The 72,089-nt window shown below is 42.7% G+C and overlaps 1 long non-coding RNA gene across 1 annotated transcript; it reads right to left on the bottom strand.

Moving 5' to 3' along the window:
* Positions 1-11,527: 11,527 nt before the first annotated feature.
* Positions 11,528-55,944, bottom strand: LOC104668209. Its single transcript, XR_004053490.1, has 3 exons — positions 55,712-55,944; positions 15,619-15,728; positions 11,528-14,716 (listed from the first exon to the last, which is right to left on the bottom strand). It is a non-coding gene; the product is annotated as an uncharacterized LOC104668209 (long non-coding RNA).
* Between the last annotated feature and the right edge of the window lie 16,145 nt (positions 55,945-72,089).

Genomic DNA, 72,089 nt, shown 5'->3' on the forward strand with positions numbered 1-72,089 from the left:
AGCTTGCAGTGAGCTGAGATCCAGCCACTGCGCTCCAGCTTGGGCGACAGAGCGAGACTCCGTCTCAAAAAAAAAAAAAAAAAAAAAAAAAAACAGCAAGGCAGGAGAAAGCGCCTCTGAAGAGCCCAAGGAGCAGCATGGGTGAAAACGCAGGGTGAGAGCAGGGCCTTAGGATTGGGGGAATCAGGGCACACTTCAAGCAAAGCACTTTCAGGTATGAGGCCATTCACTAACCCTTGGGGAGGACGCGGACAATGAACAGGAATTTGGGGAATGGGAGGAGTGTGGGATGGAGGGGACTGAGTGCGAAAGAGGCAAGGGTGAGCTATTCCACTCAGATGGAAAGTGTGAGTGAAGTCACAGAAGCAGGGCTGGCTGCAGCAGAGAAACGTCTTCTGAACCAGCTCATGAGCTACTCATGACCATCAGCCTTGCTGCTTTATCAACATGTTTTTGAACAAAACTGCAAATCTGAAATTGACACTTCACCCCCTTCACCAAGTTTGGCTCTGAGCTACCTTCAGATTCCTATGGAACTCCAAGCTACCCTCAAAGGACTAAGACTTGCCATGATCGAGGATATATATAAAAATATTATTTATGTGCCTGGAGCTCAGAAAGCAATTTCCAAAGGGAGTTTCTAAAGCTGTTCTGAGCATTGGATAGCCGCTGGAGATGATGGATTTTTTCCAAACATATAACAGAACTCTACACATCCTAATGAAAGTTCACAGCAGTAACATCACTCTTTTGTCTGCCTCTTACCTCCTAGCACTTCTGGAGTCTGCAGGGCACATGAAGGAGTATGAGGCCTGAGTTTTGCTCTCATTAAGCTCACAGTCTCGCTGCAAAATCAATCCTGACAGAGGGAGAGCTTGGCAGTCCATCCATCCCATTATTAAAGTCTTTCCACAGCTGGCTCCCAATCTTACCTGGAGGGGTGGGTATAACGCAGTAGTAAGGCACATAGGAGCCAAATAGACCAAGGTCTGAGCCCCATCTCTGTTTCTTGCAGGCTGTGTGATCTTGGGCCAATTGTTTGACTTCTCTGAGGCTCAGTGTTCTTTTCTGTGATGATAATAGATGTAATAACTACTTCATAAGGTCCTGTGAAGATTAAATCAGCTATGTGCATGAAACATGCAGCACTTTACCTGGAACAAAGGTCCGGCTTTCGTGACTATCCCGGCAGGACCAATTAAGGCCAACGCAAGATGCACAGAAGGGAGGCAGACATTGCTCACCCAGGTTAGGCCCCACCTGCTCCCTGCCACCAACCAAAAGAAGAGCGGGCCCCTGCACTTTCCAAACTGCCCTCTGCTCTGCACAGGACTCCTGCAGCAGCAGGATGTCTCCCAGGTTCCCAGCAGTCTGCTGCATCACCGATACTGCTTGTCCTTGCCATCATACCAAGGTAGTTGTGCAGCTGCAGGCTGCCCCAGGCCAGTCAATTGCTAGTGTAGAACTCGACTCTTGCTACTTTCCTGACAAGCACAAATTTTTACTGCTTTACCTCAATCTGACCATCCCCTCAGACCTTTGTACACCCCAGGAGTGTCAGGATCTAAGGTCAGCTCCTGGGGCTTCAAGAGTCACCTTTGTTTTCCTTCTACTTCCTCAGCAACTCTACAAGGGCTGAATGCATCATGTTTCAGGAAACCCTGGAGGAGGGAGACCCCGGGTGCCTATGGATACATTAAAAGGGAAGAAAGAAAGTACGGAGCTGGTTGGGTCACTGCCGCCCAGACAGAGGCAGAAAGGAGTCACATGGAGCTGTACAAGTGTTTCCATTCAGGATGAGTCACAAACTCTGGACCCTGAAACAACTTGGCAAATGGAAAGCCAAAGGGATTGTGCATGATGTCTGTGTGGGTCCCCACTGCCACGTTTCAAATACCATCTCCCTCCACACCCCCCTTTTATGCTCAGGGAAGGACAGGCACATGCACTGACCTGATTCCACTTGCCCAGGAAGCTGACTGCAGGGCAGGGTGGGGGCCTCTCTGGGGTATCTGTAAAGGATGAGCTTCTTTATAGAGCTGGGTCAGGCTGGCTGCAGCCCACGCACCAGTCCTCTGAGATGTCCTGAGCTTGGGGAAGGGGTGCCTGGGTGAGGGTAGGAAACTGCAGCTTCAGAGGAAGAGGTGACTTGCCAACAGTATGCAACGCTGCATTCAGTAGGCACGGCACCTGCCTTTCCAAAGGCTATACTGAAGTGACTAGAAAATAACAGTCTTCCATTATGTGTGTCATACTCTCGCCAGGGTTTTCACGTAAGAAGACCTTTGTCCTCAAACCTTTTCTGCTGTTTCTCCTTAACATGTCCTGCTCTCACCTGCCCTCTGTACATCCTCTCCTACCCTCAGGCTCCAGCCCTTGCCAGCTCTGCCTGCAGGTGCAAGAGTCTCCTAAATACTGTTCCTGCTCCTGTCCTTACCTCACCCTATCTATTCTCTTCAAAACAGCCAGAAGGAACTTTTAGAAATGTCAATCAGATCAGGTCCCCTCATAGTTTAAAACCCCTTCCACAACCTGATCAGGGCCTTCTCCACCCTCACTGCTCCACTCTGAGTTTCTGGAACAGAACCAAGTTTGCTCAGGGCCTTTCCAGTTGCTGTACCCCGCACCTCTTCTCTCAACAGCTCCCTTTGTCACTCGAATCTCACTTCACTTGTGACCCTTTCAGAAAAGGCTTCCTTACCACCCCCACCCCAACTCCCAAAGCACCAACATTTTCTCTACAGGCAGAAACTATACAACTAAAAACACATAAACAGAATTTAATAAGTTTAGAATAAGATAGTAAGCTCTGCAACAGTAGCTCCCATCTCTCCTGTTAATCACACATAATTGGCACTCAGTATTTACAGAATAAATCCTACCCCACGCAAATTAGGGTGCCTACATTTCTTGGTGAAAGAGCCTGGAAGTTTCCTGCCCAGGCAGAGGGGGCCAGGCAAGCTGGCCATAGGCACGAGAAGCCCATCGAGGACGTGGAACTGCACAGTCCCTGCCTGGAGTGCAGCCCCCACCTTGAAGGGATTCTCAGGGAACTAGAGGCCATTGCTGACCAGTCATTGGCTGAATCTGGTGAAAATCATTTTGTTCATAGTTGCTTGTTCTTCTCCCAAGTTCCTCTCTCCACGAAGCTCCTTGAAGGTACATTCAGGAATTTATCATCATGGCACTTTTTTTGCCTGTTTCTAACCTATCATTCCATATATATATATATATATATATATATATATATGTAAAACAAGGGATCTGGAATAGATCTCCAAATTCCCTTCAGAGTTGCATTTTGATGGTTTACGTGAAAATGTGTTCCACCTGGAATCAGGGTGCATTTGGGTCAAGCCTTTAAAAAACAATTCAGGCTTAGCTGGGCCATCCAGAAGAGATTATGGACGCTCCTGCACAGCGGGTATCCCAGGTAATGGGGTTCTCACTCACCTGACCCGAGCGCAGTGTGAAACAGCATGAGATGATGATGAGGCCCGTATCCTGACCCCTCCAGGGCTCAGTATTTAGCTTCCCTGTGCTTAGTTTTCTCTTCCTGGAATGTCTCTACTCTAAGCGGAGACACCATTAAAAAGGGTTTTAAATTGAGCAATGAGAAACATTCTCCGCATGAGATTATAAAATCCACACATGAGACTGGCGGTTCTTTAGCTCAGAGGCACCTGGGGTGCTTGTTAAAAGTGCAGTCTCCGGCTCACTTCCAGACTGCTGACTCGGTGCACTGGTGGCACCTAAGAATCTCTATTCATGAAGCCTCCAGTGATTCTGGTGCAGAACTTGTAGTGGAAAACTGCCCGCACTCGGTGTGACAGAACCCGTGCCCGGCAGAGACACGGGTTAGACAGGCTCTAGGGCCCTTGCCTTGCCCATCTCTTGTGTCTATAGGAGACACAGGAGGTTCTGAGCAGGCTCTTTGTGTGTGCCTCTAGCCACCGAGTTCCAGAACCCTCAGTCACCTGAAGGGCCTGTCTACATGATGCCAGGTAGCTGGACAGTTAGAGAAGACAAGGCCGTTAGTTTCCAGAGCTACAGGATTAGTAAACCCAACTTCTAGTACATGAAAATTCTTCATCTTTAGATCAGGGAACACACCTTCAGGTTATCAAACCTCCAGAAAACGAGTGTGACTTCTGACCATCCCTTCCTCTCCTACTGAGCCAGCTGAAAGAATTTAAAGAACAGCAAGCTTGACTCTGCCCAAAGGGGTATTTTCCTCGTGTCTTCAGAGAATTTGGTTGCTCTGCTCCCACTGTTTAGAGGTTATGGCAGGAATTTCAAAGCTCTTTTAACAAGCCTCTTATCCACCCTCATACACAAACCTACAAAACCAAATTCATGGTGCATCTGTCCCCAAGGTTAGAGAATTCGACACGTAGGTAAAGAGTCATTAGAGCACATTTCCCGAGAGCAGCCTCACTGTTTCTCACTGTCCACATAACCAAGAGCCTGCAAGAATACTGGAAACCTCCACCCCAAGGGTGGGGACAGGGATATGCCAGAACCCACGCAGCGTTATTCATTATGCACCAGAGAAACTGACCCACCCGCAGGAACAGCTGCATGGGCTCTTTCGGGCCTGACCCCTGAGAACCCTCTCCACAAGCAGACCCAGTACCTCCCCAGGGCTCACCCACCTTAAGGGATCCATCTGGAGCAGATGGGGAGAAGGCAGCCCTCAGAGAACTTCTACGAGTCTGTGGGTCCACAAAACAGACCTAGAGGAAGAAAATCCAAGGCTCAGGACTTCTTTTGTCTTCATGGTGAGACTTCTCCTCCTCTCTGCTCTTGCAGTTCCACATCCAGCCTATAAAAAATCAAAAGCTGAGAGAATGAGAGCAATCAAGGAGCGTTCTTCCCATCGTGGCCCTTCCCACACAGGCACCAGGAGTACCTTTGGGCCACAGCCAGTAGAATATGTCTAGCATTGCCATTGACGCAAGGAGCGAACTTCTTGGGCGCTAGGCCCAGGCAGCTCTGAAGACTGCAAAGAGCAGGAGTCCAGTGAAAGGGTAATGATGTTTAGAAATCATCCAGATGTCAGCACCAGGACAGGACGTGCACCTACCCAAACTGCAAGGCCAAGGTCATGAGCATCCTACACCTCAGGGAGAGAACAAAGAAGACTCGCTGCTGATGCCTCCCATGGGCAGGAATGGGCGAGGGGCACTTTCTAGAACCAGCAGGTTCTGGTCCCCAGAGGTACTGCTAAGAGCAATAAATGCACTGGCTCTGTTGGATCTCAGAGAAGGACTACCAGATTTCTTTCATTTAAGCAGTAGAAGCATTGTTGGCAAGATAATCCTTGCGTTTTCTTATTGAGTTCCAGAAGCGGTTACTACATGCCAGTGAGCCAAAATAGCTAGAATTCTGGAGTCATATGGGACCCTATAGATGTGGGACCCAAGGACATACATCCACAGGGAGAAGGTAACACAAAGGGAAGACTGGGCGATGGTGAACTGGAGGTGCAGATGCCATGGAAAGTTGCCAGCCCTGCTCAGCCCCTGTGCTAACTCCCTGTTACCATGTAAGAAATTGGTGCCAGGTTTGTCAGAGCTAATGATTTTTCAATATAAGCCCCAAATTCAGATTTTTATGTGAAATTTCCCAATTTTAAAATGTTGGCAACCAACTCAATGTTATTTAAAACACTGCGGAGGCCAAATTAAACCCATCTGGGGAATGGCAGATGTGGCCTCTGGACCTGCAGCTCATGACTTCTGATACGCATCAATTACTTCATAACAAGTCATGACAATAGCTGATGTTAACTGAGTGCTTCACACATATTACTCCATTTAGTCTGTGCAGTTGAGGAAACTAAGTTGATAGGAGAACAAGTAACTTCTCCAAGTTTGCATGGCCGTATAAGCGGGGGAGCCAGGACGAATCCAGGTCTGACTAACGTCAAGTGCTCTTAGCCATGGATGATATTGCAGTTTCAGGAACAAACGGTAGTTGCCCTTAAACCCATTCATTCCAAGGGATGGCGTGCTGAAATTGACAATGGATATTTGAACTGCTTAGTGTTTCTGGGAGGGCAAGACCCGGAAAGACAGGCTAACAAAAAAGAAGCTACCGTCTTGCCTGTGAAAAATGACCGGAGAGTTATATTGAGAGTATCACCCACTCTCCATAGTGCAAAATCCCTCCCTGGCCCATTGGGTGAGGGTTCTAGCTTCTTGCTTTTTGGAGTGGCTAGTGGATCAGCTGTATTGACTTTACTCAGAGCTCATGAGAAAGGCAGAATCCCAGCCACACCATATTTCCCGAACAGATCCGGGAAGCTTGGGAAGCCTGCGACTCACCCCTTTCTGACTTGTTCTCCAGTCTGATGTTGCCTTTCAGCTCCTACCATCTTCCGCATAAGATAGCCAACTCCCTAAAGACAGAGTCTTCATCATCCATTTCTTTTTTGCCTCTTCCTGGGTGTAGCCTATAGTCAATCGGGTCCCATCAACCCCGGGGCAAATAAGGAGCTCAAACTAGAAGTGATGTGTTCCTAAAACCGCAGCCACACAGGTTAGCTCTGGCCAGCAGGCGCATGGCAGGCCCTCAGAAATACAAGAAAAATCACAACGACATTTTAAGTTCCCCAAATCTTCTTGTGCTGTAGGGATAAAAGTGGCACTTGTCAGCCGGCAGCTCACACCTGTAATCCCAGCACCTGGAGAGGCTGAGGTGGGAGTCTCGCCTAAGGCCAGGAGTTCAAGACCAGCTTGGGCAACATAGTGAGACCCTGTCTCTACAAAAAATAAAAAATAAATTAGTCAGGTGTGGTGGCACGTGCCTATAGTCCTGCCTACTTGGGATGCTGAGGCAGGAGGATTGCTTGAGTCCAAGAAATCAAGGCTGCAGTGAGCTATGATCCCACCACTGCACTCCTGCACTCCTGCCTGGGTGACAGAGTGAGACCTTTTTTCTAAAAAACAAAACAAAACAAACAAGCTAAGGTGGCACCTACACCCAAAAAGTGTATCTACTCCATAGGCAGAAGATGATGGCTGCTGTAGGCTCATTGATTCTAAAAATTGTTTGTCTGCTCTTAAGAGAAGACTTGGATTCTTGGCAGGGCAGAAGTTCTTGGCAGAAATCCTTGCAAAATGTTAAGGACATAGTTGTGAACCTGGAACTGGGGTGCTGGGGTGAATCCCGCCTGCCTGGACTGCAGCTGAGCATCAGACAGCCGCACACCAGGATTTCTCATCTGCTCGTAGACCCTCCCACAGAATCTCTTTGCTCCATGGCACATGGTTGGTTTTTGTTATTGTTGGTCCAGAAAATGGGGCAAACTCCTGTCCTTGACTCTTCTGCCATCACTGCTAAACTTCCAACCACCTCTATGTGTTGGGATACCGTGGCAGAGAAACATCATGGCTGTGCAAAGGATGGACAGGTCAGTGGGCTCACATCCCTGCCAAGTCTCCCAGGTCTCCTCAGTCATCATGGTTTGCAGGAAAATTCTCCCTGCCCCTCAGGCAGCCTGAATTCCTTAAGCACATATGTCACCTCCAGCTCCTGCCACAGCCCTCACCTGCCTGGGAGACTGTAATCGCTCAAGGAAAAATCAAGTCAAAGTTCCCAGCGTCCCTCTCCCCACAGACCCTCGTTGTGCACACATGCAGCTGGAAAGCCTCTCCTGGCTCCAAATCACTGTGGCTTTCCATTCCAGTGAAACTGTGATGTTGCTGTGGAAACAACCAGTGAGGTGTTGCTCTGGCCACATCCCAGGCGGAGGGCCCGCAGCCCACACCACAGTCACACTGGGCACTGGTAGCCAGGAACCCCTTGCCGCCCTCACCACCCAGGGCAGCCCCGAGCCCCAGCGGGGCTGTTAGTAGCCCAGTGTGTGCATGTGCATCATAGCTGAGGGTGTGTGTGTGTGTGTGTGTGTGTGTGCGCGCGCGCATCATAGTCCAGTGTGTGTGTGCATCATATTCCAGTGTGTGTGTGTGCATCGTACTCTGGTGTGTGTGCGTGTGTGTGTGCATCACAGTCCGGTGTGTGTGTGTGTGTGCATCATAGTCTGGTGTGTGTGTGTGCATCGTAGTCTGATTTGTGTGTGTGCATCATAGTCCGGTGTGTGTGTGCATCACAGTCTGGTGTGTGTGTGTGCATCATAGTCTGGTGTGTGTGTGTGCATCATAGTCCAGTGTGTGTGTGTGCATCGTAGTCTGATTTGTGTGTGTGCATCATAGTCCGGTGTGTGTGTGCATCACAGTCTGGTGTGTGTGTGTGTGTGTGCATCATAGTCCACTGTGTGTGTGTGTGTGCATCATAGTCCAGTGTGTGTGCACGCATCATAGTCTGGTGTGTGTGTGCATCATAGTCCGGTGTGTGTGTGTGCATCGTAGTCCGGTGTGTGTGTGCATCATAGTCTGGTGTGTGTGTGTGTGCATCATAATCCACTGTGTGTGTGTGTGTGTGTGCATCATAGTCTGGTGTGTGTGTGTGCATCACAGTCTGGTGTCTGTGTGTGTCTGTGCATCACAGTCGGGTGTGTGTGTGTGCATCATAGTCCGCTGTGTGTGTGTGCATCATAGTCTGGTGTGTGTGTGTGCATCACAGTCTCGTATGTGTGTGTGTGCGTGTGCATCATAGTCTCATGTGTGTGTGCATCATAGTCTGGTGTGTGTGTGTGCATCATAGTCCGCTGTGTGTGTGTGCATCACAGTCTGGTGTGTGTGTGTGTGTGTGTATCATAGTCTCGTGTGTGTGCATCATAGTCTGGTGTGTGTGTGTGTGCATCATAGTCTGGTGTATGTGTGCATCATTGTCTGGTGTGTGTGTGTGCATCACAGTCTGGTGTGTGTGTGCATCATAGTCTCGTGTGTGTGTGCATCATAGTCTGGTGTGTGTGCATCATCGTCTGGTGTGTGTGTGTGCATCACAGTCTGGTGTGTGTGTCTGTGCATCATAGTCTGGTGTGTGTGTGTGCATCACTGTCTGGTGTGTGTGTATGCATCATAGTCTGGTGTGTGTGTGTGCATCATCGTCTGGTGTGTGTGTGTGCATCACAGTCTGGTGTGTGTGTCTGTGCATCGCTGTCTGGTGTGTGTGTGTGTGCATCGCAGTCTGGTGTGTGTGTGTGTGCATCATAGTCTGGTGTGTGTGTGTGCATCATAGTCTGGTGTGTGTGTGTGCATCGCTGCACACAATTGTTTTCTTTTCGCCTTAGCCCAGCCCCTCCAAGCACACAAAAGGCACATTCTTGGGAGAAAAAATGTATTTTTTTCTACATTCCAGCTGCCTGAGCTAAGCGTAGGAATGAATGGTTTGGGAAAAATCTCACACAGGAATAAATTTACAAGGGACAGCTGAGCGGATAAATTCAGTCCCTAAAGAGGGGCATTACGAGGGCTTTTGGCAGGAGACTTGCCCCTTGTGCAAAGCTGCCTAAAAAGAAAAACAGAGCAAGAGAGGGGAGCTTTCAAACCCACCCTAAAACAAACCTTTCAGAAATCCCTTTCACTCACTCTAGCTGCTAGCATTTAAAGACAGAGAAGGCCCATTACCAAAAGCAAATAAATCCTTTCTCAGTGGACCTCATGTGCCCTGAGCTTCCCTGGAATGCAGGCTCTTGTCCCTCTCTGGCTAAGGAGGATCATTCAAAGTTGCCCGGGTTTTCTGACTTGACCTGTTGTCTGCAGACTTCATGACAAAAGTGGCGTCTGACCTACAGGGTATTTGGCAAAAAGTGTTGATTCATTAGAAGTTCCCCTTTGTTAAAGAGTGAACCCAGGCCAGGCATGGTGGCTCACACCTGTAATCCCAGCACTTTGGGAGGCCGAGGTGGGCAGATCACCTGAGGTCAGGAGCTTGAGACCAGCCTGCCCAACATGGAGAAACCCCGTCTCTACTAAAAATATAAAAATAAGCTGGCTGTGGTGGCAGGTGCATGTAATCCCAGCTACTAACGAAGCCGAGGCAGGAGAATCACTTGAATCCTTGAGGTGGAGGTTGCAGTGAGCCAAGATCGCTCCATTGCACTCCAGCCTGGGTGACAGAGCGAGACTCCGTCTCAAAAAAAAAAAAAAAAAAGGGGGTGAACCCAAGTGAACCCAATAGAAGACAGGCCAAGAGCAAACCGGGAGCTGGAGCTGGAGCTGGAGCTGGAGCTGGAGCTGGAGCTGAACAAACATGCAGTGTTTGTTCCTTTGAGTCCCCATAGCTGTTTTCTACAATGATTGGGAGGGAGATTAGGCCGGAATCATTTTTGGACACTCCCTCCCTAAAGGGGCATCGAATGCTTTCTGCGTCTCTCCTGTGTCCCTGCTGCCTCCTTGACTCACTGCAATCTGTCGCTGGTTGCTGGAATTAAGAAAACCCTGTGATTACTTTGAGGTCTCAAAACTCAGTGAACCCATATCCTCTCTCTTTTCTCTGGAAACCAAATCTTAGAATTTTTACAGCTGGAAATGACCCTTCTGCTCCTTGTCGCAGATTTTCCCAGGCTCTTCCACTCCCTGGAGAGCCTTAGACTCTCAGCCTGGCCAGCTGGGCTCCCATGGGACTGCTGAGCTGCCAGTCATCAACAAACATGCTCATGTCGCATGCCTTGAGCTGTGCTGTGCTAGTACTGTCAACCCTTCTCCACGGATGCTATTACTTCTGAAGTTATCGTGGCCAGTGAGTATGAAGCGTTGACAGCTCTGTCCTTCAGTGTCCACTTAGAGACATAGAAAGATGTATACAAAATGGTCAGTCCCTGCCCGCAATGAGCTGAAATTCTGTTGCTAAGGTAATAATTACAAGTTATTGAGTGCTTGCTATATTTCAGTCCCCTAGTTTTTCACCTGGCGATTCACCGTGGTAAGAACTTTATTTGCATTTAGTGTAGTAATTAAATGCATGGGCAGAATCTGACTAATTTGCCAGGACACAAATCCTGGGTCTACCATGAATCAGCTATGCATCCTTGAGCATTAACCTCTGAGAGCCTCAGTTTCCTCATTTGTAAAATAGAGAGTAATATCTGCCTTTCAAGAATGCTGTGAGAAATCAGTGAAACAGTGTTTGCAAAGCTCTTAACTTAAGTGACCAATCATGTTGAGCTAGGGACTGTCCTGCTGAAGGGGGCATCTCTCTCTCTCCAACCCCTTCTAGCCAGCAAACTTCAAACCCCAGCTCAGAAAGAAGCCTGGAGAAGGCAAGAGAATGAGCAGCTCCTGAGCTTCTCAGAACCTGCAGAACCTTCCTACAGCAACGATTCAGCTGTGGTTCTAAAGTGTTTCCTAACATTCATGTGGCCCAGATCTGTCCTCTCCTTGCTTCTACTTAGTTAGCTTCCTTCAGAGGCAAAAAGATTATACCAGGATCAGGAATATGCATAGCGTCCCAAGTTTGCCTCTTTTAAAAGCTGCCTCCTATAAGCTTGTATCCTTGGAGAGGCCACTGTCTGAACCTCAATTTACCCATCTATAAAACTGGTATATGATAGTCTCAGTAATACTTGATGTAAAATTTTGAGATTATGTACCAAAAATACTTAGTATATATATTCAATACATGGTTAGTATTATTCTTGCTATTTTTACTGACACATGAAAATGTTTTGTGAACCGCAAAACTCTGAACAAATGTCAAATATCATTAGTTATTCTTCAATTTTATCAGAAATCACACACAACACTCCTGGTGCCACGTGAAAAAAACACTCAGGGCATGGCCCTGCCTCCATCTGGCAGCACATGCGGCCCATGGGCAGGATCCACAGCCTGCAGAAGACATCGGTCCAGCAGACATGTTCAAGCGGGTTCAAGTGGGTTCAAGCAATTACACGCCTTGCATCTTAGGGTCAAGTCCATTACTGGGATGGAGTTGGAAGAAGCAGTCTAGACAGGCTCCTTTCCTGCAATGATAACAGTTCCTACAGTCCTCTTGGAGAAGCACGGACTTTGGCTGTTAGGTAGCCGGTGTAGGAGAAGGTGAAGGGGAAGTTGGAGCTGTTCTTGGGGCTATGCCTGTACCGCAGGCCCCAGGCATGGTTTTCATAAGCAGTTATTAGTAAGTGGACAATAACCATTTATTAAGGTTAAGTGACATGCATGCTTGACAGAATGAAGCAACATGGAAAAGGGAATTTACTGATACTTTCTGGTTGTAAGTTATTTCTTTAGAAACATCAGGGCCCTGTTCTGCCCTGACAGAATAGAGGTTTTGGCTTTTAGGGGAATTCAAAATTCAAGAAAGAGATTAATCTAGGAGAAAATGATGACTTTTCTGAAGGGTGTGGGTGATAGTCACAAGAATGATGATACTAGAAATCGCGAGGAAAAGAGCCTCCTCAGGGAGGCTATGCATCCAAAACAAATAGAGTTATCCTCAATATTTACTGCTGGCCCATGATTCCATACAAAAAGGGCACAAAGTACTCTACACACATCACTTATTTTGTTCTGTTTACAATTCTTGGAAGTCATTGTTATTGCTATTATTTACAGAAGAGAAAACCGAGGTTCAGGGAAATTAACCAATGTGCCCAGCATTGCCCAGCTAGCATCTGGTCAGAATAAGATTCCAATTGGCTCTTGCTGCCTGGCTCTAGAGATTACCCCCAAGGCTGACTGTGGCTATTCTTATGACATCAATCTGTAACGTCCACTCTTGTTTCCAAGGGTGGCAGAGACTGCTACTTGTCTTCTGATGCCTGTTCTTACCTTTTTAAAAATAATAGAACCCTATAAAAATTAGCCGACTACACAGCCACTTGGAATAAAGACATATTTTCCAGTGTCTCTACAGCTAGATGTAGCCATGTGACTAAGTACTGGCCAGTGGGATATAAGTTAAAGCAATGTGTTCAATATGTGGGAAGTGTCCTTAAAGAGAAGGCATGTGCCCTTCCCCTCCCCTTTTCTTTCTTTTTCCAGCTGGCTAGAATGCAGATGTAATGACAAAAATTGGAGCCACTGTCTTGGACCACAAAATAGAAATATTGAAGATGGCAGAGGAGTGGTATAGAACAAGGGCGGTCACTGATGACTGCAGAGTCACAATTACAAGTCTCGTCTGCCTCCCTACAACTTAATGTGAGATACCAATAAATCTTAACTTTGATTAAACTACTGTAATTTAGGGTTTTCTGTCACTCAGTTGGATAGAGACCTATCTATTGCACAAGACACCTCTGTTCTTTGCCCATACTACTTAACGTCATTGTTCCTTTCTACATTCTCTTCTTTTCCTCCTCTACAATTTCATCCAAATGGATTCAAATTACACATGTATCAGATTAATGGCAGATCACCAAAGGGGCAGAAAGACAGCCTGAGACCTCAGGGGAAGGCAAGTGTGGGATGGGGCCAGGGTCCATACTCTTGGAGGCAACGTTCTTGGGCCTGACCAGCAGGGAAGGAGTGGCCCAAGAGCAGCTCTTCCTAGTCCATCAGTCTCCGGTCCATTTATGAGGCCAGGGATGAGTCTTGCCAACAAAATAGTCTTTCCAAGAAAATAAACTCAAGTCACCCTGCTCTTCTGGTTTCTCTCCTGCCATCATTCCCAGAAAGTCTAAAGTACACGAAGTTGGCTGTCATGGAACATCTGTCTCCTGTCCCACCCAAAAGTACCAGATGCCAGGACGGTCTGAGCCAGACTGAACTGGACTTTCCTCTCGTACATGTGTCATCTTTGCTTATCTTCCAGGACAATCCATTTGAGCATGGCTGCAAAGAGAAGTGATTCTTTCCTTTCCCATGGAAATGCATCAAACACTTCCAGCATGGGGGAGATCTAAAAGCCCCCTGATCATTGAATCCTAGAGCTAGAGAGACTGCAGAGGTCATCTTGTTCCCCAAAAGATGGTAATCTTAGAGCTACAGGAAGCAGCCTAGTCAAATCATTTGTTATTGGAGAGCTGGGACCACTAGTAATATTAACAGCGACAACAACAGCAACAATTAGGCAGCTCTTTCTATGTACCAAACACTGAGCTGAGCGTTTAACACGGACTACTCATTTAATCCTCACAGCAGCCCTATAAAATAGGCTCAGGGAGGTTAAATAATTAGCCTGTTTTTACAAGCTATTAGCTTGTTGAGTCAGGATTCAAATGAGGTTTATTTGTTGCTTGAGCCTAAACTAATCTCTTTTCACAGCATTATACTATGACCTGATTACATGTTAAAACAAAAAAAGGTCACAATTTCCCCTCTATTAATCCCAACAGGAAAGCCCAGAGGCTCACAGAGTTGTTGTCATTGGGCTTTTTTATACACAATGCTGTCCTCTGGGCCTCCCGGACACCTTGATACAGATGGTCCCCTCTGTGGGAGTTTAAGATCAACATTTGGCAGAAAGTTGGGCATCACTTCTATTCCCAGGCACCAATCTGCACAAACACTTTCAAGGTTCAGGCAAAAGCTCAATGTCAGGATTTCCCCATCCTGCCACCGCTCTTCCCTCACTGGTTTATTCAGTCATTCAAGAAGTCTTACTGAGTCAAATAAAACAGTGCCCAGCATTAAGGATAAGGATAAAGAGTTGAACAAAACATGATACCTACTTTTCAGGACCATTTCATTGGAGAGATGGACAATAAATAAATAATTGGCCGGGTTTGGTTGTGCATACCTGTAGTCCCAGCTACTCAGGAGGCTGAGGTGGAAGGATAGCCTGAGCCCAGGAGGTCAAGGCTGCAGAGAGCTATGATGGCACCATTGCTTTCCAGCCTGGACAACAGAGCAGGACTCTGTCTCTGAAAAAAATTAAGACAAAGAACAAATAATTATCTAGTGGCAATTGTGACAAGTGCCACAAAGAAAAAGTTCATGGCACTTATGACTGTAGCTGGGACTACAGGTATGCACAACCAAACCTGGCCAATTATTTATTTATTGTCCATCTCTCCAATGCACACCTGGTGAGGAAATGGAATGTGAGATGGATAGAAACTTGGTAAATTCAAGAAACTGAAAGAAAGCCAAAGCACCCAAGCAATGAGTAGGAGTCACATCACTCAGGGCCCATAAGGCTGTGTTAATAACATTAGACTTGACCCTAAGAATGGTGCACAACTGTAGATTTCTATACAGGTGAATGACAGAATCTGATTTGCACTGATAAACAATCGCTTCAGCATTTGAGTGCAGAAGACATCAGAGTAGAGGCAGGGAGGCATCTTAGAGGTCATCACAGTTATCCAGATGAGGGATAAAGGAGTAGGGCTGAGGAGGGAGAGCGGTGGATGGAACTGAGGGAGCTGACAGAGCCAACAGGAGCTGCATGTGAGAGTGTGGAACTCAGAAGACCAGGCTTATCTAGAGATGCACCACCGGGAGTCGTCATCTTCAGAGAGTATTTGAAGGCATGAAAGTGGTGGAGATCTCCCAGAGGGAAGTAGAGTAGGAAGAAAAGGTGGTCTAGGATCAAAACCTAAGGAACTCTAACATTAAAGATTGGGCAGAAGAAAAAGATCCCTCAAAGGACACTGAGGGAATGAATGGCCAGAGATGTGGGAGGCAAACCAGAAGAGTGTGGAGTCCCAGAAGGCAGCAGAGCATTCCAAGAAAGAAGGAATGGTCAGTGGAGCTGAAAGCCCCATCGTGGACAAGAGAGATGAAAGATGAGCGGCGTGAGCTTCCGGGTTGGTGAGTGCACCCTGGGAAGGCGGTGGGACAGGAGAGGGCGTGGAAGTCCTGCCTCCCCCCACCCCGGCTCTCTCTGGGGATCTCTTCCATCTCATCCGGCTGCTCCTGAGTTGTAGTCTCCTGAGAATATGTTTAATTTATTTCATTAATAAGACATGTAATGGCACTTTAAAAATTTCAAAATTCAGGAAAAAATCAAAACATTGCAAGCTAAGATTTTACAGTTGAAGTTTTTTTTTTTTTTTTTTTTTTTTTTTTGAGACAGAGTCTCGCTCTGTCGCCCAGGCTGGAGTGCAGTGGCCGGATCTCAGCTCACTGCAAGCTCCGCCTCCCGGGTTTACGCCATTCTCCTGCCTCAGCCTTCCGAGTAGCTGGGACTACAGGCGCCCGCCACCTCGCCCGGCTAGTTTTTTGTATTTTTTAGTAGAGACGGGGTTTCACCGTGTTAGCCAGGATGGTCTCGATCTCCTGACCTCGTGATCCGCCCGTCTCGGCCTCCCAAAGTGCTGGGATTACAGGCTTGAGCCACCGCGCCCGGCCCAGTTGAAGATTTTTAGAGTATTGCTATTAACTGAAGAATCTGAAAGAGACGGACTTAACAGAGAAGCAATCGCAATTAAGAGTTTATATTTTAAATATTACTTCTTGAATATGACTCCACTACTTGAGAAACTTCCCAGCTTAAAGATGTGTATGATGGCATTGGCTGTCCTTATTTTTAAATCTGTTAACATCACTTGAGAGTGTTCTATAAAATTTAGAATGTGATTTTCCTAACGTGTAGTCATGTGTATCTTACTGAGGGAGCGTTTTGTTTAAATATCATTCCTGAATAAGGATTAAAATATATCTACCATTATACATTTATGCTTCATGACCAAAGACAATGTCAAGTATTTTAATGTGGTTACGTTTAGCCAAAATGGGAATTGCTGTTCAATGGGTATAAAGTTTCATTATGCAAGACGCATAAGTTCTACAGATTTATTGTACAATATTGTCCTTAGTTAACAATACTGTATTGTGCACATAAATCTTTTCAAGTGGAAAGATCTCATGTTAAGTGTTCTTACCAAAATAAAATGAGTTAATTTAACCTCTTTATAACTTTAATACATTCTAGTGATTCTAGATTTCCAGAAAGTAAAATAATCTGTGAAACTGCCCATACTCACTATTATTAACTATTCTTTTTCTAGTGCTTGTATCAGCCACAAAGATTTTGAATAATTAGATATACCTTCTACTTCGAGTAGATATAAGTTGATATTAAAAATAGAACAGAAAAAAGACAAATAATATTCATAGGGGAAGGCAACATAATTATTGCCTGTAGCAAGAACTATTTCAGTAAAATGGTGACAGTGGAAGCCAAATTGGAGTGAAATACAGAGTGAATTAAAGGTAAGAATGTGGAGACAGCCATTTCTACAGACCCTGTTTCATTCCAGACTTATCCTGGGTTAGCTCTAGCTCACAACACATCCAGGGTCACCCTAATTCTCACCTCAGTTCCATGGGAAGAAAATGTCAGAAGATTGGAAGCAAAGCATCCTGGCTCTAGTCCAACCCCAAGACTAAGAGAAATGATTGGAGAAGTAAAAGCACTAAATCTAAGCTCATATGAATTGGGTCAATATTTTTTTAAACCTTGCAATATTAAGTTATCTCATAAAGTTCTATGTAGGTAATTTTCTAATAAGCTAGGAGTCAACTACAAGCTCAGAAAAATAGAGGTAACTTGATGCCAACAGAATTGGGGCAAGGAGGTGTGAAGGAAGCCAAGGGGAGCAAGGAAGGGGAATTAAAAACCTGTCCAAAGACAGGATGTGATTAAGCAGAAGTAAAGCCATCACGACTGAGCAACAGGAGAGCCAGTGACACCTGGCCAGGCAGAAGCACTCAAGGTGAACAGGGGCATGAGAAACTTACACCATGTTGGGTATAAGTTATAGTGACAGAAGTCATGTTGGCTCGAGTCTGGGCTTTTAACCACATGCATACAGCCCCAAATATCTCTCGCCTCCCCTGTGAGCTATCATTAGTCTCATTTTACATATGAAGACTTGCCTTGGACACACAGACAGTAAGTGGTAGAACCAAAATTCTGTCCCAGGCCACTTGACTCAGGCCCTGCAATGCCGTTCTGCAAGATGTGAGCCCGGCCAACCTCACTCCTTCCTGCTGTGATGAATCATTAATCAGAGGTGGAGACTGGACCTCTATAGACCCAGAAGTCAGAGCAACGTGCCGTTCTCCTGATCATATCATCTTCCACAGCTGGGATCTCGGGGGGAGGCAACCCTCATGAGGTCACCAAATCACTCACTCAGCCCTGTTTCTACTCCTGATACAGCAGAAAATTCCTCAGCATAGCTCTCCTGCTGAAACATCTCTTTCCATCACCTTAAGATCATACCTTTTACAGGAACTGAACAGCTAAATCAGCTCCAGAAGCAAACCAGAAGTACCAGTTGGTGCAGAGAGAGAAAGTAGTTCCTTAACACCCGCCCTACTTCCCCACTTGGTGTGGCACTTGGCCTTTAAGGCTTTTGAATCTTCCCACCTATTACAAAGTTTGCGCAGTGGAGAAGAACAAGGGAGGCGAGCGAGCATCCATCACATGTAATTGCATAACATCTCTGACAGAAGCCACTTTTGTCCTCATTCATTGATCAAACACTCACGATGACCCATGGGCTCTGACATGCAAACAGCAACCAGACTCCATGCAGACTGATGGATCAGGAAGTCAGCCCGAACTGGGTATGCATGTGCAGCTGGATTTTCACATCGTTGTGTGTCTGTGTGTGAAGCTGTGTGTGTATCCCTAAGAGACAGCTTGCAGATTCTCCAGCCTTGACTGCTTACTTCCTCTGGTCTACCCTTCTGGGTACAGGTTGGTGCTTGAGAGAGCAGGACACAAGTATCTCATTCTGCTGAGTGTCAGGCAACATGAAGCATGATGTCTGGGAACCAATTCAGTTTGTTTGCATCTTTATTTCAACTGAAGCTCTTCCGTTCCCACACGCCCCAGGGATGAGGTTCTCGAGCGTCCCATGAGGCCTGCTGGAGCTATTTTCACGGTTGCTAAGTAATGCCAGGTCTGCTTCAAGCCTGGTGAGCTCACAGCTATGCTGGGGCGGTGTCTGCTGGTGATCTGGGTTTAGCATTATAACAAATGTAAAGAGAAAGGAAAGTGTGTGGGCAAACAGCACACGTAAGAAGTGACAATGTGATGAAGGATGAGTCGATGTGGGGCCTAGAGCCAGGAGAAGCAGTGAGCACCATGGGTAGCATCTACTCTTTCCAGGTATGAGCTACACACCATGGCACACACGAGTTCATCTAACAGGGATGGCACAAAGGCAGGAGAGGCAGCTGCACGACAGCAGATGCTTGTCCTCTTGGTCACTGCTGTATGAGCTATGAGCTCATGCAGTGCCTGGCACTTGGAAAGAACTGAGGAATTATCCATCAAGTAGATGAATCACAGTGTTTAAAAGCAGGAAAGAGCTGTAGCTGTCATCTAACCCAACTTTCTCATTTACTATATGAGAGAACCACTTGGAGAAACTCCCCAGATAAACCCTTCAGTCTAGTCCTCGTACATACCTAACACAAAAGGAGCCACCAGAAGAACAGAAAAGTTGCAAAAAGAAGAGGGTAGTGGTATTTCAACACAGCCCTTCCCAAGGCACAGGATCTGGGCATCCACTGGTGACCAGGAGGACAAGATGGGAATCATGCCTGTCTGCCAAGGCTTGCCAGGGCCTCCCATCCCCACTGCTACCACCCCCTGCCCTGATACCTCGGGCCTGGGCTGCTGCCACAGGCGCTAACTATTCACCCAGCCTTCCTCCCTTGCTGTCTCTCTCCCAGACTGTTCTGATAACACAGTAGCACTGGTCCCTCTTCCAGCACCCAGCCCTTCCCATCGGCCTGTCTGGGCTCTGTCCCAGCCCCACCAGCCAGCGCTCCTCCTGCAGACTGTACACCACCGCCCCATGTTCATCCAGCTTCATTCGCCCAGAGCCCCAACACCTGCTGCCCTTGCGAGAAAAGACCTCCCTGCGCTGTCCACACACAGCTGATGCAGAGTTGACTGTGAGCCTTTGACAAGCACGCCTAGGTCTTCCCTCTGCGGTCATGACTTCCCTGAAGACTCTGCTTCCCCAGGGAGCCATCATTTCCATTTTCGTCAGGCTGATCACTTCTGTCATTTGGATTTCTCAGGACATTTTTTTTAATTGTGGCAAAAGAAATGTAACATGAAATTTGACATTTTTAACCATTTTAAGTGTATAGATCAGTGGCATTAAACACATGTACATGGTTGTGCAAACGTCACCACCATCCACCTGCAGAACCATTTCATCCTCTCACACTGAACTCCGTACTTATTAAACAACAGTTTTCCACACCTCCTTTCCTCCAGCCCCACATATAATGGAATCATGCAATGCTTGTTCATTTGTGTCTGGCTTATTTCACTTAGCGTAACATCTTTAGGTTCATCCAGGAGGTAGCATGTATCAGAATCTCACTGCCATTGGAGGCTGAGTAATACCCCATGTATGTGCCCACCACACTCCGTTTATCCATTCACCCATCAATGGGCATTCGGGTTGTTTCTGCCTTTTGGCTATTGTGAATAAAACGCTGCTATGAACATTGATGTATGAATACCTGCTGGAGTTCCTGCTTTCAATTCTTTCAGAAGTAGATTTGCTGGATCATGTGATAATTCTAAGTTTTTGAGGGCCTGCCATACGGTTTTCCATAGCACTGCCCCATTTTACATTCTGAGCAGCAATGCACAAGGGTTCTAACATCTCCATGTCCTTGCCAATGCTTGTTTGTTTTGTTTTTATTTTTGATAATAGCTCTTCTAATGACTTTGTGTAATTGTGGTTTTGACTTGCATTTCCCTAATGATGAGTGATGCTGAACATCTGTTGATGTGCTTATTAGCCATCTATATAATCTTTGGAGAAACATCTACTCAAATCCTTTGTCTGTTTTTTAATTGGGTTGTTTTTGTCATTGAGTTGTAAGAGTTTTTTTTTTTTTTTTAATATTTTCTGGATACTAATCCCCTATCAGATATATGATTTGCCTATTTTCCTCTATTCCATGGGGGAAGAGTGCCTCTTCACTCTGTTGATCATGTTCTTTGATGTGCAACATTTATTAATTTTAATAAATCCAACTTACCTGTTTTTTTCTTTTGTTGACTATGCTTGTAGTTTCATACCTTTAAAAATCATTGCCACATCCAACGTCATGAATCCTTTCCCCTATGTTCTTTTCTAAGAGTTTTTTATTTTTAGCTCTTAAATTTAGGTCTTTGATCTATTTTGAATTAATTTGTGTATATGGTGTTAGGTAAGGGTCTAACTTCATTATTTTGCATGTATCCAGTGTTCCCGATATTATTTGTTGAGAAGACTTTTCTTTCTCCATTGAATGGTTTTGGTACCCTTGTTTAATGTCACTGATCATATATGCAAGAATTTATTTCTGAGCTCTCTATTCTATTCCATTGATACATATGTCTGTCTTTCTGCCACTTTCAATCTGTTTTGATTCCTATAGCTCTGTAGGAAGTTTTAAAATCAGAAGTATAAGTCCTCCAACTTTATTGTTATTTTTCAAGATTGTTTTGGCTATTTGGGGTCCCTTGAGATTCTTTATGAATTTTAGGGTAGATTTTTCCATTTGTGCAGAAAACATCATTGGTATTTTGATAGGAATTGCACTAAATCTGTGAATCCTTTGGGGTAGTGCCTGGGAAGTTTTGAAAACCTTTTCCTGTAGCTATTGTGTTTATGTATGAATGCCCTCTTTATCCAACTAGATGGTAAACTTCTGATCATAGGAACTGTGTCTTCTGTCTTTCCTGTCTCTCACTGCACAACACCAAAGGCACTAAGTCATAAACAAAACGAGGAATGATTATTCCTCCAACTAAATTTTTTCAAATGGGAAAAACTAGAAACTATCAGCTACTACCCATAAAATCTTCTAGCTTTAGATTTCTTCAAGCTTTCTAGTGAATGACTTAGAACTGATGAAGAAAATAAGAGGGATCACCAATCCCTGTCATATCTGGAAGGCACCGACTCCCTTCCTGGAGCGCTACGTACAGCTGATTCCATGACTGCTGGCCACACCAGGGAAGCCAACACCTCTTCCTTCCCTGATAATTCCAATCAGTGCTACAGTTTGGACCTGACTGTTCGTAAGAAACCCAAACAGAAGGTAATACCTAGACTGGGGGAGCCTTCGCTGATACAATTGGCACACTGTGGGGTTGGTTGTAATTGTTGTATTTATCTACCATTTGGAGCTTGCTAGATATCAAGGGCTGAGTAATAAGTGGGCTTTCCATGCATCTTCTCAATGCTGGGGAACAGTCAGAGCCAAAGGTCATTGTAAAAAGGAGACAGATGTGGCATCCCGTTCTCAAGTGAGTGGAAGACCTTCAAGAAAGAAGCCCAGGTGGGGAGCACCCATGTATTTCAACATGCAATGAAGCATGCTAGTTACATACCAAATCAAATTACTTACACATTAGACCAGTGTTGTCAGCTTGCATTGGCTTTGAGTATGGGTTCTCTCTGTGATACATCTATAGCAGCAGCCTTTAAAAAACCAACAATAGATCCCTTCTAAGGAGAAGTCTGCAGAGTTGAAAGTGCACAGAGAAGCAGTGGACCGGACTTGGTCCCAGCACACTCACCCACCACAACTGCCAGGCTTGGTTCCAGGAGTCAGGACCAGAAACTCTTCCTGCGCCACAGCTCACACCCTGAGCTAGGCCCTCCAGGACCAGTGGAAATTCCTGGTGGGGAGTGTTGACAAGTTAATTACGAGTCTACACTGTCTGTGGTGACTGCGAAATTGCCCACAAGAATTGCATGGAGCCAGATGTTGCTGCAACGCTGAGTGATGTGTCAGATGTGCCAGACATCAGGACAGTGCCGACTTACTGCCACCGCAACCGGAGACTGAGGTTACACAGTAGTTTCCCTTGACTTAGTTGGCATCACATAGACCAAACAATTGATTGGTTGGATAGATTTTTACTTTTCCATGAGACATTTGTTCTTGTATAACCTAGGTGTTGAGATCCTAATGGAGCAAGGATAAACGCAGTGAGCTGTAGTCATCTATAAACCTGAGCTTCTGGAGACCGCAATTTGTGTTTTCTACCATCTCTCCATTCAGCAGACCACCTCTTCCTCTCTTAGAGCTCCCTATTCCTTGCCAGCACTTCCTGAAGAACACAGACAGCCAGACCTCTGTTGTTATCCTCCCTCCACCTCTGAGAACACTGTGTGTGCTCTTAATTTGGACTGATCTCCATGTAAATCAGGTCACTTGGATCACAGATAAGCTCTCATCTGATCAGAGACTGTACCTCTACGTTCAACCAGCCAAGAGGGCAAATATATGCTGAGAGAACCAGGGTGGATAGGGAATGAGTGCACTCAATCCAATCTCACTACTGTAAAGTAACTCATAGTGAATGCACTAGTAATACGGCTCTCTCGTGTCATTTTCAATAACCAGAGAAAATATTTACATCTTCGGGTCTTAAGTGCTTATTTGTCTCAGTGGTATGCATCCTAATCCTTCACTGTCTTCCTTGTGCCAAGAGTCTGAAGTGCAAACTCCTTCCTTCATGAGTCAAAGGCTTCCAAAGTGTTCCCTGGCCCACACTCTCCAGTCCAGCCTGGCTGGCTTCCTCACTGCCCTTCAAACATGCCTACACATTTCTGCTTTTGTGTCCTTGCACGTCATGTTCTTCTTGCTGTGCCCCCATGCCCACCACTACAAGTTCCTGCCAACTGCCCAGTCCTGGATTCAGCTCCAGGTGATCTAAGAAGGTTCCACTGACCGCCCTGGGTACTAAGGATCTGTTGCCATCTCTCCCACCTTTTCTAGATTTTTATTCTTTTACTACTGTTACGGGTTGACTTGTGTCTTCCAAAATTTATATATCAAAATCATAACCCCAGTACCACTAAATGTGACCTTATTTGAAAATAGGGTCATTGCAGGTGTAATTAATGAAGTCAAAATGAGGTCACACTGTAGTGGCTGGGTCCCTAATCCACTACTACTGTTCTTATAAAAGTAGGAAATTTGGACAAAGAGTCACACACACAGGACAACACCATGCAAAGATGCAGGTGGAGATCAGGGTGATGCAGTAAAAGCCAAGGCAGAGAGCCCGCGATTGACAGCAAACCACCAGAAGCTAGGAGAGAGGCCTGAAGCAGGCTCCCCACACAGCCCTTGGTGGAAGCGAACCCTGCTGGCACTGAGACTTGGACTTTCAGCCTCCAGAGCTGTGAAGCAACAAGTTCTATAGCTTGAGCCACCTGGTTCATGGTGCTTGTAATGGCAGTCCTGGGAAACAAATCTAACCACTTATTAGTTATGTATTAAAATTATATTTAATGGTCATTAAGGTCTCAATACATGCCTCATACAGACGTGGGTGCTTTACATGGTTTTTTCCTCATTTAATTTTTTTTCTTTTGTTTTTGAGACAAGGTCTCACTCCATTGCCCAGGCTGGAGTGTGGTGGCACAATCATGGCTTACTGCAACCTTGACCTCCCAGGGTCAGGTGAACCTCCCACATCAGCCTCCTAAGTAGCTGGGACTACAGGCATGCACCACCATGTCTGGCTAATTTTTGTATTTTATTGTAGAGACGGTCTTGCCCTGTTGCCCAGGCTGGTCTTGAACTCTTGGGCTCAAGCAATCATACTGTCTCGGCCTCCCAAAGTGCTGGGATGACAGATGTGAGCCACCGCACCTGACCCCTCATTTCATATTTAATATACTACAAGGTAATGGTAGCATTCCTGCTTTAAAGACAAAGCTAAGATCATACGCCAAGTAAAAAGTTGAAACCAAGCATGTCACGCTAGGCATACTGCTTCATGCTGCCTCTCCGCTGTGCTCACCTGAAGGACTAGCTTTCCATGTGTATCTTCTCTCACAAGGTAGACTCAAGTTTCTTGGGGAGAGAGATAATATCTAACCCATGTCTGAGCCTACAAAATGGCTAAAATCAGACATTTTCTGTAGTACTTGATAAATATTTCTGTGACAAAACACATTCTGTGCATCATATCATTTTCATCATCCTAAGCATCCATTTTTATGTTTACATTATCTTCATGCATGTCCTAGTAGATTGGAGTAGGGGACTAGACAGCTGAGCTGAATTGCTCGGGCCTGTTTCCACCCTAGTGGCTCCTCTGTGGTCCCCTAGCAGCTTGGTATCACATGATAGACACTGCCTACGTCTTTGTGGCTTTTTCTAATCTTCATTCCCTGGGATTTGAGGAGCTTGGGATTCCAAGGACACTGCTCACCAGAGTTTCCAAGACCAGCAGCTTCTGTGGGCTCCAGGCCTCTGGCCTTGGGAATGAGTGAACACGGAGCCATGGAGGCACCCAGCTGTGCTCTCAGACAGCTTCCTTTCCTCGCCACAGCTGCCTTTGAAAGGTGCCTCCTTGCAGAAGCATCTGACAAGCCCCTGCACACAATGTGACCTTGTGTCCCTCCACTACAGTCGGACAGGGCCCCCCAGTCAGCCATGCTCCCTTCTATCTTCAAGAGTTGTCTTCTTATGTGTGTGGAAGCCAAGACTCTTCTGCCCAGAAGTCAGCTGGCACCAAAGCTGCAAAGAAAGGGGAGCCACTGCTCAGGAGAAGAGAATGTGGAGCTCCCAAGGGCATCCGTGAGAGAAAAGAGGAAGGAAGAAAGACAGGGAGGCTGAGGAAGGGCAGGCAGGCCCATCCTTCAGGGCTTAACACACTGACACGTCCTCCGAATCTTGAGTAAATTCTACTAACATCCACAGTGTGGTTAATTTCTTATGGAAACTTGTAAAGAAGCCAAACTTTGTACCTAGCAGATAAGAGGCAAAAGAGAAAGAGTGCCTACCATGGAATTGAGGCAACAGCTATATCCAGGCAGCACTATGTATTTAAAAGGTGAAATGAACTATTAAAAAAAGAGAGAGATATATTAGGAAGTAGGAGAACATATGCCAAAGGAGTCTGTAGAGTCAGGGAAGGCCTGTCCAAAGAAGTGGATATGAAGCTGAGGGCTAAAGGGTAAGTGGGAATTACTCAAAGCAAAGGATAGGGAATAGTGTTCCAGAGAAGGGGATCAGCACATGCGAGGGCTCTAAGGCATGTGCTGGGAAAGGAGTCTCTAAAGAACTCAAATCCAAACGGGGGGCCAGAACTGCCTGTGTAAGTACCTACTACCCAGCAATATGGTATTTTTAGCAAAGATCACAATGATTTCAAAACAAAGCCAGGAATTACTCAGAGACAATAGGAAAAAGTATTTTTCTTTGAATTAAATGAATATTATTTGAGGCTACGTAGAGGAAAATTAATAAAACTTACAGACTACACTGGAACAAGGACCCTTTTTATAGGTGTTTGCCTTCACACATGATTTCATCCCAGCAACTGATATTCCTCAGGTGAGTGCTAAATCTCAAGAACTTAAAAACACAGACATGAAAGTCAAGAACTGAGAGGAATTGTCCTCTGGAGGAAATGGAGTCCCAGAGAGGAGAACTAACCTGCCCATGGTGGCAGAGCTAACTAGTAGGAAGACTGGAATTGGAATAGGAATGCAAGTGTCTTGACCACCGGCCTAGTGTCATGCTCCAAGAGACCACACTGCCTCCTTTGGGAGTTGAGACCTTGTATTGCCTTGGATTTATTTCAGACGCCAAAGCCTTGGCCAGTTTTCTTCCTTCTCAATTCTAGAATATATGAATTTTCTATTTTCTACCTATTCAATGCATGCAAGCTTTTCAGTACCAATGTATTCAAAAGGGAGCTACTGCTGTTGTAAGTAATTTTTAGGAGAAGAATTAAAATCAGAAGAAGAAAAGGAGATAAAATAACGTTCAGTTCAATACGTCAGCTTGAACATCATCAATCTACATTCTCTTCTGAAACTCTATTAAAATGGAAGTAGGAATTTTGAACTCATGAGAAGACAAAGAGAATGAGAGAAGATGGCAACAGACTGGAGACACAACCAAACTTTGGCCGATAGAAAATGGATGAATGAATGGGACCTGACTTACCAGAGGGGCGGAACTGCAGCACAGGAGACAGGAAGCAAGGCAGTCTGGGCCACAGAGCCTCAAAAGGGCTCAGAAACGGGTGGCACCCAGTGAACTGAAGGTGGAGAACAAAGTTCGAGAATGTGTTGAGAATCTGTATTAGGAGGAGTGAGAGGCCTCCCCCAGCCTTTCCCCTAACCTGCAGATCTGTTTCTTCCCAATACAATACGGGCAGGAAATAGGGGAACAGGGAGGTTGTGGGCTTGGAGATACCATGCATGACAGAGGGTAGCGGGGACCATGCTCTGTGAAAGTGCGGGATGAAGAGAAAGTCTACGGGCTGAGAGTGAGCCGCCCAGCTCACACATCCCACCAAAACACTCAGGCCGGGAGAAGTCGGCTTGCACCCTAGTCAGGAGCTCCTCCCTGGATAAATGGACCGGTCTGAAAGAAAAGACCTACCATCAGTTGCAGATGCCTCCTGCTCCCCCACCAGAAGAATTTCACCATGAAACTCCCCAGTCACCAAACTGAGACCCCACACCAGAGCTGCCAGTGAGTTTTTCAGTGCCTCTCTCTAAAATAATAGTGGCTAGTTGAGGTCACTAAATATTTTATGAAAGTCTCTAGCATGAGGACAGAAACTAAAATAAACAGAAAAATTAAACACACACACACACACACAACAGGGTCAGAAGGAGCAGAAAAAAACTTTACAAGTAAACTTTCTGAACATCCTCATACTGGTGAGAAGACCCAAGAACGGGATGTGATTAGAAGAAGGGCAGATCCGGAGAACAAGGGCTAGGTCCTGGGGACTGAAAGTTCTAGAGAAAGTTAAAAATACAAAACCAAAAAGCCATTAAGGGATTGGAAGGTAAAGTGAAGAAAATTGTCTGGGGCCAAAAGTTAAAGAATAAAAAACAGTAAAGGTAAGAAATTAGAAGGCAACTCTAGACAATGTTATGTCTAATTTACAGTAAGATGGAACATAGAAAATTGAAGGAAATAAATAATTAAAGAAACAATATAAGAATTTTCCCTAAAAGTAAAGTGAATTTCTAGAATGCAAGAGGCCTCGAAGGATGAAAAAGATCCACATAAAGACATGGAGCTATCAGATTTCACAGTGGGCAGGATAGTAAGATGGTCCGGAAAGCTTCCAGAGAAAGATTAAAAAAATTAACATAGAATGACTTAGGAAATAGAATTGCATCGAACTTCCCAAGAGCAACAATAGAAGCTAAAACACAATGGAGCAATGCCTTCAAAATTAAGTGCAGAATTTTTTTCCAACCTAAAATTCTAAAGCCAGCCTAACTTTCAGTCGAGTGTGAGAATACAATATCGACCTCTTTGAAAATTTACCTCCCATCTACCCTTTCTCAAGAAGCTACTTCTTCACCAAAAAAGAGTCAGGGAGGGAAAGAATAAAATGAGAAAAAGAAAGGTACCATTGTCTTAGTCATTCAGGCTGCTATGATGAAATAACCTACTGAGTGGCTTATAAACAACAGTAATGTATTTCCCACACTTCTGGGGACTGGAGGACCAAAATCAAGGTGCTGGCAGATTCAGTGTCTGGTGAGAGCCCACTTCTTGGTTTCTAGACGTGCTTTCTCACATGCCAGAAAGAGTGAAGGAGCTCTTTGGGGTTCCTTTTAGAAGGGCACTAATCCCATTCATGAGGGCCCCACCTGCATGACCTCATCACCTCCCAGAGGCCTCAGCTCCTGATATTATCACTATAAGGATATGTTTCAACATATTAATTTGGGGGAGACACAAACATTCAGTCTATACAGTAAGTGTTCAGGATTAAGGGGCTGGAATCAGAAGATGGGAAAGGTAATCCCTAGGATAATGGTGTAGCAGGTGCCGCAGGCGTGGGGAGCCAGTGGTGTGATTCACAGCAAGAAGAGTAAGGAAATACAGAGATAAACACCCAGCAAAAATGCTGAGAGTTGGAATGACACCCTCGCAAGGGTAGGACTTAGGGAAGAAAAAAGGTGGAACATGGAATGGTTTCGTGAGTCTTGTAACACTGTTTGACACTTTATGCATTACTTTGGTTAATTTTTTTTAAGTGGGGGGAGAACAGAAGGGAAAAGAAAAGGCATAATGAGAGTGAATCTTCATATAGTGATACCCTGAGGATAAAGAAGTGAAAGGATGTTAGCTTGGAGCAGAAATGGAGCAGGGACAGGTGGGATAGTCAGGCAGGCAGGATGGGCTTTTGCACCAAGCGCAGAGTGAGCAAAATGAAGGCTATAAAGCCCCGGTCTAAGAAATACCTGTCCAGAAATCATGTGCAGCTTAACGTGGATGACTGACTCATGCTTTTTCCATCCAAGTCTCTGTATCACTGGGATCTGGCAAGAGGAAGGCAGGCGAGGTGAAATCTGAAAGGCACAAGATATCAGAAAGGAGGAAGAAATGCAACCAAGGCCTGTGGATGGTGCGTCGCCTTCATACAAGCCTCATGACCTCACCATATCCCATCAGATCCACAACGAAGGTAGACCCTCAAGTCTGGCAGCACGGTGACTGCTGTTCAGAATAGCCCAAGTCATAGCAAATGTCATTGGCCTTTAGCAGACTGTCCTTATTTCAGTAATCTTTTATTTTTGAAACAGGGTCTCACTTTGTCACTCAGGCTGTAGTGCGGTGGTGTGATCCTAGCTCACTGCAGCCTCAATCTCCTAGGCCCAAGCGATCTTCCCACCTCAACCTCCTGAGCAGCTGGGACCACAGGTGCTTGCCACCATGCCTGGCTACTTTTTTAAAACTTTTTGTAGAGATGGGGTCTTACTAGTTGCCCAGGCTGGTCCTGAACTTCTGGACTCAAGCACTCCTCCCGCCTAGGACCCCCAAAGTGCTGAGATTACCAGTGTAAGCCACCATGCCCAGACTGAAATTTTGTACAAAGGGTTTTCATACGTTTACTGTGATCTAAGTCTCCAACCAAGTTTTGCCTTAAGATGTAACATTTTTCCACTGCAAATTTACTTACCAATGTTTTTGTTTTTGTTTTCCAAAACAGAGCCTTGAGTACACTGTGTTATTTACACCTTCCTGCTTTGCTCTTTTTCCTACTGCCTCAAATGCCTTCTTCCTGCCTACCTCCACTCTCATCTGACTAACCGGGACTCAGTATTAAGACTGCCCAAGCATCACCTTCCTCCAGGAGGCCTTCCTGGACCTCTCACCCTTCTTCTACTCCCAGTCCAAGGCGGATAAGATGACTTGCCTCTGTGCTCCCATGCATTGTTCACAGTTCATGGTTATTCTTAACCCACGGAAACAGAGCTATCTGTGACCATCTGCCCCCCAAACAGAACTATAAGTTTCAAAGATGAGCAGCTATATTTGATTACCTCTGTATCCCTAGCAGCTCATGTCACACCAGCACCAAAAGGAATAGCCTGGAGAGCAGTAACAGCAGGTGGCGGAAAGTCAAGAGCTGAAGAATCCATGTTGCTCCGTGAAAACAGGACTATTTAGACAAGGGGCTTCTCTCCGAGGCATACGGCTTGGCCAGCTGAGACCTGGCTGGAGTTAACTCCTCGGGCCTCCCGCTGCTGGGTGCCCTTGGGCAGGGTGTGAGCGGTGCAACCTTATGCACTGTCTTTGCTTCCCAGTTTTGTGACCTTGGTCAGGTTAGTTACATACTCGCAATCTCAGCTTCCTCATCTGTAAAGTGTGGAGAACAATAAACTGTGCCTGGCAGGGATGTTGGAAAGATTATCAGAGGGAGTGCATGGCAAGTGCCTTTGCTGAGTGCCTGGCACGGAGGGAGGGCTCCAAAACTGGTAGAAGATATCGTGATTATTGTTTCTAACAAGATACCAGGAAACCACTGGAGGCTTTTAAGCCATATAATGACACTTTTGCCTTTGACAAAGGTTACTCTGGCAGCAGGGTGCAGTATGAATTGAATGGGAGCAAGAGTGGAGGCAGAGAAAGGGCTATTCCCACAGGCTAGATGAGAGATAAGAGGGCCCAAAGCAGAGCAGAAGCAGGGCCAGAAGCAAAACCTGTTTTCTGCACACCCCTTGGCCTTCTGTCTCCTGTTTGGCAAACCCACCTCCCTACAGAGCCTCCCTGCCAGAATCATCAGGAACCTGTGCTGAGAGCTGCTCTAAGGACCAGCGCCAAAGCAATTAAGCATGTAACAATGCATTAAAATGGAAGGCAGGCTGGAGGAGAGGATAAACACAATAGCCTTCCCCAGCAGACCCAGAAGGCCCTAACCTGCATCCATAATCTCCCAGAAATGGCTGCAACCCAAATGTCCAAAGGAGAAGGTTTCAGTGAACCCCCATACAATGCACATGTACTCACAGACACACACATATATGTTTCTGAGATGGTGCCAGACTGAGGGAGCCCAGGCCAGCTGTGGGATGTTTTCCAAACTCCCAGGACCAGAGTTCCCATACGCTTGAGTGCGGGTGGGAGTGGAATGCAGGGTAGGAGAGGAGGGTCCTTCACCCAATAAGCCTCTCTGTAGATACTGGGCTCACGTGTTCATTCCCGATTGGAAACACATGCGCTGTCAGGCCAGGCAGGAACCAGAAATCAACCACATATAAAAATATTACCTTGCACAGACACTTTCACTCCATGATCTCGCCCCCCTCCTCCCCAGTCTCCCTTCACTTCTTTATTGGCAATGGGGCTTGCTGGGGAGAGACAGGCTCCTGTGCCCCATAAATAATAATATGAATGGAGACTGTACGTATGGTTTGGGTCTCTATTTCTGAGTCATTCTGAATGCACCTGAAGTTGTAGCAGCCAAGGGAGAGATTTTCAGTGGCACACAAAGCCTACTTTGAGAAATGTGGAATGAAGGCTTCTCTTTCTTCTGGAAGGGAGATGACTCAGTGTTTTGTTTTTCTCATAGTGCCACAAGGTGATAGCACCATCTCAACACCTGTAGTCATAACTTGGAGGGAAATTCACCTCCGAAAGCATGTAGCTGCCTATAGAATCTCAGAGCAAAACTGTCTTTCAAGCAAGGGCTTTCAATCTAGAACCCCAAGATGGTATCAAAAGATTCATGAGCATCTTCAAACTTTTACATCGTAATGGGTTACACCTGTGTGCACACATCTATTTTTTTGAGAAAACCCACAGATTGTTGTCAAATTCCCAACAAAACCCATTATTAAAAACGTTTAGAGCTACTGACTTTGCTGTTAACTAGCCCTGTGACCTCCATCCTCATCTGAAGCTTGAATTCTCTCTGTATAGTTTCATTCATGCAATAATCCAATTTGTGCTTGAACTCCTCCAGTGATGAAAACCTGACAGAATAGCTCAGTAATTGAGAACAGGGGTTTGGGAGGAGATGCTCCCATGCCCAGACCCTGGTGCCGACACTTTGTAACTTCATGACTTTGGACCAGTATTTCAGCCTCACTCATCCTTGGTTTCGTTGTCTATATAAATGGATTGTAATACCTCTTAGCTATTTTTGAGAAGATCAAATGAAATAATGCATGCAAACCTTTGAGCACACACAGGGGAGGTAGTAAGTGTACCGTAAAATGGTCACTGCTATTGCAGCATCGTCATTATTATTAGAGAGATAGCTCACTACTATGCTCAAAAAAAAAAAAAACAAAAACAAAAACTCCTTTCTGTTTTTCCTTCATTGCAAAATTCTTCACCTTAATGTTGAACCAAAAACTACTTCCCTGCAGCTTGCAGTCAGTCATTGGTCTTTACTGGCACCTGGCATGCAGAACAAGCGATAGAGTTCAAAGCAGTCTGTCCTATCATTCATTAGCAGCATGTCAGGAACACTTGCATCCACAAATAATGTGTTCATAAGGAAGGGAAAAATTAAAGATGGAGAACTTTAGACTCAAGATAACAAAACGGGTTTTTTGTTTGTTTCATGAAGACATTTTGACAATCAAGATACACAGTTTTAAGTGGACTTTTTTAAAATTTAAACATCACTGAGTAAATCCAGCATCTGTTCACATTTACCATTTATCAAAAGATCTTTCCCTGTGGCTTCTATCAGCACCAGCACTGTCATTAACACAGTGTTTTCACTAATTCTTCTAGACCCTTCTCTTCCACTGTTACCATAAATGAAACCACTCAGACAAAGTCAGTGTGTTACACACGACACTTTATGTCCTCCCAGAGCACAGCCAGTTTCTGTTCCTCATCCGCTGTTAAGCTCTGTGAGAGCAGGGGTAATGCCTGTCCTGTTTCCCTTCGAGTCTGTAACACCTCCCACAGTATCTGGCTCCTGTTAGGAACTTACTAGAGAGTTGTTGAATGAATGAATGAACCAGCTTACAAGGAACAGTAACGGGTGCAAAGTAAATCATGTCCTTTATTAATCCATAGTGCTATATCCAATTTAGGTAAGAGAAATGTGTGTTATAATTAAAATGAATTTAAGGACAGGTTTTGTATTTTCTCACTCCTGAAATCATTTGTTTTATCAGCTAAACACCCACAGATCTTTAAGTCATTCATTTCATCATCTGCTTTTATATCCTTTCAGTCATTCTTGTTTTCTTCTGGGCATTGAAGACTGATAATCCCTAGTCCCTAGAGATGTCAGGTCCACAGCTGAGAGCCATCAGCTACCCAATATATTCCCATTGTCCTTCTCTGGGAAGAGCCAGGGTGTCCTGAACTGCAGGGTTTGTTACCACCTTTAGGGAGCCAGAGGTTTAAAGAAGACAATATTGAAGAGATATTGTAGACCACTAAGTTCGGTTCTTTCTGATACTTAAAAGGTCTTTAAGAGTAGGTACCTGGAGCTATATAGTGTTAGAAGCAAAAATAGTACATATGATTGAATCATGTGGTCTAGAAAGAAAATATTAATTCTCTAATCTTGGCAATTGTCTAGGATAACAAGACTGAAGCGATCCTGATTCTGCACACTCATTCTGGTCAGGGAACTGGTGGTGCTCTAGAAACCAAATCACCTTCAAAAATACTCTTATTAGTACTGATTAGGCTTAAAGTAATACACTGGGCAAAAAAAGAGCCTCTGCCCTCAGTGATCTACTAAGAAACAAACACTTGAGCAGTTTTAAAATGATGATCTGAAATGACAATTTGAAAATAATATGGTGATAAAATAGGCAGCTAGCAAAAGAAATTTGCACTGCCAAAAATGTATTTAAAAGTTCAGCCTCGATGGGAAGCAAAGACATGAAAACTAAAACTTCAGTAAGACACAATTTTGGGGGTAATTAAAATCTGTAAAGATTCCAGAGGAAGCAAGGATGCAGTGCTGGTGACCACCGCGAGAAGCAGGCATTCCCAGCTGTGGCTGATGGAAGGAAAAGCAGACCAGTGGAGCCTTTCCAGAGAGCAATTTGGCAGCCTATTGCAAAAACCTTAATATGCACACCCTTTGACATAGCACTCCCACTTGTAGAAATATATCCTTAGGAAATTATTGGAGACATACATAAAGACATACATATGTGCAAAAATATTCATTGCAGCATAATTCATAATAAAAAGTAGGAAACTTTTAAATATCTGATGTTAGGGGATTTATTAAACTTCAATATATCCATACGATTGAATATTATACCTAAAATACTTGTATGTTACAAAAGAATTTTTACCAGGAAAATGTTTGCAATTTATTGCTAAGTGCAAACCCTAAAGGAAGAAAAGAAGCTTTCAATGCAGAAATTCAACAATACACCACCCTCCTGAGTTAGTTAACTCCTAGTTTCTTTTCAATCTTAATTCATTCATCCTCATCTCCTACGAGGTCAGTTCTCTTTATATGATGTCCTCAGAGCTCCATGGCCTCGCCTTCTTAGCGTTTCTCAACTATGTCAATAAAGTTGTAACTTGCATTTACTTGTGTGACTCTTTGATTAATGTCTGACTCTCCAACTAGACTATAGCTGAATGCGGGTAGGGCCTGTTCCTGGCACAGGATAAATGCTCAATATATTTTGAATGACACCACATTACTTAAAAATCTATATGTATGTGTACACACACAAAAGTGATGGAAATAATATTTCCACTGTTGATATTTTAATAATGAAGTCCCTAGGACTAGTAGGATGGTGAGTGATGTTTTTTCTTCCAGGTCTTCTGAACTGAGTATGCTATAGCACTTCAATCACTTTAAAAATAATAAATGTTATGGGAAAAATAAGTTTGCTAAATCAGCATAATGAGTGAGGTATGTCTTCAGAGGATCGTCCTTGAGCGTTTAGGAACACCTGGTCCCCTGAACACATGCAAGCAGGGCTGGGTAGAGGGTGGGAATTGTATCTGGTAGGATCTAGTATGTATGGAATCCTGAAGGAGGAACATGGAAGCTTTGGTCAGAGTTGGGAGAGACAGAGAAGACAGGGGCTGGGGCTCCAGGGTGCAGGGCAGAATGAGTAGGGGAACATCCGTACTGCCATTGCTCATTGCTGGAGTGAAAGGGGTCTGCCTAGAAGTGCTGGGAGGTGACACTGGAGAGGAAGGTGATGGAGAGACACGTGGGCCAGTATGGAGCCTGTAGTCAAAGGAGAAATCACTGGGGGTGGTGACATCCTTTGTTTAAGTTTAAAGAGGTCACTCTGACTGCCCTGCAGAAAGTGAACTGCAGGATCTGGACACAGCAGGGTCCATTCTGAGGCCGTTTCTATTATCTGGGCAGAAAAAAAATGAGGATCTGATATAAAACTTTGGCTGTAGGGATAGACAAGAAAAGACTGTTCAAGCGCTTCTGAGAAAAGAGAAACAGTAGAAAGAGTCAATAACTACATTCGATTTCTATCTTGGGTGACTATACGGATGGTTGTGCCATCAAATGAGATAGAGAATTTCAGGTGTATTTTAGAGGATGAGGAGATCCACTTCAGGCAGGTTGAATTTGAATCGCAGAAGGAACATGTGGGCTAGAAATTTAGACTTGAGCATCATCCACATACAAGTGATGGTTAAAACCTTGCAGGTGGATTAAATCACCCCAGAGGGGATAAGGATAAGAAGAGAAGTTGGTCATGAATGAGAACATATGACATATCAATATTTAAGGGGCAGGCAAAGGCAAGGAACTGTATAAGGGAAAGAGAAGCCATGTCAGAGGTATGGAACAAAAGACAAGGGAATAGAAATTTTGCAAAGGAAGAGTGATGAGGATGAGCAAATGCAACAGGATTTCAGTAAAAAATAGCACTGAAAAGAGTCCTGGAAAGAGTTGGAAGTTAGAAGGTGAGCATTGACAGAAATTTCCATAGATGTACCTAGAAGCCAAGCTGCAGTGGTTTGAAGAATGAATGCATTATGCAGAGTGAGATCTGTGACCTTTCTTCATTAGTAAAAGGAAAAGAGATTCGCAGGTATCTGGGACTGGGGAAGACAGGGTGAAGGCAAGAGTCTCAAGCCAAAGCAAGAGGTGTATGGGTTGAAAATAAAGGGAGAGTAAAGCAATATAAAATGAAGCCCCAAAGAAATCAGGAGGGAACTGGGCAAGGACACAACCTGTGGGTTAGCCTGTACTGAAGGAGGGAGGCTTCGTCTCTGCCTTGCAAACCAGTGTACCACCAGACTGTGGTCAGTGTATGAGATACAGCTATGCATATTACAGTTGCCAACATCTGCTAGGTACAATGCTGAACGAAGAGGTTTGCAAGGCTGCAGTTTATACATCAGCAACTCTGTACAACGTCCTGTAAATAAGAAGTGATAGACCACGCATAGTGTCAATGTAGCACAAAAGAAGAATCGTGTATTTCCTTAAACATGCTAGAGCTTTGCAAGATTATGTCAAAGAATGGAGTTAGGGCAGTGAATACTCAAACAGTAACACCATGCTAATGGAAGACAGTGGATAGGTGATCATTAGAGATTTTTTTTAATACACACTGAGGCATTGCTTTTCTAATAAAGTCATTCCCGTATACTTATTTGCTGGTGTTATACACACGTTTGAGTCTTTTAACTTAATGGTGTGTGGAGAGCACAAAAAGGTTGAGAAAGCACTCCTTGCTCTCTGAGGCTGGAAGAAAGTTAATGAAGACAGGAATGGATACAGATGAGTTTATAGGTAGTGGAGGACCATGTCTAATCTCTAATGGTGAGGGTTAATTCAACCTCCTGACTAATCTAATTTTTCCATGTAAATCCCACAAAAATAAAGGTGAGTTTGGTGATGATAAAGGACATGGACCGCTTAACAGTTAATTCAGGAAGGTTCACCATAATGCCTTACCCAAGTGCAGTGAGACTCCCCTAACTGCAGCACAGTTCCTTGCATTCTTTTAATTTCCAGTGTGCATATCTTCTACACAAAATAGTTCGGCTGTACAGACATTCATGGCAGCGCTATTCACAATAGCAAAGACATGGAATCAACCTAGGTGCCCATTAACAGCAGATTGGAAAAAGAAAATGTACATACACACCATAGTGTACTACACAGCCATTAAAAAGAATGAAATTATGTACTGTGCAGCAGCATGGATGCAACTGGAGGCCATTATTCCAAGCAATTAACGCAGGAACAGAAAACCAAATACAGCATCTTCTCACTTACAAGCGAGAGCTAAATATTGGGTACACATGGACATAAAGATGGAAACAATAGACACTGGGGACTACTAGAGGTGGAGAGAGAGAGCACAAGGCCTAAGAAACTGACTTTTGGGTACTGTGCTCACTACCTGGTGATGGGATCATTCGTACCCCAGACCTCAGTGCCACACAATATCCCCTTGCAATAAACCTGCACAAGTACCCTCTGAATCTAGAACAAAAGTTGAAATTATTTTAAATAGTTCTGTTCTTAAATATATTCTGTCTGCAATAGACATTTATCAGGTACTTCCTGTTTTCCAGCATTTGACTTTAATTGGGGGGTCCACATAAAAAATTTCTGATCTTTGGAACAAATGTATTGATTCTAGAAAATAGTGTCCCTTATTAATTAATTTATCACCTCTTTATTAAAAATGCTAAGACGTGAGTTCAGTTGCGTCACTTCACTTTGGTCTAGTGTTCCTCAGTTCCAAGACCATTCTCTTTCCCCACTGCACATTACCTACCACCTTTATTATTTAGGAATAATATTTAAACCAATGCATTTTTTATTTTCCTTAAATGATTGTGCTCTTAAGCTTCCCACTTATAGAATCAATTGCTTTTGAAGACAGGCAAGTGTCTATCTACTAGAGCAAAGATGCAATGAGTATCAACGATGACTTTCTTGGGTTCTCAGCTGGACAACAGACTTTGTTGAAAGAAGAAAGATTCTCTCTAAATTCTGAACGCTCCCTGTAAGTATCAAAACCAAATGTGGTCAGCTTGGGTCATAGAGGATTACAAAACACCTTAATGTGCAGACCACACAGGCATCTGGACAGTCTGCTCCATGGGTTTCCTCCATCAGGAGACCAATGCCTACCCAAGTCTTGGCCTCAGGGTGGGGCAGGCACATGGCAAAAGAATACAGGCCCTGGATGGACCGAGTGGGAAGCTGAAAGCAAGAAGGAGACTGAGCCCCATTTCCAACTGGGACTCTAGGATGTGAAGGCCTCACTACCCCAAGACATGCATAGTTAAACAGCAGATGGACTGAGATAGCCCCCTTTCCTTTTCCTCTACTGTTTCTTTTCTCTTTTCCTCATGATTCTCCACATCTATGCCTGCTGGCTAGGGAGATATTCAGAATTTCTAGTGAGCTCCAGGAGAAAATATGTAATTTATCTATCCTCAAGGCTTCTCTTATTCAGGCTCTGCTATAACTGCTTCAAGTTTCCTGAATTATTCCTTATTTGACATGATTTTCTCAACAGTCACCATCCCTCTCCCTTTGACCAGAATCCGGTTATCAACGCCTCCTTTATATAGACTCGAATATGATCTTTAGATGGGGTACTAGCACCATGTACAATGGGTCTGCCATTTTGCCTGCTCTGGTCACTACTGCTTGCAATGCAACCTAAGAATTCAAGCTCTATTTTATTCATTATTTCACAATGTGGGCTTATCTTAAGTGTGCAGTCAACCAAATTTCAGACCAGGTTTTTACCACCTGATACTCATGTAAACTGATTTTTTCTTTACACCAAGTCAGGACTTGACATTTTACCAGTTGAATTTCATCTTATTGATTTTGGCCCTTAATTCCAGTCTTTTGAGGTTATATTGAAATACCACTCAGTTCTAGCCATCTCTTATTCAACATTTTTATCAGTTAATTATATAAAGACATAAAAGATATACATATGAAGACATAAAAGATATACATATCAAGCTTGTGGGTAACACAGGAAGTCCTATATCCCTGGAGGCCTCCCTTTGGAATGACTCTAAAGCATTAATCAGCACATAAAAGAACAAGAGAATACCTCCCTTACTAAAGCACAACACAAAACTTGCCAAGCTTTTTGGAGAAAAGCTCCAGAAATATGTCTGGCTAAGGACTCAGACTGCCTTAACTCTTCAGTTCAGTGCACTGGGGTCAAGTCAGACAGACCGGTACTGGGGTGGCAGTTGTGAGAGAGTTACTTCATTTTTCTAAGGCTCAATTTTCTTATTTGAAAGTGAAAATCATGAAAGTAAGCACCTAATAATTCACCTATGACTATATAATAACTCCTGCATATCCAAGACGTTCTCATATCCCCACACCCAAAACACACTGAGATTCATTCCATCTGGGGAGATCCCCCCCCCCCCCCCACACACACACACACAGGGAGGTACCTTCACCTACTACTGGCCTGAAGTCCAACAGTGCTTCCACTGTTCAGCGATCAAAATATACCCATAAGAATTAGCCTACTCATGGTAATAGGAAGTTTTTTCTTCTTGGCTGTGGTGTTTGACCGTTATAAATTCATTACACTCTAAACTTTTTATCTTATTGCCAAAGGTACAATAAGGCATACTCAGACTAACTCCTTGCTAAATTCTGCATGTAATACCTCTAACATATTTCCAGATTGACACTGACTTCCTATATTAGTATTCACTTGTCTCAAGATCCCCAAGCAGCAGTCTCTTTGAAGCCAATGTGTTGGACTTGGTCAATGAATAGTCAGTGTCTTGTACATAATTTCAATGATCATTTGCTGGTAGTTTTAAGTGTCCAGTAACTACATATTTTCTTTCTTTTTCTTTTTCAATTTTTATTTTAATGACTCCTACCAAAAGCAGGTAGAGCTACTAGTAGTCAGAGGGTGAACTCTAGACAGACTACCTGGGTTCAAATCACAACTCTGCCACTTACCAGCTGTGAAACCTTGTAGGGATTATTCATTCTGTGTCTGAATTTCTTCATCTGTAAAGTGGGGTTAATAATAATATCCACCTTATACTCTTGTTAGGAGGGTTATGGATAAACATCTATAAAGATCTTAATGCTGATTGACATTATTTCTTGACACAGGTATACAAATAATCTCTACTTAATCTATTCTTTTTATTTAAAAGGTAAACACTCCTTTCTTCTAATTTGTACCACTTTCTAGGCAGCCCCAGAAGTTAGCACCAAGAAGTCTTCCTTACCTGTTTTCTTAATTAGTTCCTTTCTATTAGTCCTTTATGACCTTCCCATATCATTCATATTTTAGGGTCACAACTATATCTTTTTAATTTACATATATCACTAATTATAAGATGAATCCTCAATTTAACTAGTTTTTCAGAGGGAGTAATTTTAAAAATTGCTGCTGCATTATATATATGTACTGTTTGTCCACATCCCAATTTGCAAAACCTAAATATATATATGTATGTTTTAAAGCAAATATCAGTATGTTAGACTCATATATATGACAGGTGGGGAGTTGAAGGAATGACAGAACTGCCCCACATATGGGACCGACTGTCCCACAACGCTCAGCTGGCCATCTTGCAAAGGCCGCGGATGCTACTGATCATAAAGGAGAACAGGTGAAAGAATTTGGATGATTTAGTATGATCCATTGTTCTTCAGAAAATACAAATTAAAATATTACTTGTAACATTATAGCTGTCTTTTAAGTGATAGTTAATCTTTCTGAGATTTTTAACTACAGTAAAATAAACATAACATTTACCATTTTAACTACTTTTAAGTGTACAATTTTACAATTTAGTGGCATTAAGCACATCCCAAAATGATGTGAAATCATCACCACTATCCATTTCCAGAAACTTTTTATCATTTCAAACAGAAACTCTATATTCATTAAACAATAACTCCCAGGATTTTTTTTAACCCTTACCCCCAGCCCCTAATAACCTCGATTCTACTTTGTCTCTATGAATTTGCCTTTTCTAGATACTCATATAAGTGGAATCATACAGTATTTGTCCTTTTGTGTCTAGCTTATTTCACTTAGCATACTATTTCTAAGGTTTATGCATATGAATCCACATGTGATTTCACATATGGACCACAAAGCTCAGCTGGCCATCTTGCCAAGACTCTGGATGCTATTGACCACCGGGGAGAATGAGAAAAAAGACTTTGGATGAGGCTGGGAGTGGTGGCTCATGCCCGTAATCCCAATACTTTGGGAAACTAAGACAGGCAGATCACTTGAAGTCAGGAGTTCGAGACCAGCCTGGGCAACATGCCAAAACCCAGTATCTAAAAAAAAAAAAAAAAAAATTAGCCAGGAGTGGTAGCACATGCCTGTAATCCCAGCTACTCAGGAGGCTGAGGCACAAGAATCGCTTAAACCTGGGAGGCAGAGTTTGCAGTGAACCAACATCATGCCACTATACTCCAGCCTGGGTGACAGAGTAAGACTGTCTCAAAAAAAAAAAAAAAAGAAAAGAAAAGAAAAGAAAGAAAGAAAAGAAAAAAGAATTTGGATGAGTTAGTATGACCCGTTGCTTCTTGGCTAAATTTCATTTTTTATTAAGGCTGAATAATATTCCATTGTATGTATATACCAGATATTGTTTATCCATCTATCTCATTAATAGACATTTGGATTGTGTCCACCTTTTGGCTATTATGGGTAAAGCTATAATGAAAACTGGTGTATAAGCATTTGTTTGAATTCCTGTTTTCAGTAATTTTGGGTATACATCTAGGAGTGGAATTGCTAGATCATGTGGTAATTTTATGTTTAATTATCTGAGGAACAAAAGGTTTCCACGGCAGATGTGACAGTTAATGTTCATGCTAGCAATGTGCAATGGTTTCAGTTTCTCTACATCCTCAACAACATTTGTTATTTTTCCTTTTTTAAAACAGCATTTCTCCTATATGAAGTGGACTAACTGCAGTTTCTATTTATACTTCCCTAATGTCTAGTGATGTTGAGTATCTTTTCATGTGCTTACTGGCCATTTATATATATTCTTTGCAGAAATATCTAAGTATTTAGATATTTTGCCCATTTTTGAATTGGGTTGTTGTGGGGGCTCTTTATATATTCTAGATATTAATCCTTCATCAGCTATGTAATTCATGAATATGTTCTCCCATTCTGTGGGTTGCTTTTTCACTCTTGATAGTGCCTTTTGGTGTACAAAAGGTTTTAGTTTTGATGTAGTCCAATGTATCTATTTTTTTTCTTTTGTTACCTGTGTTTTGGTGTCATATCCAATAAATCATTGCCTAATGCAGTGTCACGAAGATTTTTCCTGTGTTTTCTTCTAAGAGCTCTGTAGTTCTAGTTCTTACATTTAGATGTTTATTACTTTAGGTATTTTGAGTTGATTTTTGTGTATGGTGTTAGGTAGGGGTTCAACAGGACTCTTTTGCATGTGCATATACAGTTTTCCCATCACCATCTGTTGAAAAGATTGTCCTTTCCCCTATTAAGTGTTCTCAGCACGTTTACTGAAAATCAATTGACCATATACAAGAAGATTAATTTCTGAACTCTCTAGTCTGTTCCATCCATCTGTATATCTGTTCTGTTGCCCGTTCCATACTGTTTTGATTTCTGAAACTTTGAAATAAGTTTTGAAATCAGAAAATGTGACTTGTTCAACTTTGTTCTTATTTTTCAAAAATATTTTAGCTACTCAGAGTCTCTTGAGATTACATATGAATTTTAGGATGGGGTTTTCTATTTCTTAGAAACCTGCCATTGGTATTTGATAAGAATTACGTTATGTCTGCACATTTCTTTGGGTAGTATTGTCATCTTAACAATAGTAAGTCTAGCTGGGCGTGGTAGCTCACGCCTGTAATCCCAGCACTTTGGGAGGCTGAGGCGGGTGGATCACGAGGTCAGGAGATTGAGACCATCCTGGTTAACATGGTGAAACCCCGTCTCTACTAAAAATACGAAAAATTAGCCGGGCAAGGTGGCGGGCACCTGTAGTCCTAGCTACTCGGGAGGCTGAGGCAGGAGAATGGCGTGAACCTGGGAGGCAGAGCTTGCACTGAGCCGAGATCGCACCACTGCACTCCAGCCTGGGTGACAGAGCGAGACTACATCTCAAAAAAAAAAAAAGAAAAAAAAGAACAATAGCAAGTCTTCCAATTCATGGACATGAAATGTCTCTCCACTTGTTTACATCTTCTTTAATTTCTTTCAGCAATGTTTTCTAGTTTTCATCATACAAGTCTTTTGCCTCCTTGTTTAAATGTATCCCTAAATATTTCATTCTTTTTGATACTATTAGAAATGAAATTGTTTTCTTAGTTTCGTTTTGGATTATTCATTGCCAGTAAATAATAATGCAATTGATTTTTATGCATTGGTTTTGTATCCTGCAAGTTTAATGAATTCATTTATTAGCTCTGTTTTGTGTTTGGAATTTTTAGGGTTTTCTACATATAAGATCATATCAGCTGCAAACAGAGAGAATGTTGCTTCTTTATTCCAATTTGAATGCATTTTATTTCTTCTTCTTGCCTAATTGCTTATCTAGAACTTCTGATACTAAGTTCAATAGAAATAACAAAAGCAGGCATCCATGTCTTCTTCCTGCAACCTTAAAGTAAAAGTTTACAGTCTTTCACAATTGAGTATGACATTACTTATGGGTTTTTCATATATGGCCTTTACTAATAGTTTCCTTCTATTTCTAGTTTTTGAGTCTTTTCTTATCGTGAGAGGGTGCTGAATTTTTTCAAATTATTCTTCTACATTAAGATGATTACGTGTATTTTTTTCATTCTATTAATGTGGTAGATTACATTTATTGATGTTCAGATGTTGAAACATCCTTCCATTGTAGAAATAAAATCCACTTGATCAAGGATTATAATCCTTTTACTATGCTCTTGAGATGCAATAAACCATACAAAAGATCAACAAATTCAGGGGTTTGTCCTTTGAAAGAATAAATAAGATTGATGGAGCACTAGCTAGACTAATAAAGAGAAAAAGAGAGAAGATCCAAATAAGTGCAATCAGAAATGACAAAGAAGCATTACCACTGAACCTACAGAAATACAAAAAATCCCTCAGAGACTATTATGAACACCTCTATGCATGCAAACCGGAAAATCTACAAGCAACGGATAAATTTCTGGAGACATACAACCTCCCAAGATTAATCCAGGAAGAAATTGAAACCCTGAACAGACCAATCATGAGTTCCAAAATTGAATAGTAATAAAATGCCTGTCAACCAGAAAAAGCCCAGGGCCAGATAGATTCACAACTGAATTATACCTGATATACAAAGAATAGCTGACACCATTTCTGCTGAAACTATTTCCAAAAAATTGAGGGTGAAGGACTCCTCCCTAACTCATTCTAAGAGGCTAGCATCATTTTAATACCAAAACTAGGCAGAGACAAAACAAAAAAGGAAAACTTCAGGCCAACATCCTTAATGAACATAGATGCAAAAATCCTGAGCAAATTACCAGCAAACCGAATCCAGCAACACATCAAAAAGCTAATCCACTATGATCAAGTAGGCTTTATCTCTGGAATGCAAGGTTGATTCAACATATGCAAATCAATAAATGTGATTTATCACACAAACAGAACTAAAAACAAAAAACCACATGATCATTTCAATAGGTGCAGATAAAATGCAACATCCCTTCATGTTAAAACCCTCAAAAAACTAAGCATTGAAGGAACGTATCTCAAAATAATAAGAGCCATCTATGACAAATCCATAGTCAACATTATACTGAATGGGCAAAAGCTGAAAGCATTAGCCTTGAGAATTGGAACAAGATAAGGATGCCCACTCTCATCACTATCACTCCTAATCAACATAGTACTGGAAATCATAGCCAGAGCAATCAGGCAAGAGAATGAAATAAAAGGCATCCAAATAGGAAGACAGGAAGTCAAACTACCTCTGTTTGCAGATGATATGATTCTGCAACTAAAAAACCCAGTGGTCTCTGTCCAAAGCTCCTGGATCTTATAAACAACTGCAGAAATTTCAGGATACAAAGCAGCAACATTTCCATGCACAAACAACATCCAAGCTGAGAGCCAAATCAAGAACACAATCCCGTTCATAGTAGCCATAAAAGATTAAAATATCTAGGAATATGGCTAACGAGGGAGGTAAAAAATAAAAATCTGTGTAATGAGAATCACAAACCATTGCTTGAAGAAATCAGAGATGACACAAACAAATGGAAAAACATTCTATGCTCATAGATAGGAAGAATCAATATTGTTATAATTGTCATACTGTCCAAAGCAATTTACAGATTCAGTGCTATTCCTATCAAACTGCCAATGACATTCTTCACAGAATTATTTTAAAAACTATTATTTTAAAATTCATATGGAACCAAAAAAGAGCCTGAATAGCAATTCTAAACAAAAAGAACGAAGCTGAAGGCATCATATTACCTGGCTTCAAACTATATTACAAGGCCATAGTAACCAAAGCAACACAGTATTGGTACCAAAACAGACACATAGACCAATGGAACATAATAGAGAACCACAAATAAAGCCACACGCCTACAACCATCTGATCTTCAACAAAGTTGACAAAAACAAGCAATGGAGAAAGAACTCCCTATTCAATAAATTGTGCTGGGATAACTGGCTAAGATTGAAACTGGACACCTTCCTTACATCACATACAAAATCAACTCAAGATGGATTAAAGACTTATACGTAAAACCTAAAACTATAAAAATCTTAGAAGAAAACCTAGGAAGTACCATTCTGGACAAAGGCCCTGGCAAAGATTTTATGACAAAGATGACAAAAGCAATTGCAACAAAAACAAAAATTGACAAATGGGACTTAATTAAACTAAAGAGCCTCTGCACAGCAAAAGTAACTATCAACAGAAGAAACAGACAACCTACAGAATGAGAGAAAACATTTACAAATTATATATCCAACAGAGGTCTAATATCCAGAATCTATAAGGAGCTTAAACAAAATTTATAACACAAGCAAAAGACAAACAACCTCATTAAAAAGTGGGCAAAAGACATGAACAGACACTTTGCAAAAAAAGACATACATGCAGCCAACCAGCATATGAAAAAACACTCATCACTGATCATTAGGGAAATGCAAATCAAAACCACAATGAGATACCATCTCACACCAGTCAGAATGGCGATTACTAAAAAGTCAAAAAATAACAGATGCTGGCAAGGTTGTGAAGAAAAGGGAAGGCTTATACACTACTGGTGAGAGTGTGAATTACTTCAGCCACTGTGGAAAGCAATTTGGCAATTTCTCAAAGAACTTAGAACTATCATTCAATCCAGCAATCCCATTATTGGATATATGTCCAAAGGAATATAAATCATTCTACCATAAAAACACGTGCGTGTGTATGTTTATTGTAGCACTATTGACAATAGCAAAGACATGGAATCAACCTAAGTGCTCAACAGTAGACTGGATAAAGAAAATGTGGTACATATGTATCACAGAATACTATGTAGCCATAAAAAAGAACAAGATTATGCCCTTTGCAGCAGCATGGATGAAGCTGGAGGCCATTATGCTAAGTGAACTAACATAGGAACAGAAAACCAAATACTGCACATTCTCACATATAAGTAGAAGCTAAACATTGAGCACACGTGGGCACAAAGAAGGAAACAACAGCTACCAGGTCCTACTTTAGAGTAGAGGGTGGTAGAAGGGTGAGGATTGAAAAACTTCTGTTGGGTACTATATTTATTACCTGGATGACAAAGCAATCTGTACACCAAACTCCCGTGACACGCAATTTACCTATATAGTGAACCTGCATGGTACAGTGGTACATGTCCAAGTTTGTTATATATGTAAATTGCATGTCACTGGGGGGTTTGGTGTACATGTTTAAAATAAAAGTTTAAAAAATGCTCCTGAACTTAGTTTACTAGTATTTGGTGTTTGCTTGTATTTCGTGTTTGCCAGTATTGATGAATAGCTATTAATGGCTATTTAATAATTTGCATTCAGTAACATCCTTCAATCATAATTGTACCTCTCATGGACATCTAACAAGTGGGTCTATCATTGATCCAGGAGGATCCTTCATGCTCCGTCTCATTTATACCCACCTTCACTGCACTGGCACCCACTGTTCTGGTTTTCCTCCACCAGAGATTAGTTTGGCCTGTCCTTGAGCATTGTGTAAATAGACTTTACCCAGCAGGTAGCCTTGTGTGTCTGGTTTTTCACTCAGCATGCCATTTTTTTCATATTCATCAATGTTGTTTTCTGTCTGTATTTGTTCCTTTTTATTGTCGAAACAAGTCCATTGTATGGATGGACTGCAATTCACCTGTTGATGAAAATTTATTTGGATTTTTACCTGTTCTTGGCTACTGTGAATAAAGCTGTGATGAACTCTTGGGTTAGAAAAAAAAGGTGTGTTGTTTAATTTCCACATATATTTCCTTCTGTTTTCCAGTTTTCCTTCTGTTTCTAGTTTCCACTGTGAGCAGAAAAGATGCTTTGTATGGTTTGAATCTTTCTCAATGTAGTAAGACTTATTTGGGGGCCTAACATATGATCTATCCTAGAGAATGTTTCAGGTATACTCGAGAAAAATGTGTATTTTGCTATTGTTGGGTGGTATTCTTTGTATGTAAGTCTGTTAAGTCTACTTGGTTTATAGTGTTGTTCAAGTCTTTTATGTCCTTACTGATTATCTGATTGTTCTACCCATTATTAAAAGTGGAATATTGAACTCTCCCTTCAATTTTGCCAGTGTTTGCTTCATGTACTTCGGAACACTGATGCTTGATGTGTGTATATTTACAATTGTTATGTGTTTCTGACAATTGACTCTTTTTTCAATATGCAACATACTTCTTGGTCTCTTGAAACAATTTTTGATTTAATGTCTATTTTGCCTGGAATTAATACAGCCACCCAGCTCTCTTTTGGTGACTGTTGATATAGAATATCTTTTTCCATTCTTTCACTTCCAACCTATTTGTCTCCTCAGATCTAAAGTGAATCTCTTGCACACAGCATATAGTTGAATCTTTTTTTGTAGTCCATTCTGCCAGTCTATGCCTTTTTATTGGAGGATTTACTCTATTTACATTTAAAGTAATTACTGATAAGAAAGAACTTACTCTTGCCATTTTGCATTTGTTTTCTGTCTTTTATTTTTTCCATTACTGCCTTGTATGGGTTTAGTTGATATTTTGTAGTGACACATTTTGACTCCTTTCTCATTTCCTTCTTTGTATAGTCTACAGATACTTTTTTTGTGGTTACCATGGTGGTCCTATATAATATCCTAAATTTGCAGTGATTTATTTTGAATTAATACCAGCTTAACCTTAATCACATACCAAAACTAATCTTATGTAGCTCTGCCCTCTTCTTTTATGTTATTGATGTCACATATTACATCTTATGTATTGTCTAATTAAGAAATTTACAATTATTTTATTCCTTTGTCTTTTAAATTCTACAGAAAATTAAAAGTAAGCATATCAGTCAAAATGATAATAATATCAGCTTTTATATTTGCCCATATATTCAACTTTACTGGAGATCTTTATTTATTCATACATCTTTGAGTTACTATTTAGCATTTCTTCATTTCATTCTGAAGAACTCTTATTAGCATTTCTTGTTGGGCAGTGCTAGTTTAAATGAGCTCCTTCAGCTTTTGTTTACTAGAATGTCTTAATTTCCCTTTTATTTTTAAAGGACAGTTTTGCCAGATACACGATTTTTGGTTTTCAGGTTTTTTCCTTCAGCATTTTCAGGTCACTGCCATCTGGCCTCCAAATTATCTAATAAAAAATTAGCTAATAATTCCATTGAGGACTCAATGTACATGATTGATATGGTTTGGCTCTGGTCCGCACCCAAATCTCATCTTGTAGCTACAATAATTCCCATGTGTTGTGGGAGGGACCCAGTGGGAGATGATTGAATCTTGGGGGCGGGTCTTTTCTGTGCTGTTTTCATGACAGTAAATGGGTCTTATGAGATCTGATGGTTTCAAAACAGGAGCTTCTCTACACAAGCTCTCTTTTTGCCTGTGGCCATCCATGTAAGATGTGACTTGCTCCTCCTTGCCTTCTGCCATGATTGTGAGACCTCCCCAGCCATGTGGACATGTAAGTCCAATAAGCCTTTCTTTTGTAATTTGCCCAGTCTCGGCTATGTCTTTATCAGTAGCAATGAAACAGACTAATACAATGATGAATCACAATCTCTTGCTTATTTCAAGAATCTAGAGTTTGATGATAACATGTCAGTGTGATTTTCTTTGAGTTTATTGTACTTGAAGTTGTTGAGATTCTTGGATTTGTAGACTCATATCTTTCATCAAAGTGGGGAAATTTTCAGCCATTGTGTCATCTAATAACCTTTCTATTAATTTCTCTCTTTTCTCCTTCTGGGACTCATACAGTGCATATGTTGGTCCACTTGACGGTGTGCACAGGACCCTTAGGCTCTTTTCACTTTTTAAAATTCTTTTTCTTTCTGTTCCTTAGACTTGATCATTCCAATTGTCCTATCTTCACATCCACTTATTCTTCCTTCTGCCTGCTCAAATCTGTGTTAAATCCCTCTGTTAAAATTTTTACTTCAGTTACAATATTTTTAGCTCCAGAGTTTCTGTTTTGTTCCGTTATATAATTTCCATCTTCTCACTTCAGTTTTGCATTGTTTTCCAGATTTTCTTTAGTTTTTTGTTTATGCTTTCCTTTAGCTCTTTGAGCATATTTGGTTGTTAATTTCTTATCATGGGTGTATTTCTATCCTTTCAGTTCAAGTGTTAAGTTTCCTAAAAATAGTGACTATGTCCACACTTAATGCAATTCTGTGTCCATAACATCATATAGTGGAAAGATGGTATACCCTGCTACGAATAAACATGAGTTCAAATCTCACCTCTTGCTATATGATTCTATACAAGTCACTTAACCTCAATCTCTGCTTCTCAGCTTCCTCAAAATGTTGGTCATGATAATAACTGAGGTGGTGAATGTGAAAATGTCTGCTATAAATAGAAACCCAGGAACATGGTATTTATTTTATATAAATTGTGGCAGTGAACACATTCTTTTAAATGACACATACCTATTTATCTTTCTAATTAATTATTTGCTGTGTGCCAAGGTATGGGGTCACCAAATCTAGGCTAACCAAAGCTCGTATTTGTTTTTGACCCAAGCCCAGCATTGTTTTGGCACTACCACTGCTCTTTTCCTATTTCTGCAATCCATTCTGCCTACTTGAAAAGACGGCTTTAAAAGACAACTTAGACCCGCAGACAATAGATAATTTACTTTGGAACACTCAGTCTTCTCAGATTTTAGCTTGCAAACACAATAGACTCAGCTGATAGAAATAATGAAACCACCACATGCAACCTTCCTTGAAATGCTTGTGATTATTGGTTTTTAGCTCTCTACATATATTTGTGCAAATGTACCTATGTATCTTTGAACTATATCTCATGACCAATTCAGCCAACTCCAGTGATAGGAAAGGAAATGGTTAGGAATGAGGGGTGAACAATAATTATCTGCTCTTTTCTTTGTCTGTGTTTAGAACCAACTGAGGCTGGAAGATCCAAATATCAACTTAATTACTGACATAACTGTTGGAAAATACAACCTAAATTTGCAGCAATAACAGGCTTCCTAACACCGAACTCTGAAATCCAACGTACTTAACCTCTCAGCCATAGCAGTTCTATCCCATCAGCAAAAGTAGAACCTATGCTCTAAAATCTCCGCTGCAGAAGCAGAGGAGAATGTTAGTGCCTTGGGTAGATACAAGGAGCATGAGGAGAGGGGAGGGGCTGAGCTGCACTTGCCCAGTTCCTGACCCCTGGTTTACCAATCAGAATTATCACTTCCCCTCCAAGCACGCCTCGATTTACAAATCTTCTGGGAACCAAGTTCTTTTGAAAAGAGACAATCTGAGCAAAGAGAGGGCCTCCCCACTCTGTCCTCCTCAGGGCTGCCCCTGAGGAGAGACAGCAGGCTGAAGAGAGAAAGGAGGTGCCCTGATGCAACAGGGAAAGAAACCACAGCCTGGCACATACCATCATGCCTCACATTCCATTGCTGCCCCTGGTAATGGTTTCTGACAACAAAATGTGGCTGGAATGCACACTCGTGTTAAATTACTGCTTTTGCGTGAGATAAGATAAAAGACATTTCTCTTGTGTGGGCTACTGAACAGAAAGTGGATCATAGGTGGTATTGCATAATGGCTCAGGAGCCAGGTTGCCGGCATTGTTATCCTTGCTCTGTGTCCTAGGACCAATTACTTAAGCTCTCGGTGCTTCGGTTTCTTCATCTGAAATAAAGTGAATTTTGATAGTGCCTACCTCACAAGGTTGTTTTGAGGCTTACATAGATTAATATATGCAAACTACTTAGAACAGGATCTCTGAGTGCTTCATAATTGTTGGCCATCATTACCTAAGTCTCAATGATGTTTACTAAAGAGAAGGCGAGGAGGGATGAACTATTCAGAAATTGGCTTCTTGTACAGAAACATACTCCCTTAAATATATATTGCTCATTTTCCAGTCCCAATATCTGCTGCTTTGGAGAGCCTGGGGATTGAATGGGGATTGGAGACTCCAATATATTAGGAAAAATTCGTAAGAACACCATTGAGATTTGGCAGTGAGAGGAAAGGCATGTGATTGCAGCATTCCGCTATGTGTACATGGGTCATTCAAATTCCCATTTCCTCTCCTTTCTGAAAGTTGCCACAACACCCATGAACCCAAGTCATGGCTCACCCTGCTTCATATATGAGGGGAGGGTGGAAAGAGTACAGAGGGGGAGGTTCCTTGAAGTCAAGGGCTTCTCTCCCTACATGTGAGTCTTGTTACTTCAGAATGGACCATGGACTTCGACGTGGTTGAGACCAAGGCAGGGTATAACTGCTTCCAGCTCTAAGGGCTTTTGCTGGACTACCAATAGGAATTGCATCATTGGCAGCTCAAGAGGTGCCAGGCAGGGCTGGGGCTGGACAGGAGAGAGAAAGCCAACCCCACATGAGGGGTCAGGAGTCAAATGGCAGGCCAGAGCCGGGATCTAATGACTGTGGCTCAGAGGCCAGGGGAGCACAAAGGAGCTAAGCAGGCCACTGGGATGATCCAAGCTGCAGGACACAGTGGGCTGACAGGGGGTCTCCAGTCCCAGCAAGACCACCTTTCAGGCTCTCCAAAGGAGTCCCAGCTGAGAAGCAAAGGTAACATACAGATCAGTCAATAGGATGTCAGATGAATTCAGAAGCAAGAACTAAGGGTTTGACGGTAGGTTAGGACAGGACTCTGAGCACCAACGATTGCCAGGGCTTCCTGTGGGTCCTATATACTGGGGTGCTGGTGAGGAAACTGAGACAGAATCCTTATATCCCAGGAGTTGGCCTTCTTTGTGGAGACTGACATTTGGAACATAAAGTAATAATTATAATTGCTGTTACCATTTACTAGATACCTACTCTGCCAGGAACAGGGTTTACTTTCACATTTTTCGTCTCTTTGAATCCTTACAATAATCTCAGAAGCACTGGTATTGTCCTTCACACGCTGGGATGTAAGTTCTATGCCTTGGGCCAAGGGACTTGGTTCTTTTCATTTCCAGCTATGTACTCAGAACCGAAAATAGCATGTACCAGTCCAGAAAAGGAACTCAATATCTGCCGCATATTTATCTCTGTTTTCCAATGAGGACACTAATGCTTAGAAAGCTAAAGTGCCTTTCGCAAAGTAACATAGATCGTGAACAAAAAGTCAGAATCCAAACCTAGGTCTGTCTGAGCCCTAAGTTTGTGCTTTTTTCCATTTTTCTACTCCGTCTATCGTAGAAAGAATGTTGGCCTCACGTCAGAATAACCCAGTATCTAGTTTCAGTTCTACCTCTAACTGTGTGACCTTGGGCAACTGGCCTTATTTCTCTGGGCTTCAATTTTCTTCTCTGAAAATGAAAGGGCTCAGAGCAGCTCATGTCCAAGATTCCGTCCAGCTCTCTGGTTCTGCGCCTTCCATGGCTCAAGGGAGCCCCGTGGGATTGCTCTGAGTCACACTGGAGGGCTCTCAGGAAGCGGTGACTTGGAAGGGTCGGCTGATGGGCGGCCTGACCAGAAACGTGGAAAATGTAGGGCAAGCAGCTGCTAGAGTGAAAGAACAGCCGGTGGGAGTCTGGCTCTGTCTCCCATCAGGAAGATATTGAATTTCCTCACCCTCATGGGGAAGTGGCTGCTGCTGCTCTAGCCCAGGGAAACGGACATTTTGCAGCTCCAGGAGTTAGGCAGCTCATGTTTTCAGAGCCTTGTGACCAATCCAGTAGAGTGAGGGGGCCAATGATCTCTGGTGATTAGACCTAGTTGACATTTGGGGACTGTAAGATCCTGAATGCAGGATACTCATTCTAGCCATATTCACAAAATCCCCTTAATTAAAATTTCATTTTCAACTTAGATTTTAAACTCTCTTGCTCAGTAAGGTTCATCTATTTAAAACACAGCGGCCCAGAAGAATGAACTTAAAACAACCATGCAGTTGCTTTGAATTAAGTGCTATGTTAAAGATGCCTAGTATCAGATTTAACAAAGTTTTACTGCCTTGGCTTTAATGCTATTATTAAGAATAATTTGTGTATGTTTTTACAGGCTTACTCCCCAAAGTTCATATTATTTTCTTCCCAGGAACTCGAAAGCAGCTCACACGCAGTCTTTGACATCCCTTTCTCTCTTCTGTAGCTCCCTTTGTTCAGTGAGGTGAAGAAAAAGGCCTTGCTTGTTACATTACAGTGGAGATGTTTAAGCTTCTGGGAGAAAGGCATCTTCCAGAATCCGGTGAAAGCTGTTAGTCATCTCCACTTCCACCACCCTTCCATCCCCAAATCACACGAGCACATACACACGAAAAGTTCCATGCAACTTGAAGTGTTCCGAAACTCCCTAAGCAAATCCACAGAGGTCTCTAATGCTAGGTTAAACTCTGGGTGATTTTAATACAGGGTGCTGGAATCACTGCAAAAACGAAAATAAAATGGGAGGTTGAGGCTGCAGTGAGCTGTGATTGCACCACTGCACTCCAGCCTGGGCAACAAAGCAATACTCTGTCTCAAAAATAATAATAATAACAATACATTAAGAAAAAAAAATTGAACCTTGATGCTTACCACACACCATATCTAAACATTAACTCAAAATGGATCACAGGCCTATGACTAAGTGCGAAAACTACAAAAACCCAAGAGGAAAATCTTTGTTACTATGGGTCAGGAACAGTCTTCTTAGATATGACACAGAAAATATGACCTAGAAAAGAGAAAAGCGATAAACTGGAAGTCATCAAAATGAAAGACTTTTAGTCTTTGGAAAACATTGTTAAGAAAATAAGACAAGCCACACATTGGGAGAAAATATTTGTAACACATCCATCTCTGTCCACGTTTGCTCACATTTCAATGTTAACTCTTAGCTTTACAATAAAATGGAAAGGATACCTTTTAACTGGGCATCACACTAACTGAAATAAAATTTGGTTCTGTGACCAAGGCAGAGAAGGGGAAGGCACACTGGCTAAGCAACCAAGAATGTGCTACATCTACCATATAAAATTATAAAAGAAAATAGAATCTCAGTAGGTGGTAACCAAGCAGGTCCCACAAGTCTGATCCTGTCTCCAGCAATGTAGTAAAGGCAGAACATCATCTCTGCCTCGGATTCCCATCTGTGCCTAACACAAAGGAAGCCAGGAGAGACACTGGGCACTGGCTGCCTTGCCATGCCTGTATGCTGGCACCTTGGACATTCCCAGGAGTCACTGTGCGCACACACACACAAAAGAGCTCATGTGCCGATCTGGAACGCACAGACTAAAGAGAAAAGGGCAGAAGAGGAAAGACCACCATGGGTGGAGCTGTCTACAAGCTGTGTGGAGGACATGGTCCTGAACTCAGCCTTCAACGTGAGGGATTTCAGGAAGCCAGAGGAAGGAGAGCGGGCCTTGGACTAGAGCATGGAAACAGGTGTTGGGGGCTCCCTTCAAGGACTAAGAAGGCCACATGCCCGACCACAGCAGGAGGGGTGTGCTGAGAACAGGAGTTGAAATTGCTCTGAGCCAGGTCAAATTGGAGGCTGAAAGTCAGCCAGCCAGGGAATTTGGGGCTTGATGACAAAGTGGGCTGGCTCTCCTAGAACCATGGGGTGACTTGATGAAAGCTGATTCATTCAGATCTGCTGCTTCTCCTCCAAACAGGGCCCTGGTGATGAACTTTCTCCACACCCACCTTCAGGGAAGATGCACTCACTCATTTCAGGGGAGGAACGTCCCTCTTGCTGCACCAGTCACAGGTATTGGTCATGGAGCACCAGGGCTCTCTACTGCAGAACCTCATGCAGCCTCGCACACTTTCTCAGCACAGCACCCAAAAAACATTACCAAGTAATCAGAATGGGCATTTAGGACACACCCAGCATGGTGGGGGCTGACAAACAAACCCTGCCCTTGTTCCCCCAACCCCACCCCTGCCTCCAGGGCCCCCCACTGAACATCTACCCCACCTCCATCGCCACCGTCATTTCTCTTCTGCTGTGTGTGTTCTTTCTTTAGGCAGCAGCTGTTTTTCCTGTCACTGCGTAATATTCATTTAAGCCTGATTTCACCTGGGAAAAATGCTGGAAATGCACCAGAATCCAGAGTGATGTGGTCATGACCAGATCTCTCCAGGACGACCTGGAAAGCTGAGTCCACTTGAGCTCACAGGACGGCTGGAGCTAGGCCAGAATGGAGAGGCCGCTGGTGGGCCATGCCCCAGTGACCCCAGCCTGAGGGATGGCAGCCAAGCTGGTGAGGAAGAGACAGAGGAGGACCATGTCAGAAACTCACAAGGACAAGTGAGGGGTCCTGGTGAGAGCGTAATGAGTTCAATCACCAGGGACAGCCCTGATCATCCATTGGTGTCCTCACCTGATGACTGGCAACACATTCTAAGGGTGGGTGTAAGGGTATGTGGCTCTTTCATCCTGGAGCCTCTTCCGGTCTCCCAGAGCTGCAATCACCTCAGCAAGCAAAGCAGAAGAAAAGAGGCCACTGTGTTTATGGCTGGGGTAGCTGCTCTCGTGTAAAAATCAGGGGGTGAAACAAGGTGCTTTTGAAACCTGTTCAAGGCCTCCTTCCCTCCCAGAACATCATCAGAAGAGAGATTTTGCCTCACGCTTTTCTCCCATGCATGTGTCTGTCTCAGAGTCGCCATGGCAACGCTGTGTATGTTTGCATGGCTGGAATGATCCAGAGATGGAAAACGAGGCCAGGGCGGACCAGAGCAGGGAGTCCAGCCGAAATTCCTCTCTGATCCTCTGCAGGCGATCCGTTAACAGAAAGCTCCCTTGCCCTTCTGAGGTTAGTCTCAGAGCCTGCTTCTGCCAACAGCTCACAGGAAAAAAATCACAACCCTCAACAGTGACTCCTGGGAACGTGCATCAAAACCTGTTTTCCCCTAACAGAGTTGTATCAGGTAGGGATTTGCCATGAGAATCCCCCAGGCCCTGAAGTCCAAGGTGCCAACACACAGGCATGGCAAGGCAGCCAGTGCCCAGTAGCAGAGGGGGTCCGGGGAACCACCCAGCACTTGGTGGGAGACAGCAGGTATGTCAGGAAGTGCTTTGCCACGTCTCACCTGTTTCCCTCATGCCTGACACTTCTTCTCTATGCCATGTGGACTTGGAGAACGAAGCTCTGCAAATCTGTATGAGACCCCTTTTGCTAGAGAGACCTGCACCTCATGCTGATTCTTCCTCGGAAGACAGCCGCAATGGGTGTTCTTAGCAATTCCTCAACAGACACAGCCAGCCTCTTAACCATTTATTTGTCTCTGAATCACCTCCCAACCTTTTCTCAAATTGTGGGAGCCACAAACTGGATGACAGGGAGGATTCAGCCCAGCGTGGAGCCCAAGGTGGGGCCAAGAACCCTATAAATGAAACTGATTTTTTGGCAAATCACATGAGCATATGCATAATGACCAGCATTTAAACCAGTGTCTGGCACATATTAGGTGCCCAAAAATATTTATTAAACAAATAAGTAAAGGTCCCATAGATAGCAGAGACATGGAAAGTGTTTCCCACCTAGAAGTTTGGTGAGTTTACTTTCAAGGGGTGCAGAAAGACTATTAAATAGGATGGGATGTTAAGCTAATTGTACTTCAAACCCACGCCTCCTCACTCCACAGCCCCGCCCCCTTACATAAACTGATTCTCACAAAAACTTCAGGAGCAGAGAGTTCAACATTTACTTGACCATGATCCACTTGGTAGATCTCAGTTGGCTGGTAGGGTGTATTTTTTCCACTCTGAGGGCCAAAGATTTTGGCAGATGGCAAATTGGGGTGAAGGGGAGACAGAGTAAGTTATATAAAACACCACCAACACTCTTCTCCTGTAGGTAGTAAAAACAGCTTCCTAGGTTAGCAGCACTGAGCCAAATTAAAAATGCACTGAAATGTATTTTACAGGATGGAGATACTGTTCTAAAAAGAACGTGAGCACTTTCCTGAATTTATATGCTGCTTTATTGCTGATCAGTTCTGCAGCAATCCAAGAACTAAGGTCATTCAGTCATTCAATGAATATCTGTAAATCTACAGCAATCATTCTCAACCAGAGCAATCTTGTTCCCTAAGGGGACATTGATAATATCTAAAGACATGTTTGAGTGTTGCAACTGGGGGAAGGATGCTAATGGCATCTTGGGGAGACCAGCTGCTAAACAACTTATAAGGCACAGAACAGACCCAACCAAAAGGCATCATCTGCCCCAAAATGTTGGGAAAACCTAGACAGCAATAGAAACACTCAGTAGCACAAAGTGAGGCATCTAAGCCCAGAGCCTCCGGGAAGGCTTAGCAGATGGAGTGATGAGTGCACTGAGACATGAAGAGAATGAGTAGGAAACATAATTAGGAAAGAAGTTCTCAAGCAGAAGGACCTACATAAGCCAAACCTGGAGATGAGCATTTAAAGAACTGCAAACAGAGCAGACATTCTCTTAACCACCCTTCCCTTGTATTAACTCATTTCCAAAAAAGGCCAGGTGCGGTGGCTCACACATGTAATCCCAGCACTTGGGAGGCTGAGGCAGGTGGATCACTTGAGGTCAACAGTTTGAGATCAGCCTGGCTAACATGGTGAAACCCCATCTCTACCAAAAATACAAAAAATTAGCTGGGCATGGTGGTGGGCACCTGTAATCTCAGCTACTCCGGAGGCTGAGGCAGGAGAATTGCTTGTACCTGGGAGGCGGAGGTTGCAGTCAGCCGAGATCTCTCCATTGCACTCCAGCCTGGGCAAGAGAGCAAGACTCTGTCTTAAAAAAAAAAAAAAAAAAAAAGTACTGACGAGTGCGCACACACAGCACAGGAGCGTGCGAGGCAGGGGGGTCTTTGTACTTCCACTCACCGGATGAGTTATATGCTTAGCAAGGGTCAGCTGTATTTGTTCCCAAAACTGTTTATGCCAGGCTTAATGTTATTTTAATTCTAGGACCTAAATAGGTATTATATAAACTCATGAAACATGATTACAAAAGAAAGTTACTATTTTTATCCTAGGTAGACTGTTTTGAAGAGACTTCATGAGTCTAAGTCCTAAAAAGAAAATGCTATCAAACCAGATATGGGAAAAACAACTGTAATAGTTTTGAGGAGAAAAGTTTTTCAAATGTAGAAGAATTATGCACTTACATTGCTTCATAAGTGTTCTTAAGTCTTGATCCATTTGTTATTAGAAATCATAAATAATCAATTATTGGTGTGGTTTGTGCAAAAAAGATGATTCCAAACACCAATCAAGTTACACTCTAAGAAAAGGTCTTGGCCCTGTTTCAAGACATTGCTGAATAAATACACATTTCTGTGCTTTGAGCTGAAGTAAAATACATATCACATGTATGTGTCATTTTTGTATGATTCCCTGTTTTACCCAAGTTTTTTTTTTTTGATCCATTTTTATTTTATTGTGGCAAAATATACACAACATAACTTTTACCATTTTAACAATTCTTTATTTTATTTTATTTTATTTATTTTTTGAGACAGAGTCTGGCTCTGTCACCCAGGCTGGAATGCAGTGGTGCAATCTCGGTTCCCTTCAGCCTCAGCCTCCTCGGCTCAAGTAATTCTCCTGCCTCAGTCTCCTGAGTAGCTGGGATTACAGACATGCACCACCACACCTGGCTAATTTTGGTATTTTTAGTAGAGGCGGGATTTCCCCATGTTGGTCAGACTGGTCTCGAGCTCCTGACCTCAGGTGATCCACCCACCTTGGCCTCCCAAAGTGCTGAGATTATAGTTGTGAGCATCGCACCCAACCAAATTTTTTTTTAATTTTAGGTTTGGGGGTGCACTTTCCAGGTGTGTTACGTGGATGGATTGTGTGAGGCGGAGGTTTGGGAGCACAGTGCACAGCAGGTCGTTTTTCAGCCCCTGCCCCTCTCCCTCCCTTCTTTTGGACTCACCTGGTATCTATTGCTCCCATCTTGATTTCCACTGTACCTGATGTTTAGCGCTCTCTTCTAAGTGAGAACAGGTGGTATGTGGTTTTTTTACTCGACATTTCTTTATTAATCTTCTCAGGTAGGACAGCTTCGGCCACATTTGCAGCTTCTGCCATATCTGGGTCCGACTGGGGCACAAAGCATGCAGAGGACGTGACAGTGGATGAGGAATGAGAGATGACCTGGGGTCAGACTATGAAAGGTCTTTTAAGCCATGATATGTCTGGACCTTGGTAAGTAATGGGAACCACTAAAACCTTTTTTTTTTTTTTTTGAGATGGAGTCTTGCTCTGTTGCCCAGGCTGGAGTGCAGTGGTGCAATCTCAAGTCACTGCAATCTCTGCTTCCCGGAGAACCATTAAAACTTTTTAAACAAGCCAGTGGCTTGACCACATAGCCTGTTTTAAAAAGCTATCCCCACGGCTCCAGTATGCTGACTGCAGACCAGAAGTCCAACTAGGAGGACCCTGAAGCAATTTGGGGTGCCTGTGATTGTTGAATAAAGGAATAGCACTGGGGATTCAGAGACAGGAATAGACTCAAGGGACGTTTAGAAATTAGTATCCATAGAACCCGGTTATTGACTGGACATCACATACAAAGGAGAGGCTAGAGTCAAAAACCACACTTAAGTTTGTAGCTTGGATACCTGAGTTTTTGGTTGTGATACCTCTAAGATAGAAGACAAAACAGAGGAATTCAGCCTGGGTGGGAAGATGTTGGACTCAGTTTTGGACATATTGAGCCTCATAATCTTGTGAGACATCCACGTAAAGGTGTTGAGTAAGTGTCTGGTTGGATTCGTGGGTGTGATGCTCCGAAGAACATTTTGGACTGAATACTTAGATTTGTGAGTAATCAATACATAGAAAGAAATTCAAGCCATAAGAATAAATAAAATGGCCTGCCTGAGAAACAGAATGAAACGTTGGCCTAAGAGAAGATATATAAAATATTGTCATGAATCAATAAGAGAATGACAATAAACCCAATAAAATGTACAAAATACATTTTTAAAATACTTCGCAGAAGAAGAAAACCATAAAAAAAAAAACGTGAAAAGATTCTTCACTGCCCTACTAGTCAAGGATATGCAATTGCATTTCCACAATGAGATGGGTTTTATGCCACCAGATTGACAAAAATTAATATCTGACAATGTCAAATAAGGATTTGAGAAGGTTTATACTCTACTGGTGAGATTGTACAATTGCTTTGGAAAACTGTTTCAGCATTATCTTGTGAAGCATACCACATAATTCTACTCCTAGGTACCCGCCCTAGAGAAACTCTTGAATATGTGCACCAGGAGACATATTCAAAAGTGACTTCAGGATCATTGTTCATAATAGTACAATACTAAAAGCAACCTAAAGAGTGAACAGCAGAGAGTGGATAAAGGGCAGCGTATCCATGAAAAGTATCATAATAAAGCAGTAGAAAAAAATGAATTGCACACATGTGTGACAACATTAAGGAATCTTAGAAACATGATGTTGAATGGAAAAGGAAAGAACCCAGAAAACTTTGATTTATTCAGTTGGTGCAAATGTAATTGCAAAAACCTCAGTATGTTTGCACCAACCTAATAGATACTATTTTAATAACCCTAAAAATAAGCAAAACTGGGCAAAATATTATTTACATATGCAAGCATTTGGGATAAAACAAAACAAAAAAATCAAAAGAATAATTTTAAAATTCAGGATAATTGTTCTCTCTGTGGGGAAAAGAAAAGCAGGACACAGAAGAAAGTTAGGAGCAGAAGTGAGGGTGGATATGAGTTACTGGGAATGGACTTGTCCTTTGCTTGACTGCTGGGTTCAGAAATGTTCCTCACACTACTATATTTTGAAACCTACACATATCATAAATAGTCTTTTGTATGAATCAAATAGCATACTAAAATTAATACAAAAAATGAAAAAATCGCTCTTAGAGTTACAATATTTTTCATCCTACTTAAGACAGACTTCTGGATTTAAGGACTGCATGGGTTTACTGTCTTGTTAAAATTGCTTTCACCAAAATGCGTTTTAGGACTTTAACTTCCTCCACCATAGGTGCAAATATATGGCCCAACCACAGGACACGTTGAGGACGATGGAGTATGCATTTTGGGGTTATAAAATGACCCATGGCTTCCTTTCATTCACTGTATTTTCCCATCACTCTGACTCGTTCAATTATTTATTTCCAGTCATTTGTATTGTGTGCATTTGTATAAGCCACTTCAGATTCTTTGTGGAATGAGGCAGGGTGCAAATATTCAAAATTAAAATATTCTACCCCATGAGGGCAGAAGAAAAAAACCTCAAAATTCTGTCATCCTTTTTCCCATTTATGGCAGGGAATGCAGAAAAGTGGGCAATTCCTTTCCTCCAGATGGCAGGCTGTGGCTAAAAGTCTACCAGCACTCCCAGAGAGCCTGGAGGTGGCCTGAAAAGCCACACACAGGCTGTGAGAGAGGATGCGTGGCCCATCAAGCCCTGGCGCTCTGGATTCCCAGCCAGAGTCTTGAATAATATCAGATATCATTTTGAGAAGGCTTCCAGAGGCCCTGCACCATGAGCTGGCCTGAGCTCCTGATCTCATGCCCTCTACTCCTGTAGACCTCCAGACCAGGGAGACAAGGGATCTCCTATGGCTGACACCCTCCCTCATTACCCACAGATGCCCAGTTGTGCCTGTCCCACAGAATGATAGGCCATTCTGTCCAAAGATGCCATATCCAATGAGATACAATCCAATTGCCAGGGAAGCTGCTCCTGCCTACAATGTACCCCATTTTTTGGCCACAGGAAGGGTTTTCTGCATCCCAGAGAGGGTCAGGATCATTGGTTTCTGACTCTATATCAATGTAGTAAAACTCAAAGAAGTCAGAGTTCCAGTCCTGATCTAGCTTGACTGGATCCCCACCCACCCAGTCCAAGGGGGCACCAGAAAAGAAACTAGGCATTTATACCCACTGTTGAGGAAGAATCTGCTTCAAGCCACAAGGTGAGGGCTGGAGAAGCTTCCATTAGCCATTATTCACCAGCCGTGGTATCCCTAATCACACAGACGGTTATGACCCTTACGTCTCCTTAATGACTCTGTCCACTGTTTCCCATGAGATGTTTACCGTCAGATTGCCTATAAAAATAGTTTCAGATGAATAAGGAGGAGGAAGAGGAGAAAGAGAAAGAAGAATAGGAAAAGGAAGAGGAGGAGGAGGGGGAGGAAAAGGAAGATGAGGAGGCAGAGGAAGAGGAGGAGGAACTATATATCCTCACATGAGGAGTGTGGCTGTGAGATCGACGCATTCCACAGGCTCTGCACCTACACCAATATATTAAAATCACACTGGAGCGGGGACCTCAACAGACCCTCCTCCTCACTGTGTAAGCCCCAGCGAGCTTCGTGATTTTTTTTAAGTTGGAGGGACAGAAGAAGTTGCCTCTTCCAGGCGTATTCAGATCTCAAGATAGTCATCATTCTTTACCACCACCTCTTCCTACAATCTCTTGAACCAGCTCTGTGTAGGATGAGCCTTTACGAAATTCATGCCCAGAGGCACCTACAACTTTGTCTCTAGAAAAATGATGAGTGGAGGATGGGCTTCTAAATGTGCTCAACTCGTTTCGAATGCACAAGAAAGCCATTTGGCTCATGTGACATCTCAACTATCTTCCAGAACTTACTGAATGGCAGCTTTGAAGAGCCCGTATTCTGAGGGCTTGGAATCTAATTGGATGATATCCCTACCTGATGCCATAGGTGGAAAAAAAAAAAAAACTGTTTTGAGAAGGACTTAACCAGCAAACACAGCATGTGCTGTGGACAAAGTCAAAAATATTCCTATTTAAGCCATGAGGTAGAGTTCTTGCATCTTGCCTTGTCGATTTGATAGCCTAAGCATTGGAGGATAGGCTATTAGAATCCACAGGCAAAGGGCTGGGCGAGGTGGCTCACATCTGTAATCCCAGCACTTTGGGAGGCCGAGGTGGACAGATCACTTGAGTCAGGAGTTGGAGACCAGCCTGGCCAACATGGCAAAACCCCATCTCTACTCAAAATACAAAAATTAGCTGGGCGTGTTGCCACGTGCCTTTTGGCAGTGCACCTATAATCCCAGCTACTTGGGAGACTGAGGCAGAAGAATGGCTTGAACCCGGGAGACAGAGGTTGCACTGAGCTGAGATCACGCCACTGCATTCCAGTCTGGGTGACAGAGTGAGACTCTGTCTCAAAAAAAAAAAAAAAAAAAAAAAAAAAACTACAAGGAAAGAAATGCTGGACCCCTACAAAATCCCATCAAACCATAGCATATGGTTTATTGAGAGAACAGTGGCCAGAAACAGAACAGACTCTGCTTTCTACTTGAGAAGCGTCTCAGAGCCAAGCAAGGCCTTCTTCTGGGTAAGTCCAGGGGAGAGCACAGCCTCCTCCAGTCAGGAAAAGGGGTCCAAAATGAAGGAAAGGGCATGTTCACATAGGGCCACCTTCCATAGTTGCCCCTGCTCTCGTCTCCATAAAGAGCTGCAAACCTCTGTACTCGTTGACCGAGGGAGCTCCTCTAAGTTTTTCCTCTCAGCTTTGCTCCTACTGATGTAGAAAATTGCAATTTCTAAATCAAATAGTAGAAAGGTAATAGCAGTTTTGAAAAATGTCATTGAGAAATGCAGTTTCCTCCCACAGGCACACACATTCAGCTCCTTCCTCTCTGCCTGAGGCTTTCTCATGGGCAGTCTGCCTGGCTCTCTCACTTGGCTTTCCTCCAAGACACCCCCTCTCAGATCACATAGAGAGGTTTCCATGCCTGACCCTGACTGCTGACAAAACAGCCAAGACCCCTGCTCTTCAAGCTGATTAATAAAGTTAAGAAATAACATGAAAAGGTAAGCATTTTTATCATTATTATCCTGAGTAGAGAACCCTGCTTAACCATTCCCTGACATCCGATTGATTTATGGTCTCCGTTTTAAATTGCATTTGCAGAATACAAATTGCATTTAGGTTGGCATCACTAAAGATTATTTCATGGAACACTAGTCTGAGAAAATGCCTCTAAAAACAGAGAGAGCCCAAGGTTAGAATATTTATATTTTCTTGCATAATACGTGCTTCCCCTAGGTTTTCTCATGATTATTTACATTCAAACGTCTCATCAAGCCAGTTTTACTAGATTTCACCTTTTTTTCATAACACTTATGAGCAGAAGAATTGTGGAGAATACACTTTGGACAATGCTGTTCTAACCATATCTTGGAACTGAGATTGCAAGGTAGAAAAATGCAAATCCCCATTTATTTTAGAAAATGATTATGATGCATAAAATTTCTAATTTATATACATATCTGTAATCTTTAAAAGCAGGGTTTACTTTTTAGACTTCTGTGTACATTGCAATTGTGTTGTTAAAACACTACCTAGCAGGCAAATATTCTTTTGGCTCTATCCCATAGAACATCCTTTCAACTTATCCTTGGAGGACTTTTACAAGATGCTTACTCAACTTAGGGGAAGAGGATGTTCAAATGATTTTTTTTAAATTTATTTTTATTATACTTTAACTTCTAGGGTACATGGGCACAACGTGCAGATTTGTTATATATGTATACACGTGCCATGTTGGTTTGCTGCACCCATTAACTAGTCATTTACATTAGGCATGTCTCCTGTTATCCTTCCCCCAGCTCCCCAACCCCCGACAGGCTCCGGTGTGTGATTGAATATCTGTTACTCCTTTCTTTTATTTTTTCCTTCCAGTAGTTGAATTTTTTTTCACTTCACAAATGACTATAAATTAAAGCTATAATGAGATGTCATTAGATAGCTATGACTGTGTCATATGATACCCACATGTTTCACTTTTTTCTTTTTTCTTTTTTTTTCCTTTCTTTCTTTTTTTTTTTTTTTTTTTTTTTGAGACGGAATTTCGCTTGTTGCCCAGGCTGGAGTGCAATGGCACGATCTTAGCTCACTGCAACTTCCGTCTCCTGTGTTCAAGCGATTCTCCTACCTCAGCCTCCCAAGTACCTGGGATTACAGGTGCATGACACCACGCCCGGCTAATTTTTGTATTTTTAGTAGAAACAGGGTTTCACCATGTTGGCCAGGCTGGTCTCAAACTACTGATCTCAGGGGATCCGCCCGCCTTGGCCTCCCAAAGTGCTGGGATTACAGGCATGAGCCACAGTGCCCGGCCATGTTTCACTCTTTAAGAAACTGCCAAACTGCTTCCAAAGGGGCTGCATATTTTACATTTTCACCAATACTGTGTGGGAGATAGATCCTCCACATCCTTAGATACGCTGGGTAGGGGTCAGAGTTTTTAATGTCAGACATTCTAATAGGGGTATAGTTGTATCTCGTTATGGTTTTCATTTGTATTTTCATTTCTCTAATAAAAATGATGTCAAACATCTTTTCATATGTTTGTTTGCCATCTGTGTATCTCTTTGGTAAAACATCTGTTCAAATCTTTTGCCCATTTTTCAATTGAGTTATCTGTTTCCTTATTATAGAGATTTCATATTTAGAGTACAAATATATTGTGTAATTTGCAAGTATTTTTTCCTGCTGGTGGCCTGTCTTTTCATTCTCTAGCAGTGTCTTTAAAGATCAGACGTTCTTAATTTTGATGAAGTCTAACTTAATGATTTTTATTTCCTGGATCATGCTTTTGGTGTTGTATCTGAGAAATCGGTGCCTAACCTAAGTTTGTAAAGATCTGTCTCCTAACTTTTTTCCTAGGTGTTTTATGGCATTGGGCTTTATGCTTGGTTCTAGGATCCATTTGATCCATTTTGAGTTAATTTTGCATGTGGTCCAAGGCATGGATCAAAGTTCTTCATTTTTTTAATATGTGTGTCCCATTGTTCCAGCACCATTTGTTAAAAGACCGTTCGTTCTTCACTGGATGGACTGGCTTTGCATCATCGTTCAAAAGCAGTTGACAGCTTCCAACTTCCACTTGTAAAGAGCTTGCCATCACTTCCAGTCTCACAACAAGGAAAATACTGAACAATGTGAAAATCAACAACTCTTCTTTGATCAATCAGAGAATTGAGGTCACAGGCCGTCATACTACTACCGCAAAAACTGAGAGAAAGGTAGATGCAGAGAATCAGAGTTTACAGGAGCAGAAGCCCCAGCCGTGGTAGGAGCAACTAAACAATAATTGACTCATTGCTAGAGACTAAGCTATGGACTAGCTTGAGAAATAAAAAGTCCTGGCAGCCCACTCTTAGGGGAGCCCCTACACTTTCATAAGTTTTACCTCCAGGAGCCCCACCTGGCTCTCAGAGTGAAAATTAGAGAAAATCTCCTCTTGCTTCCAGCAGTGGGACAGGAGTAATCATTTTGAAATATGTCCAGAGTGTTCTCTTCCCCTTAACAAAGGCCTGCCCCCAAAGGAAACTGTTCTACTGGGGCATAACTGGGAGTTTTATCAGATCCTGACAGGTCTGTGGGAAGGGATATCCCCAACACCAGCTCCCTGTGGCTGTCCATGTGGGGTAAGGGAAATAGCTCCAGCCTCCTCTAGACTTCTTGTTTCTCCAAACAGGAAAGGGAAAGTTGAGAAGCACCTGTGAATGTCACACCCAAGCAGCATAGACTCTAAATGACTGACATCTAATCATAGGATAATAGAAAGTTTCCCTTCCCCCCAACATATTACCACCGTATCAATAGGGCTCCTGCATACCAATGTTTATCACAGCTTCACTTCTAATTGCCGAAAACAGGAACATGCCCTTCAGTAGGTGGGTGGATAAACAAATCATGGCACATCTATTCGTGCTAAAATGAAATGAACTGTCAAGCTAGGAAAAGACATGGATGCAACCTTAAATGTATATTTCTAAGGGAAAGCATCATTCTGAGAGGGCTATCTGTTGTATGACTCCAATTATATAACACTCTGGGAAAAGCAAAACTGTAAAGGCAGTAAAATATATATATATATGTGTGTGTGTGTGTGTGTGTATATATATATATATCAGTAATTGCCAGGGAAGGGGAGGTTGTCAGGGGGAGGGAGAGTGAGATGAATAGGTGGGACACACGGGATGTTTATTAGGTTAGTGAAAGTATTCTGTATGATATTGTAATTGTGGATACATAATATTATGTATTTGTCAAAATCCATAAAACATACAACACCAAGAGTGAAACCTAGTATAAGCTACGGGCTTCAGTTAATAATAATGTATCAATGTAGGTTCACCAAGGATAGCAAATGAACCACACTGATGCAAGATGTTAATACCAGGGGAAACTGGTAGGGTGGTGAGTAGCAAGTAGTGCAGAGGTTTATGGGAACTCTGCACTATCTGTTCAATGTTTCTGTAAGCCTAAAAATTCTCTTTAAACAAAGATATATTAATGAATAAAATCTAGGCTGGGTGCGGTGGCTCACACCTGTAATCCCAGCACTTTGAGAGGCTGAGGCTGGCAGATCACCTGCAGTCAGGAATTTGAGACCAGCCTGGCCAACGTGTTGAAACCCTGTCTCTACTAAAAACACAAAAATTAGACGGGTGAGGTGGCATGCACCTATAATCCCAGCTACTCGGGAGGCCGAGGCAGGAGAATCACTTGAACCTCGGAGGCGAAGATTGCAGTGAGCCAAGATCGCACCATTGCACTCCAGCCTGGGCAACAGAGTGAGACTCAATCTCAAAAAATAATAATAATAAAATAAAATTTAGAAATCAACTGACTGCATATGCTATATATGTGTGATATATTTCTAGACTCTATTACATTCCTTTAGCCTATTTCTCCACCTTGAGTTCAATGCTACATTTTAACTTTATAATAATCTTTAATGTGTCTTCAAGGCTTATTTCAAAGTTGTTCTTCTTCAAAGTTTTTTGACTATTCTACGTCCTTTATATTCCCAGATGAATTTTTAAATCAGTTTGAAATTTTCTATGCAAAAGCCTGCTGGAATTTTGATTGGGTTGCATTGCATTTATAGACCAATATGGGGAGAATTAACATCTTAACAATGCTGACTCTCCCAACCTATAAACAAGATACGTTGCTCATTTGAGTATTCTTTAATTTTCTCTCAGCATTGCCTTGTGTTTTCAGAGTACATGTCTTGTACATCATTTGCCGTATTTATCCCAAAATACTTTGTATTTTGATTTTACTGTAAATAGTGTTTTTATTTTAATTTTGTCTATTGTAATACATAAAAATATAGTTTATTTTCAAACCTATTTTATGCTTTACAGGATATAAGGCTAATAAATAGTAAGAATAGCTTTATTCTTACTACCAGCGTTTTTGTAAGTTTTATGAATTTCCTACATAGACAGTAATGTCTTCTGCAAATAATGGCAGTTTACTCATTTCTTTCCAATCATGGTGACTCATTTTTTTTCTTGCCTAATTGTCCTGGCCAGAACCTATAGAACAATGTTGAGCAAAAGTGGTGAGAATGGACATCCTTGCCTTGATGCTGACCTTCAAGGAAAGCACTCACTGTTTCATCATTAAGTATAATACTAACCATTGTTGGGTTTGGGGGGTTTTTTTCATTGTTGTTTTGGGTTTTTGTTTGTTTGTTTGTTTGTTCATTTGTAGATTCCCTTTATCAGATAGAGGAAGGTTTCCTTCTATTCCCAATTTGCTGAGAATGTTTATCATAGATAAATGGTAAATTTTGTAATTTTTTTCTGCACCTTTGGAAAAACTCGTATCATTTTCTTTTTAATCTGTTCATAGAATGGATTTTTGAATATTAAATCACCTTTATTCCTAGGATTAATCACTTGGTCACAAGGTATTCTTCTTTTATATATTGTTAGAATGACTTTGCTAAAAATTGTGTTAAGCATTTTTGCCTCTATTTTTATGAGGATATTGGTCCTTAATATTTTCCTATGTCTTTGATTAGTTTTGATATCAGACTAATGCTGACCTTGTGAAGATAACTGTAAAGGTTCCCTCCCTTCAATTTGCTAAAGGAGTTTATGTAGATTGGTATTAGTTCTTCTTTAAATGTTTAGTAGAATTCACCTGAGAAGTCATCTGGACCTGTAGTGTTTTTTTTTGTTTGTTTGTTTGTTTGTTTGTTTGTTTTTTAAGGGAGACAAGGTCTTGCTCTGTCACCCAATCTGGAGTCCAGTGGTGAGATCATAACTCACCGTAGCCTTGAACCCCTCTGCTTAAGTAATCCTCCTGCCTCAGACTTATGAGTAGCTGGGCCTACAGTCACGTACCACCACCAACCCCAGCTAATTTATTTTTTACTTTTGTAGAGACAGGGTCTCACTATGTTGACCAGGCTGGTCTCAAACTCCTGGCCTCAAGAGATCTTCCCACCTTAGCATCCCAAAGTGCTAGGATTACAGGTGTAATCTGTGGCTTTGCGGTTTTAATCAGATTTGGGGAAAAATTGAGCAATTTTTAAGTTTGATTCTAGAATGTGGCTAGGTTGCTCAAAAACAGTTGGTCTTTTCAGGACTTGCTTTAAACTTTGTTAGTTGGGACCAGAGCTGCATTTAGTCTAAGGATAATTTTTCCCACTATTGAGGTAAGACACTTCTTAGAATTGTAACTGATGTCCCTGAAATTGGGTTTTCAACTGTGGCTTTTGGAAACAGGCTGTCTGTGACATTCGATTGCTGTTTCCTCTAATCCTCTCAAGGTGATTCTTTCCCCAGCCTTGGATAATTCCTCACATGCATGGCCTGATTCACACTCAACTGAGTACTTGACAGGAATCTCCTGAATGTCTCTGAAATTCTCTCTGCATGGATCTCTCAGTTTATGGAGATTATTCTGTGGAAATTCTAGCTGCCTTGGTTTCCCTGGACTCCTCATTTTGTCTTCTCAGCTCAAGGAAACATCTGATTCTTACCTACACTGTGACCTGAAAATTTTTTTCAGGTTGCAAGCTGGGGTAATCGCAGGGCTCCCATCCTACTTTTCCTTTGTCACTTGATGGTCAATGTCCTGAGTGTCATTGTTTCATACATTTTTTCCAGTGCTGTAGTTGTGCCAAGTGTGAGGGTAAATCCAATCCCCATTACTCCATCTTGACTGGAAGTGGAAGATGCTTAGTTACTTTTTATATCTCAACCCGTTAAGGAACTTTCTCCCTTTCTTGCCAGATCATGTCTGATGTCCCCAGCTGTGCACATCATGGAATGCTGTATTTTTCCTTTGGGTTAATTATAACAATGGTAATTAAGTAATTTGTACAAATTGTTGAAGTGAGACAAATTTTCAGAGTCTTCCTCCTCCCATTTGAGGGAGACTAAAAACAACATAATATAATCAGAACTGTAATTATTTCCCAAATTATAAATAGAATAACCATTAAAAACTGAGGTTACTGTGGTGTGATTCTTCCAGGCTTGATCAGAACAGGAAAGAGCCTGAGGCCCTTTCACCCATTCATGAGGTCCTATCATTCCCAAGCGACTAAGCCAGAAAGCCCTGCTAATACAGAAATATTATTTTTCCAGCATGGGATTTAACTACGTGGACGCTAAGAAAAGCTTATGTTTATCTTAGAGTGATATCTTTAGCTAACATACCACTTAAATCGGGAGCCAGCAGGTCACAATTTCACTGGTAGGTACAGGATCTACTTACACGCTCACTCATGGGCTATGTAGCCTGAGAAACTTAGAGTCAGTGAATGTCTGTGTTCATCTAGTTAATGCTAACTGACATTGAAGATTCAAAGGAAAAACCTAGAGCCTCAACCTGCAGAGGAAAATGTATTTTTCCACAGAAAACATTTGAGAGGTGCCAGATTGAGAGGCTTAAGGAAGAAATACACATGAATATAAAAGTGGACCTGACAGCCAGGTCAGAGAAGGATGTCTTCCTTGTGAAGGCCTAAGACAGCATCTCTTTCCTTTGTGTAATAAAATAGGAAGTTCTAAGTACAGCTTCAGGCTTTGTCCTTTTGAGTTGGAAGGTTTCCTTCTGAGATCACCGTAACTCTTCCGTAAGGAACATCATATATGTACCACAACCCATTGTGTTGCCAGGGGGAAAGGAGTGCTCCTCTGTATTCCTTTCTTGGATCCAATGGAGAAGTGGGCAGCAGTTCCACAGGCAGGCTCGGATGCTGCGTCATTCATAGCTGTCAACAACAGAGGGGCGTATGACCCTGTAGGCCCCAGAGAAGACATTGCAGAGACATACTCCAAATCTCTTAATTGCCTTTTAGGTTATGGAATACTACCTTTTGAAGGAAAAGAAGAGATTGCAACAACACCTGAACTACCTTTTTAAATATTTTCCCCCAAATAGACCATGCATCCTGATATGGCAAAGATTGCCTGTCTTATTTGTAATGATATCCCCAGCTGTTATTTCAGCATCTGGTATGTTAGAGGAACTTAGAAAATATGGGATGGATGCATGAATCTAAGTGTTAACCAGAAAATTCTCATACCCTCTGACAAATTTGGACAATGAACACAACAGGGAGAGAACATGAAACCCAGGTCTAGCTTTGTAGTTCTA

This window comes from Rhinopithecus roxellana, chromosome 15, assembly GCF_007565055.1.
Source record: "Rhinopithecus roxellana isolate Shanxi Qingling chromosome 15, ASM756505v1, whole genome shotgun sequence".
NCBI lineage: Eukaryota > Metazoa > Chordata > Mammalia > Primates > Cercopithecidae > Rhinopithecus > Rhinopithecus roxellana.